General features: G+C 36.7%; 2 protein-coding genes across 11 annotated transcripts in view; both read right to left on the bottom strand.

The window, feature by feature from the left end:
- LOC110453592 (WD repeat-containing protein 59-like) overlaps positions 1-9063 on the bottom strand; it is a 46308-nt gene extending 37245 nt beyond the window's left edge. For all 9 annotated transcript variants that reach the window (XM_021502577.1, XM_021502580.1, XM_021502582.1 and 6 more), the window contains exons 1-9: positions 8987-9063; positions 7165-7214; positions 6399-6543; positions 6059-6144; positions 4670-4750; positions 3317-3354; positions 3024-3112; positions 1378-1494; positions 155-232 (exon numbers count right to left, since the gene is read on the bottom strand). In XM_021502577.1, the coding sequence (XP_021358252.1) occupies positions 155-232; positions 1378-1494; positions 3024-3112; positions 3317-3354; positions 4670-4750; positions 6059-6144; positions 6399-6543; positions 7165-7214; positions 8987-9040 (738 nt within the window). In that variant the 5' untranslated portion in view covers positions 9041-9063. The remainder of the gene's footprint in view (positions 1-154; positions 233-1377; positions 1495-3023; positions 3113-3316; positions 3355-4669; positions 4751-6058; positions 6145-6398; positions 6544-7164; positions 7215-8986) is intronic.
- A 12829-nt stretch (positions 9064-21892) lies between these two features.
- Positions 21893-69436, bottom strand: LOC110453591 (guanine nucleotide-binding protein G(o) subunit alpha). Of its 2 annotated transcripts, XM_021502574.1 has the most exons (9): positions 68464-69436; positions 67769-67811; positions 43538-43679; positions 39287-39295; positions 33233-33393; positions 30835-30963; positions 30310-30439; positions 29115-29268; positions 21893-27699 (listed from the first exon to the last, which is right to left on the bottom strand). In XM_021502574.1, the coding sequence occupies exons 1-9, from the start codon at positions 68579-68581 to the stop codon at positions 27512-27514; spliced, it is 1074 nt and encodes a 357-aa protein (XP_021358249.1). In that variant the 5' UTR covers positions 68582-69436; the 3' UTR covers positions 21893-27511. The 2 variants fall into 2 exon arrangements, with proteins under 2 accessions (XP_021358249.1, XP_021358250.1); XM_021502575.1 differs by lacking the exon at positions 39287-39295 and having other exon boundaries at positions 68464-69434.
- Positions 69437-72089: the final 2653 nt, after the last annotated feature.

The raw sequence follows: 72089 nt of genomic DNA, 5'->3' as shown, positions 1-72089 counted from the left end.
GACAGACCCCTAAGTTGATATGGCCGTGTAATTATTTATTTGATAACCAGTGGTTATACTTTTTCTGTAGTTTAAATACTTTTAAAATAATTTTTTGAAGTTGTCAAAATGACCAGAGCTCTCATGTATGTATATATTTTATTGCCTTTCTTACCGTGTATCGTGCCCTCCATACTGGACAACCTGCCGACATGGAACCTTTAGCTTGGCGGAAATTGGTTACATCCCAGAACTGTAACAGATACAACATGTGATAGGAGTTACAGTGAGCTGACCTGTTGTGGTGCTGTTATACTTTTTGATATCAACACCATGTCTGACCCCTGTAGGTGTGATTAAGTAATTCATTACAGTATTCATTTTACATCTACAGCAAACCAATATTAAACACATAATTTACCTTCAATGAATGTAGACTTGTGCTTCATCAAACTTCACATCAATATAACTAGAATGCCAAAATTGCATGTGCTTGATTGCATTGGGTGCTGCTTTCATTCTAAAAGACTGTTGCTTCCACAATGTTCAGAGGCATTCCAAATAGACAATCATAAACAAAGGTACATGATGACAACAACAGTTTATGTTGACATCAGTAAAACAAAACACTCAACACTAAATTATGAGGGTGATGTCACTTCGGTCAACCTCTGTAGAGCTAATGCTCTCAGCATGAACCACGCATTAGATTGTATCACTATGATAGCCAAGCGGTTCCCTTTTTTCAACATTTTCTTGAAATCTTAAACTTAAGCAAAGTAAAAAACAAGTGTTTAACAGATTCATACATATCAGTAAAATGCAGAAGTTTGTGACAACGGTAAGGTTTGTATATGTGCTATGTGAAACAACAACAAACAGAGGAGTACATAGTGTTTCTTCATCTTACAACAATATATAGCAGCAAAAGGGAACTCAAGCTCACTTCACATAACCTAGCCTAGAATTTAAACTATCAACTTAATGGCATTAGCATGGGAAAAAATTGCAAGCATTAGTAATGGTGTCGATATATGGCATATAACGTGAACAGTCTATGTATGATAGGGGTGTTAGAACTGTGTGAATGTGACTGTAACCTGTATTTTTATAAATCAAGTGACTATAACTTATTGTTAAGGATTGAGGCTGTATGGCATTGATCAGTTGGACATATGTGACAGTACTAGATCTTGTTACAGGTTTGCTGTTTGGTGGCCTCAACCACTGATATTATGCAATGGCCATAACAAACGCAGACACTGTAAAGATGAGTGTGAAAACCATATAGTACCAGAATGAGTTGGAACTGAATTCTGAACTCACGTTTGAGATTAAGAGTTTTTTTAACAATGTTTAAACACTTAAAATTCAAAAAGTTCTAATGCTTTACAGTACCTTGACTGAGCCGTCCTGACTGGCAGTAGCCAGACAGTTCTCACTGTGGGGACTCCAGTCCAGGCCATGGATCTTAGACAAGTGAGCCGCTATGTAGGTCAGCGGAGAGTTCCCTTTCTGAAAGATAAAAGTAAAATTATGATCAATAGATCGAACAGCACAATTGTGCACCAAATTGTGCACCCTCAGGAGAAAACTCATATTCCACATACCTACATATGACAGACTCTTATTTAATTTATTTCACATATAACTGTTCCTTTTTCATAATAAATCCAAACTTTTCTATAAAGTATTTGCATGTACATTGCATCTATATAGATTGAATAATCTTGGACAGTGATACAGTAAAACCTCGTCTTGTGATTTTGGCGGTATAACGAGTTGGAGGTATATCAGGTTTACCGTTTTGAACCCAAGTGAGCACACACCAACTGAACTTATACTTAAAAAAAAACAAAAAAACTTCAGAGTATGTTTTTTTTCTTCACAATTGTAATTTAATGTATCGAATTGTTGAGCGTGCAAAACATAATCACAAAAGGTATGGAAGTGTCGCACATAAATAATGTCTAATTAATGCTGTGATATCCCGACAACGTCAATGCAGAATTAAGTAGGAGCTATGTTGACTTCCTTGTTGTCGTCATCATTGTCGTCATCATTGTCCAGGTTTGTGTGTGTGGTGACAGTTTTGATAACATCATTGGCTTCAACATTGGCCAGGTTTGTGGGTGTGGTGACAGTTTTGATTACATCATTGTCGTCATCATTGTCGTCATCATTGTCCAGGTTTGTGTTTGTGGTGACAGTTTTCATAACATCATTGTCGGCATCATTGGCCAGGGTTGTGTGTGGTGGCAGTGTTGATAACATCATTGTCTTCATCATTGGCCAGGTGTGTGTGTGTGGTGACACTTTTGATAACATCATAGTCGTCATCATTGGCAGGTTTGTGTGTGTGGTGGCAGTGTTGATAACATCATTGGCTTCAACATTGGCCAGGTTTGCGTGTGTGGTGACAGTTTTGATTACATCATTGTCGTCATCATTGGTCAGGTTTGTGTGTGGTGACAGTTTTGATAACATCATTGTCGTCAACATTGGCCAGGTTTGTGTGTGTGGTGACAGTTTTGATAATATCATTGTCTGCTACAACTTCATTGGGTTGAAAAACAACAAATAGTAAGTAATTGGCGGTATTTAACAAGGTCAAAATAGTGTGATTTTAACCATATGTTTTGGAAATACGATGGTGAATTGCGGTATGCAGGTTTGGCATTACAACGGATGCATTAATGTTGGGGGAAATCTGTTATGAGTAAATTAATGGCTGAATGCGGGTTTTGCGGGTTTACGGGTGGCATTACAACGGGGTTTTACTGTATTTGTATTGATATAATACCAGAACAATTGTGATATCTTGACTTACATGCAATGTGACCTCTGCATAGCTTTTTGAAAAGCATATTTACTTAATAGATTGATGTCAAAACTATCATGTATATTTACTATTGCACTCATGATATTCCAGTAAATCAAGATTGAAGAGACAGTTTTTACAGCAATAATACTTAATATTAGTAATCATAAAACACTTGCGATTATGAACCGACAAGTAAAGGTGGCCGAGATTCTATACAAACCCTAGGGTCCCAGAGACGAACATCACCCTCATGGGTTGTGGCAAACTGGTTGGTCTGGATTTTGTTCCACATAACTTGTGAGGCCCCCGCTGTAAAGAAAACATTTACTGAAACAGGTGCTTTCACAACAGAGTTCATATTTTGTCCTAATCGTGTATGTAAAAGGTCACAGACACCCAGAATTACACAGCTAATGTAACAAGACAGACATATCCCTTGTCCTGTGGTCAATATACAGGTAAATATGAGGACAGAGAAACAAATCCCCAGGGCAATAAAGGTGATATACATACCCACTGTCTGAAAGGATGACTGCGGCTTTCTAGGGTCTCTGAAATTAATTATAAATATATAAACAAATGAACATTTAACAAGTAATACCAACTTCAGTCCTTCCATGTTTGAATGACACTGTAATTTTAAAGTAAAAATGTCCCCCCCCCCCCCCTACACCCAGTAAGAAAAATGCATGTTTACAATAAAGCAAAAGTCCAAATTCAGCTGTAGTATATTACTTTCAATTCATAAAAGTAGTGATCTTGACAAACTGCTACCTAAAACAAGTGAACAAAAAAGTTGGTAGAAATTGCAGCACGAATAAGCTCCTTGTTCGGGGACATATTCCCAATTATACGACTAAAAATAAACACGAGTTCAGGTTCAAGGATATATTATAGAAATTAGTCTATAGTGCCCTTGACAATACTTCGTTATCCAGTGGCTCCAAAATAAATAGAGATATCCCTCTACCACAGGGGCATGATGTAACTTACTGAACCTTTCAGGGGTTTCTCTGTAAATTACTGAACCTTTCAGGGGTTTCTATGTAAATTAATGAACCTTTCAGGGGTTTCTATGTAACCTACTGAACCTTTCAGGAGTTTCTATGTAAATTACTGAACCTTTCAGGGGTTTCTATGTAAATTATTGAACCTTTCAGGGGTTTCTATGTAAATTACTGAACATTTCAGGGGTTTCTATGTAAATTACAGAACATTTCAGAGGTTTCTTGGTAAATTACTGAACCTTTCAGGGGTTTCTATGTAACTTACTGAACCTTTTGGGAGTTTCTATGTAAATTACTGAACCTTTCAGGGGTTTCTATGTAAATTACAGAACATATCAGAGGTTTCTATGTAAATTAATGAACCTTTCGGGGGTTTCTATGTAACTTTCTGAACCTTTTGGGAGTTTCTATGTAAATCACTGAACCTTTCAGGGGTTTCTCTGTAAATTACTGAACATTTCAGGGGTTGCTATGTAAATTACTGATCCTTTCAGGGGTTTCTCTGTAAATTACTGAACCTTTCAGGGGTTTCTATGTAAATTACTGAACATTTCAGGGGTTTCTATGTAAATTACAGAACATTTCATAGGTTTCTTGGTAAATTACTGATTATTTTATGAAGTTTATATAGGTGTATCTGATGTAACTTAACGTACATCCCAGAGGTGTATGAAGGTATCTACAGAGTAGGAGGCTAACTTACCGTACATCCCAGAGGTGTATGAAGGTATATACAGAACAGGAGGCTAACTTACCCTACATCCCAGAGGTGTATGAAGATATCTACGGAGTAGGAGGCTAACTTACCATACATCCCAGAGGTGTATGAAGGTATCTACGGAGCAGGAGGCTAACTTACCGTACATCCCACAGGTGTATGAAGGTATCTACGGAGCAGGAGGCTATCACATTTACATCAAATGGAGACCAATCTATGTCACTGAAACACAGCAATATCACAATATAGTTAATGAAAATGGTGACAGTATAAAATCAGTCCAGTAATTGCATTTGTTTCAATGTACTTCTCCTTATTGATACCTAGTTAAATATTTTTTACTTTTATGTAAAATAATCAAGCGTCATAGGTACTTTTAATACTAAGAAGTATAAATAAATACAGCACATCCACTGGAATTTCCTTTGGCTTAATGATATACAAAACGTGACAGTGACATGTACAAATGTATCTCAATAATATAAAACAGTTATCTTATTAGTAGTCATTTAGCCTTCAATATTGATGATGAATTTGATAAATACACTACTTGAGTAACAATTTACCTTTCATCATTTACTGAAGTTTACTTACCTGTCCTAAATTGGTTCTGAAGCTTACCTGAAAGTGTTGGAGAATTACCCTTAACTTACCTGAGAGTCTTGGAGAATGTTTTAAGCTTACCTGACAGTTTTGGAGTAACCCTAAGCGTACCTGAGAGTCTGAAGTGACCAGCCTTGGAGAGTGACCCTGAGGCTTACTTGCAGGTGTTTGAGTCACCCTGAAGCATAGCTGACAGTCCTAGAGTGACTATGTATGAAGCTTACCAGACAATGTTGAATCATCATTGAAGATTACCATAGTGTGCTGGAGTGACTATGCAGCTGTCTGATCTGACAGTGCTGGAGTGACCACAAATGTTACCTGACAGTGTTGGAATGACCACAAATGTTACCCGACAGTGTTGCAATGACCATGAGGCATTTTTGCCAGGGCTGGAGTGAATGTAAGCTTACCTTACACTGCCAGTGTTAGAACTACTGTGAAACTTACCTGAAAGTGTTAGAACTACCGTAAAGCTTACCTGACAGTGTTAGAACTAAAATGAAGCTTACCTGACAGTGTTAGAACTACCATGAAGCTTACCTGATAAAACCTGACAGTGTTGGAGTGACCATAAAGCTTTCCTGACAGAGTTATAACTACCATGAAGCTTACCTGACAGTGTTAGAACTACCATGAAGCTTACCTGACAGTGTTAGAACTAAAATGAAGCTTACATGACAGTGCTAGAACTACCATGAAGCTTACCTGACAGTGTTGGAGTGACCATGAAGCTTTCCTGACAGAGTTATAACTACCATGAAGCTTACCTGACAGTGTTAGAACTACCATGAAGCTTACCTGATAAATCTGCTAGAGTGACCATGAAGCTTAACTGATAGATCTGGAGTGACATGAAGCTTAACTGATAGATCTGGAGTGACCATGAAGCTTACCTGATAGATCTGGAGTGACCATGAAGCTTACCTGATAGATCTGGAGTGACCCTTCATCATACACTGGTTAGTACAGACACCATCCTTCCATGCAAACAAGTCCAGTCGCTCATTACACTAAATCATACAAAACACATGTAAAAGTGGACTTGTTAGAAGCAGCTTATGACTGACAGTATGATATGAGAATGAAAACTATCTTTTCAAAATTTTAAACATTCATAGTACTATTATCATCTTGGCAAGGTTGTGCATGTGCTTGGGATTTTATCAATAAGATAATGTTGTCAATGAAAAAATTAAAAGGAGCGTGGTTCTACTGACAGCTGTCATACAGTTGTAGATATGCTAGGAATAGGGGTTCCACTTACAGCTGTGACAAAGTTGTGGGCGTGTGAAGGGTGGGGGTTCCACTGGACACAGTTGATATCCCATTTTTCCCACTTGCTCTGCCGTGGATGTCTGGCCAGTGGTTCCGTCGGATTTCTCAGATCAACAAAGGTCAAGGCCTTGCGACTGTAGGAAACAAATTGATATTGAAGCAGTATTAATCTTTTGTGTGCATTACAATACATACTGGTTTACTGATGAATATTTTTTCTGTAAATGACTAAATAGAAAAATTTCTTTTAAACAAGTCAGTTATACAATTACTTTATTCATAATTTGATATCAATGTGAATATGCATAGCAACATATTTTATAAACATTACTTTCACTATGCATAAAGTATTGTGACTTCAATCTACCCATTCTCAGAAACTGTGTTGTCAAGTTTACAAACAAAAGTACATGGCTTTTGAAATATATATAATAGGACTTTAATACATATGTACACAGACACATGTTAAGTAATTAATGGTACATTTCCTAAATAAATTGTATATAACTGTCAGTATCAGGATTTTTAAGAAAATAGATCAGAATGTTTGTCTGTATAATGAGGTAGTTAATTCATGTGTCTCTGTACTAAATCCACTTCAAATGTAAGTGAAACAATAATGCAATATTTGTTGTGATATGTGAGGAGGATTCTACAGTGCTACTTCACCTATACATGAATGTAAGAACACTACCAAGTAGGAGACTCAGTGCAATCTGAGATGTCCTCTGATATCTATGAGCTAGAGCACTTACCCAGCTATTACAGTCACGAGCCCCAAACAGTCCACAGCCATAGACTTCGCCTAGAACACACATAACAGATTTCTTTCTGGTTACTATTTTTATTAAAAGAAATCTATTTTCAACAAGCAAGGTAATTACAATACCAGTTTATAATACATATACCTCTAAAAATATTGTATGAGTGATGTTTAATATTGCTTATTTTAATAAAACACTTGGTCTAAAATACACAGTAAATTATAGACAATAAGACTGAATGTACACAGACCAGTTGTAACCTCGGTTGTGTTCTTGTTTTTGCCTAGCTTTAAACATCCCTGGTGTAAGTCAACAGCTTCTGAATAACACTACTTTATACCTACATCAAGTAGACAGTTCAACAATTTTCACTTACTTTTCAGTGTTTTTTCTGTCTGTACATAGGATTGAATAAGGAACTCATTCTTCATGAAAAAATTACTTTTTATTGCTAAAATGGACTTTAAATTCCCAAGCCAAAATCAATAAGCTATTAAATGATGATCTACATTATGTAAGCAAGCTAGGTTTTTAATAGGGTAAGTTAAGTAAATGCCAAATGCTTTACATCCTCCCCCTGCCTAACGGCAGCCCCCAGCCCCCCACACACACTTAGTGATGGTCCCATCTTTTGCAATATCAGATAGGAGGGTGTTCCACTTGCAATTGGTCCTTGGGGGAAACAGTTTTAAATTGTGCGAAGGTAACTGGTCATGGTGATCAGTTGGAATGTCAACTGTGGATCTTTCTCCTCTTCCATTTTGTGTGATAATGCGCTTAGTTTTTCCTTATGGCAACTCCATCAGTCTCCATCTTATAAGTAAGTCCACACAAGCTAAGCTTCTTCCTTTCACTATTTAATGGACCTCAAACCAGTTTGAGATACTTATCCAGAGGAAACTCTCCTGCTGTTGAACGTTGCACTATATCAGGAAACCAATGGCCCTATTTCTTTTGGCAACAATCTTGCTGACCTGTGTTTTCCACAATCAACAAAAAGAGGCGGAACGGAAATCTTCTAACAAGAATGATATTTTCTGTTTTTGGTCCATATCAATACAGTATGTTGATTAGTCACTCCCATGAATTACAAAATGTCGTTTGCTCAGGTGGGAAATTTTGAACGATTGAAAACCGAGGACTCTACTGACGGAATGTAGCAGCTGTTGGTGATAATAAGAGCGGATTTGGATTAATAAATAATCCATTTATCGATACATGTGGTGTCAAAGCAGATTTTTGTTGTCAACATCTCAAACTCTTTGATTCCAAACGGTGTCGGAGGATTACACGTTTTCATATATAGTAGTGCGCTCTGGCCCCACACCAATTATCTATCTGTCAAAATGTCTAGTGTCAGAGGAAGGTCAGGCTACACTGTAGTCAATGTGTAGGTCATAACCCTGTGCTAGTAGATAATGTAATTGCCAATGCATGCATGGTATCGTTTTAACAGTTAGGAGACAGATAACAGCATACAGTCTTCACCGACAGACAACACCGTACAGTCAAGCATACGAAGTTATTTAGTACAGGAGGGTGACAATTTAACAATAATCGGCCCCCATATTCCAAAACAAAATAAAGAATTACACAATACACATACAAAAGTTTAGACTAGTGTAAACAAAACGCAAAAGCCACAACAGCAAGAGCAGTTTTATGCAATGTTGTTGTCATGTTTGTTTCGAATTACCCACTCACTTTTCAGTAAAATTACGACTTTGCACTCCATAAAGGAACGGAACTAGAATAAATAAGTAGTATAATGGGTGTGTATCTCACTGTTTCCTCCCGTAATTCACATAATTACCTGTAGATCGCCATAATCTGCAACAATTTGTTCTGAACTCCACATTGTTGCCATTCTCCATCTTCTTTTTTCCTGTAACTGAGTCAGACAGGCGCTTGAATACTAAAGCGTTTGGAACGCTTAGATCAGTCAGCATGTGAAAAGTCTGGTTTGGTTTTGATTTCGCCCATCGACAATTTGAGACATTTAAGGCCTTAGATCTTATTCAGAGTTTACTCTTTTTTTTGGAAGAGTAATACCATGCTGAACTTTTCTTAAAACCAACGGCAAGCCAAGTTACATTGTATCTTACAACTTCTAGGCCTAAATTATTCAAAGAGGATTGTCGATTATCATTTATTTCATAAAATCATAGCAGATACTCTACCGTATGATAGCTTAAAACATATTTGAAATATCTCTAAATACACCGTACAGTATACATGATACAAGATATTGTATTTTAACATGAAATACGAGGCATTTTTCCTCGAATAGGAAGCCGAGGCTGGCTTGATAAAAGGATAAATACTGTTAATTTCATGCATATTTGTTTAAGTATATAAAATATACTTATATACAATGGAAACGATCAAAATGAAATAACGTGCCCATAAAATGAAGGTATTTGGATTGTTCCTGTAGACTGAGTATCGTTCCCGTCCCTTAAATTGATTGTTCCTGTAGACTGAGTATCGTTCCCGTCCCTTAAATTGATTGTTCCTGTAAAGTGAGTATCGTTCCCGTCCCTTAAATTGATTGTTCCTGGTGACTGAGTATCGTCCCCGTCCATCAAATTGATTGTTCCTGTAGACTGAGTATCGTTCCCGTTCCTTAAATTGATTGTTCCTGTAGACTGAGTATCGTTCCCGTCCCTTAAATTGATTGTTCCTGTAGACTGAGTATCGTTCCCGTCCCTTAAATTGATTGTTCCTGTAGACTGAGTATCGTTCCCGTTCCTTAAATTGATTGTTCCTGTAGACTGAGTATCGTTCCCGTCCCTTAAATTGATGATTCCTGTAGACTGAGTATCGTTCCCGTCCCTTAAATTGATTGTTCCTGTAGACTGAGTATCGTTTCCGTCCCTTAAATTGATTGTTCCTGTAGACTGAATATCGTTTCCGTCCCTTAAATTGATTGTTCCTGTAGACTGAGTATCGTCCCCGTCCATCAAATTGATTGTTTCTGTAGACTGAGTATCGTTTCCGTCCCTTTAATTGATTGTTTCACTGGTATTCGTTTTGTTTTACAGTCACCGAACACATTTATTTCGAGTTCATTCTACTTTCTATATTCTATTTTTTTCCCTGTCAGTGTCATTTTTTCATTTTGTCTTTCATTTTTTATCAAATTACTTTCTTATCTTGACTTTAGAAAAAACTCGAATTACATTGAAGTCATTTTATGTTCTTGCAGAAATTTCTTGAATTATAGCGATCTAATAGAACCAAGAATAAGCATGTTTCGATATTTGATTTCACTGTTTCATCTCACTTTCGAGTTTTAGAGCATTCCTGAGCGATTCGTCGAACTGCGATGCCTTTCCACAGATTAATTATTATGCACGATGGTTTACCTACTTTTCTCCTGCTCTGCAGGTCTTAGATATTCATTGTCAATGTCTTTCACGTCTTTACGTCTAAAGCTATTTCTAAAGAATAGAAAAGAAGGAAATTACAACTTTCTTATAACAAATTATTGCAACAGGAAGACAAATTGGAAATAATTTAAACTTACGACTTAAGTTATGACATGCAGATTAAAGAAAACGGTAACTAGTACACACAGTAACTAGTACACACAGTGGTTTCAGTATAAAATGATCCAAACTTAGTTTAACTACAAATACAGAATTACTAAGAGCCGGGTTAGTTGAGAGCAATCTCCTAAAACTACCTATAAATGAACTTTCTGTATAGTGTTAGTTAGTAGCCGTAGATGATCTAGATCCATATATATCTGTCCCGAGGTTAGCTGTTCACTTGTAGCTGGAATTTAATTTGATGGTTGAGTATCAGTCCCGTCCTGTTCCACCATGTATTATTGTCACCCATTTGTATATGTATATGTATTCTCTGCACTGTATTGTTTATGATAATAAATCAATTGTCATTGAATCTATACAGTGGCTCCCTGTCTGGTGTGTGGTATGAACTCCTGGTCTTCTCAGTCAGACTGTAGTACAGTGGTCATTAACCAGATCTTCGGAAAATAATGAGGAACTGTACAACTTCAACACACAAGAAACATAAATAAAATGTCCGGGTTGATTTGGTTGATTCGAGTGACGTAAACATGCACATCAATATAATTTATATAAATGTCTATTTATGTATTATTGACATTTGTATCGTTACGGATTACATGTTGTTGTAGTTAATGTCAGATGTTAATGAAGCTGCTGCTGCTGCTGCTGATGATGATGATGAAGAGGGGGGTGGTGATGATGATGATGATGATGTGAGAGCGTTAATGATTGTTGAATGCACAATAATGATGTGGGAGTGATAATGAGTGTTGATTGCACAATACATATACGTAATTTGTAATTTATTGTAAAGGATAGTTATCCAATAAGTTGTCAAATAAAAGTTGAATTGTGAATGTGTGTGTGTGTGTGTGTCATATTGTATGTTCTCTCTGTATTGTTTTGTATATATGTTATGACTGATAAGACAACCGACTTAAAGTAATAAAGAACTTGAACTTGAACTTGATTCAAGAAGACACACACCAGGAATTGTGACACCAAAACAATAGGGACACAACTTACCCTCACAAAATACTGGTGAAACTGGATACTTCCGAAAATTGTTTCTCTAATACCGTATCCTTAGGTTACTAAGAACATTAATTTATTAAGTGATTTTTGGCGATTGATTTTGAAACGATGAGTTAAATTCATATGGAATTTGTTGCTATTTTTTGTCTCTTGTGTTTGTTAAAGCAATGGGATTGGGAATAAGGTTTAAATTTTTACAAAAATCCTTTTCCCTACATACAATATTTCCTCAAAATATAAGACGGAATTAACATATATTTGTAGTTACACACGTTGTATTGAGTTTTAGGAGGGACAGGGGAAAAGGATTGGCATGATAGGGGTACCCTAGTTCAGAACCCACGAGTTCTCGATATTAAGTGCTGGACATGAGTACATTTTTTTTCTTCTGCCTGAAGTAGTTTTCGTTGCTGGTTTACCGTTAGAAGATTATCGAAATTTACTGGCTTAAAGGTTCATGGACATACGTAAGTGAAGACAGAGCTTATGGACATCTTTATTGGCGGGTCCAAAAGCACAATCAACCGGCGAGTTTGTTAAGGTTGGCTGTAAAAAAAATCAACATTTAAGAGAGCTACATTGGTGTGATGGTTTAGTTTACTTCTAAACCAGACATTCTACGATCCCCTATCAAAGAAACATTCGCTACATACTATTTCTTATCTTTAAGCTCAAGGGCGTTTTTGAAATTATCAAATGTTGGTATGTTTTTGTAGCAATATCTTTCTCCCCGAGTAACTTTCAATGTATACCTACACCAGATAGCATCGTTAAAACTGTGTTTTGTAGTTCAAGCTAATATCGTGATGAAAAGCGTTCGAATGTTTTGTAGGAGGCTAATTGTTTTATTTCACGGTGTCGTGTCAGTAAGAGAGAGAACAACCACACAATAGGGTTATTATCGTTGTATCATATGGTAGGCCTATTTTACACAACACAAAAAAGCCTCAACTCTAAATGTTTTACACGGAATAAGCGCATCGTTTTATTTTGATCGGTATCCTTCCTATTTTAAACCATTTGTTTAAAAATATCACTTGACACTGAATACGAGCTGTCCTCATTAATACAATGGCTGTCGGCCTTTTGCCGATCTGACGGCAAAATTCAAAGTCACTCTTCTGTTAAATATACCGATTGCTTTGGTTAGATTATATTGGTGTTAACTGTCTGGTATTGCTGGATATAGTTATTTGAGTTATTGTGTCAAAAGAAAACCCAAAATAAGGAGCCTACGTCTGTAGCGTGCCAATATGTGAAAACAACCCAATATGTGAAAACAGGAAACAATACATTAATCTCATTAATTACTGTGTTTGAATTTAATATAGTTTTTCCTATTTTCACATATTGGGTTGTTTTCACATATTGGCACGCTACATACGTCATAGAAAAATCACAAACATAAACGACATGACAACCCTGGCAGGAGTAAACAATAGACGTGACGACACATTTCAATCCATTTTACGTTTTTATTGGTGAAGTTGTTATATTGTTGGTTAGGCTATAGTACCGCTAACGGTGGGTAATATATTCCTAACTCCGTGGCTATTCAGTCTTCCCTCATTGCGTGGCACATGTATGTAATGCACGTAAGGAATGCTAGAAGGGATTTCTGCTTCCCATTTCAGGGGGTGGTATAAAAAAGACGTCCCGCAGGTGTGTTAAATGACAACAAACGATCGATTACAATGTGACGCGCAAGCCATTTAATCAAAGAAAAAATTCTAGAGGATAAACTTAACGCAGATTTTTTTTCTATTTATAAAAATCTACTTTTGCCAGGCGATAGGAAAGGTGGGGTGATTTTCAAACCTGATTAATTTTACTTACACTAGGCCTATGTCTATCAGACAATATATGTTGGGACATTCGATTTTTTTAGCGGCTTTGTGTCATTTTTTATACACATCGTGAGTTACCTATTTGGTATGTATTCTTTTTCGTGATGTTAACTTTTTGATACAGTGTATGCGGAATGTTTTACACCTTATACATGATATAATCATGGATGTACCATTGATCGATAATGTTTTACACGTTATACATGATATAATCATGGATGTACCATTAATCGATAATGTTTTACACGTTATACATGATATAATCATGGATGTACCATCAATCGATAATGTTTCACACGTTATACATGATATAATCATGGATGTCCATTGATCGATAATGTTTTACACCTTATACATGATATAATCATGGATGTACCATTAATCGATAATGTTTCACACCTTATACATGATATAATCATGGATGTACCATCAATCGATAATGTTTTACACCTTATACATGATATAATCATGGATGTACCATTAATCGATAATGTTTTACACCTTATACATGATATAATCATGGATGTACCATTAATCGATAATGTTTTACACCTTATACATGATATAATCATGGATGTACCATTAATCGATAATGTTTTACACCTTATACATGATATAATCATGGATGTACCATTAATCGATAATGTTTTACACCTTATACATGATATAATCATGGATGTACCATTAATCGATAATGTTTTACACCTTATACATGATATAATCATGGATGTACCATTAATCGATAATGTTTTACACCTTATACATGATATAATCATGGATGTACCATTAATCGATAATGTTTTACACCTTATACATGATATAATCATGGATGTACCATTAATCGATAATGTTTTACACCTTATACATGATATAATCATGGATGTACCATTAATCGATAATGTTTTACACCTTATACATGATATAATCATGGATGTACCATTAATCGATAATGTTTTACACCTTATACATGATATAATCATGGATGTACCATTAATCGATAATGTTTTACACCTTATACATGATATAATCATGGATGTACCATTAATCGATAATGTTTTACACCTTATACATGATATAATCATGGATGTACCATTAATCGATAATGTTTTACACCTTATACATGATATAATCATGGATGTACCATTAATCGATAATGTTTTACACCTTATACATGATATAATCATGGATGTACCATTAATCGATAATGTTTTACACCTTATACATGATATAATCATGGATGTACCATTAATCGATAATGTTTTACACCTTATACATGATATAATCATGGATGTACCATTAATCGATAATGTTTTACACCTTATACATGATATAATCATGGATGTACCATTAATCGATAATGTTTTACACCTTATACATGATATAATCATGGATGTACCATTAATCGATAATGTTTTACACCTTATACATGATATAATCATGGATGTACCATTAATCGATAATGTTTTACACCTTATACATGATATAATCATGGATGTACCATTAATCGATAATGTTTTACACCTTATACATGATATAATCATGGATGTACCATTAATCGATAATGTTTTACACCTTATACATGATATAATCATGGATGTACCATTAATCGATAATGTTTTACACCTTATACATGATATAATCATGGATGTACCATTAATCGATAATGTTTTACACCTTATACATGATATAATCATGGATGTACCATTAATCGATAATGTTTTACACCTTATACATGATATAATCATGGATGTACCATTAATCGATAATGTTTTACACCTTATACATGATATAATCATGGATGTACCATTAATCGATAATGTTTTACACCTTATACATGATATAATCATGGATGTACCATTAATCGATAATGTTTTACACCTTATACATGATATAATCATGGATGTACCATTAATCGATAATGTTTTACACCTTATACATGATATAATCATGGATGTACCATTAATCGATAATGTTTTACACCTTATACATGATATAATCATGGATGTACCATAAATCGATAATGTTTTACACCTTATACATGATTTAATCATGGATGTACCATTACTCGATAATGTTTTACACGTTATACATGGTATAATCATGGATGTACCATTAATCGATAATGTTTTACACCTTATACATGATATAATCATGGATGTACCATTAATCGATAATGTTTTACACATTATACATGGTCAAGATAGCAAATGAAAAGTAAAAATTTCGACGGAAAAATTATTTTATTATTTTACTCACACATTTCAATTTAAAGTTGGAATGCTTATAACTTAATAGTTAATTAATTGTTCATTCTTATTATATTACATTAGCTACCTATACTAAACATTAAAGAAACTATACATAATGTGGTATATAGTTTCTATTTGACCGTTCGGTTATGCTTACTACGTATCCCTGTCCTATGCTCTTTGTTGCTAACAAAACACTATTCTTTGAACACGTCTCCAGATGTTATGTAAAGAGAAAATAACATCTTTCTATTGTTTTTCTTTTGATAGACCTTAATTAGTTTGTAAACTACCAAGTTGAACTAGATATGTGTACCATCGGTATAAACAAACGTGTTCCGTATTCTGGCGAAACTTACACATTGTTTTGTAGATATTATACGATTCTAAGTAATACTATGTAAGACATGCGTTAATATGAGGAGTGTGTCGAACACAGCAAATTCATCACAACTCGAGCAAAAAAAAAAAACAACCAAGAAGTGCGGTTAATGTCCATTATCCAAAGTATGACAACGTTCCATGTGCGACGAGAATTGAGGAGTGAAGCCTCGTGAAGTCTCGTGAAGTCTCGTTGAATACGGCCAAGACATGCCACGTTGCCACCTGCGACAGAAAAGTTAAAGTACTTGCCGTTTATAGCGGGGTCGTTGTTCCTTTTCTACAGGGAATAAACAATAAACAATTGTCGAATATAACAAAATCGCTATCCTCTCACATAAAGGAATATAACATGATGCAAACTCAAAATCTGAATGTTTTCCCAACAATCCTGATTCACACGTACACATCACAGTATACTGAGAATCTATGGCGACAAGTACGAGCTGGTGTAGTGAGTTACTAGTAGTGGTATAAGTCAGTAGGAATACAAAGTAAGGATACACCTATTTAAAAAAACTTAGCAAGTCTTTACTTCACGATATGGCCAGTTCGTCAATTTAGGACTCATAACTGGTATTTAGGTAAATAGATTGAAAATGTATGTCTAAAAGTGTCCCAGATATATGTAGAAATTAGCAGAAGGAGAAAGGTGCCTGCAAAACTATTTATAACGTTACAAACAAATGTTGGCTGCAATAGGTAGTCTTTACCCAAACTACAAGGTTTAGGCCGACCTCGGAGACTGGGAGTCCACCTACAAAGTCCAAAACCTAATGTCGTCAAATTATCACGATATACGACGTTTGCAATTACTTTTTGATTAAAGACGGAGGAATATGACACATACAAGATTGACTAAACTTCGATTCATATTTTAATGAACTCCTAGCGATGTCCTATATGCCCATCATAATCGTCAGCAGATATTAACCGTGATGCTACCATAGCTACATTAACACGCGTAATTATGCTACTTACATTCTTCGTTCTACAAACAATCTGTCCCCTGCTAGTTACTTTCTGGACATCATTAAATCAATATATATAATCATGTAAGATCTCGTGTAAAATTTAAAGATTGTTTATCTGATTTTTTGCTAATGATATCGGTTTATTGCAAGGCGAAATTTTGTCGCCTATACTTTTTTCCATGTACGTTAACGACTTTGAACCTTTTTTTTTTTTTTTTTTTTTTTATCGCAAAATGTAACCAACGATACGATTTTGAAGAATTAGGCCTATTCCTTATGTTATATGCTGACGATTTAGTCTTGCTTTCGGAAACTGAAGGCTTGCAGGAATTACTGGATAATCTTGCTGTTTATTGCGAGCAATGGAAACCAACTGTTAATAGTGAAAAAACAAAAGTTGTGGTATTCCGTAAAGGCGGGAAAATTCGAAATAATGAAACATGGACTTACCATGGAAAAAAGCTTGATTGTGTTGACCAATTTTCTTACCTCGGTGTACACTTAAGATACAATAACAAGTTCAATAACGTACAGAAACAATTGTCAGATCAAGGACGTAAAGCCATGGTTGATTTATTTTCTAAGTGTTCAAATATGAGTCTTAATTATAATACCATGCTGTGTTTGTTTGATACCTTCGTTAGTATCATATTGTTCTACTCTTGTGAAGTGTGGGGTTCGACCAAAGGGTTGGACATTGAAAAGGTACATTTAAAATTTTGTAAGAAGTTACTTAAAGTTAAACAATCTACAAATAATGTAATGGTATACTGGGAACTTGGTCGTTTCCCTTTAGAATATATAAGAAGGTATAGAATAATTAAATATTGGTTTAAACTGCTCGACACGAAAAATTGTATTTTGAATACTGCATATGATTTTTTATTAAAGAAAACAACCGGTGTTTGTTTCAATAGGGGACACTATTTAAAAGAGTTGCTATGTACTCTTGGTTTCGGTGAGGTATGGCTTAGCCAATCACCATCGAACACTAAATCCATTTTACCTTGTATATGTCAAAGAATGTTTGACATAGCACAACAATATTTGAGAGGTCTATTAGAGAGATCCTCGAAACGTTTTTTTATATAAGCATATTGCAAACCATGTTTCCATCCAGTTTTATTTATCTAAGTACATGCCTAAGAAATATACAATATGTTTAACAAAACTTCGTATGGCTGCACATTCTTTAGCAATTGAAACCGGTCGTTATAGAAATATCGAGCGGAATATGAGATATTGAGCAATTTGTAAGTCGACTACTGAAGTAGAAGACGAATATCATTTTGTATTAATATGTAATATGTACAACGACTTAAGAAGTCAATATATTAAAATATACTATTGGCAAAAACCTTCAATGTTTAAACTAATACAGTTATTGTGTGTCAATAACAACAAGAAATTAAGCCGTCTCGGCAAATTTATTTTTGAAGCAAATAAGATAAAAGCTGTATTTCTTTAACTCGTGCTCCACTGATGTCTTGCTGTTTCACATTATTATGTATTGTATGTAATATGTAATATGTACTCATGAGCCGTAAGGCCTACAGTCAATAAATTGAATTGAATTGAACTTGGTGTCGTTCTACAAACAATCTGTCCCTTGCTTGTTACTTTCTGGGTGTCGTTCTATAAACAATCTGTCCATTGCTTGTTACTTTCTGGGTGTCGTTCTACAAACAATCTGCCCCCTGCTTGTTACTTTCTGGGTGTCGTTCTACAAACAATCTGTCCCTTGCTGGTAACTTTCTGGGTGTCGTTCTACAAACAATCTGTCCCTTGCTGGTTACTTTCTGGGTGTCGTTCTACAAATAATCTGTCCCTTGCTGGTTACTTTCTGGGTGTCGTTCTACAAACAATCTGTCTCCTGCTTGTTACTTTCTGGGTGTCGTTCTACAAACAATCTGTCTCCTGCTTGTTACTTTCTGGGTGTCGTTCTACAAACAATCTGTCCTCTGCTGGTTACTTTCTGGGTGTCGTTCTACAAACAATCTTTCCCTTTCTGGTTACTTTCTGGGTGTCGTTCTACAAACAATCTGTCCCTTTGCTGGTTACTTTCTGGGTGTCGTTCTACAAATTATCTGTCCCTTGCTGGTTACTCTCTGGGTGTCTTTCTACAAACAATCTGTCCTCTGCTGGTAACTTTCTGGGTGTCGTTCTACAAACAATCTGTCCCCTGCTGGTTACTTTCTGGGTGTCTTTCTACAAACAATCTGTCCCTTGCTGGTTACTTTCTGGGTGTCGTTATTCAAACAATCTGTCCCCTGCTTGTTACTTTCTGGGTGTCGTTTTACTAACAATCTGTCCCTTGCTTGTTACTTTCTGGGTGTCGTTCTACAAACAATCTGTCCCCTGCTTGTTACTTTCTGGGTGTCGTTCTACAAATAATCTGTCCCTTGCTGGTTACTTTCTGGGTGTCGTTCTGCAATCAATCTGTCCCCTGCTGGTTACTTTCTGGGTGTCGTTTTACTAACAATCTGTCCCTTGCTTGTTACTTTCTTGGTGTCGTACTAACAATCTGTCCATTGCTTGTTACTTTCTGGGTGTCGTTCTACAAACAATCTGTCCCCTGCTGGTTACTTTCTGGGTGTCGTTCTACAACCAACCAATAACTTCCTTCAGTGAGTTGCAGAATGTTTGTGAAAAGAATGGTTCGTTCGTGTAAGAATGATCCTTGGCCTGTCATCCAGACAAATGCCATTGTGCTCTGTATATTATTGTCATTCACAGTAAGTAATGCCACTGTATTCTGTATATTATTGTCATTCACTGTAAGTGATGCCACTGTTGTCCTTATAGTTTTGTAATCCACTGTAAGTTATGCCACTGTGGTCCATATAGTTTTGTAATCCACTGTAAGTGATGCCACTGTGGTCCGTATAGTTTTGTAATCCACTGTAAGTGATGCCACTGTGGTCCTTATAGTTTTGTAATCCACTGTAAGTTATGCCACTGTGATCCTTATAGTTTTGTTATCCACTGTAAGTGATGCCACTGTAGTCCTTATAGTTTTGTTATCCACTGTAAGTGATGCCACTGTGGTCCTTATAGTTTTGTTATCCACTGTAAGTTATGCCACTGTGGTCCTTATAGTTTTGTAATCCACTGTAAGTGATGCCACTGTGGCCCGTATATTTTGTAATCCATGATAATTTATGCCACTGTATTCATTCTTTATATTCATGTAGATACACGATTATTGATCTCACTGGATTTCGTATAGTTTTGCAGTCCACAATTGTGGATGTATATCAGTTCAGTAATCCTTGATTAAAGCTGTCATTAGTTCTGATTAGTTTTGTACTCCAGGATAAGTGGTGTAATTGATTTAGGAAAAGTGCTTTTCACTGTTATTGATGCACCTGTGCCGTGAATTGGAATGGTTCTGTTGTCTTTGAGTATTAGTGCTACTGAGCTCTGTGCAGTCCAAAGAATCATTGATGTGACCTAATTTAACATATCATTGATGACTCTGTTTTCTGTATTCCACGGCTATTGGCGTACACATATCAGGTTTATTTCTGTACACCCACACGTTTTATTGATGTCACACGGTTCTATAGTCCTCACTTATCAATGCCACCGCGCTCTTTATAGTTCTGCAGTCAACGAGTGTTGATGCCACTGTGTTCTGTGTAGTTTGGAATTTCAAGATAATTGATGCCAACGAGTTCTGTATAATTCCGTAGTCCATAGGTGTTGGCGCCACTGTGTTCAATTGAGTTTGGAATTTCACGATAATTGATGCCGCTGAGGTAGGTATCTTTCTTAGGTCCACTATATCGATGTCGTCTTTGTTCTATTGGTTTCGTAGCCAATGCATATATATTTATGCAACTGTGTTTATATTGGTCTGTATTCCACGACCATTGATGCCACCGAGTTCTGTATAGTTCTGAAGTCAGCGATATCGATACCGTTCTCTTCTGTTAAGTTCTGCTGTCCTTGATCAATGATGCCACTTTGTTCTGTATATGTCTGAAGTCCACGACTACTGATGCCTCTGTGATCGGTGTGCTGTCCACACTTAGCGGGATGGCTGTATAACGTAGTCACAAAGCTATTCAGTCAACGATTAATTTAGGCATGGCGTTCTATAATCTTGTCGAAATGTGTTAGATGTGCTAATATCGAAATAGAAACATTTTCGAAAATAGTTAATGAACACGTGTGGTATTTTAATTGTACTTCGATTATAACAAAATTCCGATACTTTTGGAATGTAGAGAGTCATTATTTTAAATTTCATTAGTATTTTTCATCCTTGTCGTTTATGAAAGAAGTTGGTGACTATGACTTACTGTATATTATATGATGCATTTTATTTTTTATATGGCGCTAAGGGTATTACATCATGGTCACGTGTGGTTCACATACCATGTACGACACATTGAACGAGCAAGACCAGGTATTGTCTTGAAAAAGAACTTCACTCTTTAAGCGATTATGATAGTTCTTAATTGTTCTTAATAGAACCGAACGTGTTTGTCCCATGAGCACGGAGATGCTGACTTTTGGTTGCTGTGCTAGTGTTTTAACTTTTCAATAAAATGATACAGGGATCACAATGTTTTGTAACAAAGAAGGCGTAAACTGTATATATACATATCGTGTGAAATATTGGTGTAATTGTGTTCTAAATATATAATTTATGTTGGGTACATAATGAAACAAACGACAAGACAGTGTTATGATAAAATGCTAGGTTTTTATTTCAAGTTAATTTAAGATAGGGACAATGACACAAACAAGTTTTTGTTCATTTTTGCAATTCGTCTACATCTTATGAAGAGATCGGCGATACAGTTTTGCATTGTGGTGATTGATAGGGATGGTACATATTGTCTGAGGAATACATACCATCGGATCAGACTGACTTTTAAATGACTAACGGTCTATGTTGAAAACGAGGTTGCACGTCACTTCCTGTGTGTGTGGGTGACTAAAGATAGACTGACTGACGATTGGTTGATTGATAAGGGGTGTGGTTTAACAGTAAGTACAGCTGTTACTGATTAGAGAATTTTGGTTTGCTGTTGTGAATCGCAGGTGAGAATCGGATGACGCCATAATACTACTTTACGTAGTGAGAACACTAGTGGAAGGGACTAAAGCGTTGATGGGTATACAACAGTAATAGTAATCATACGGTAGGCTTATCAGACTCGGCAAACTTTCTACCATCACACAGACAGCATAATGACAAACCAAGAGGTCAAAGTTCAAATTAACATGTTTTTGTGAAACCAGCCAATTTTGTTTTGACGTTAGATATACTGGTGACACAATTCTGTATTCCATTCGTGCCGATTAAATGTAATTAATGTTTAAAGGGTGATTCCAGAATCAACAGTTAGCGAGCCCATACAATTATATTTCTCCATTCACATGTATCACCATTATATAGACAGAAATTCATAACAGGCTTTTTTTTTCAGGTAACTCCACATATTTATCACCAAAGAAGAAGTTTTTCAAGGTAACACCGCGTATTTATCACCAAAGAAGTTTTTAAGGGAGATGATTTTGATTTCATCTTCTCTGGTTTGCGATAAATATGAGGTAAGCGGCATTAATAATGTATTTATACTGTTTGTAAAATGTTTCGTGTACTTTTAACTTTTCATGACTTGACATTATAAATGGTTAAATGAAGTCTCTGCCAGTGATGTCACACATACCATTCATTTTTGTCACAATTAATTTGAAGGGAAACTAAAACATTTTCCACACATGTGGTGTTTTTATTTGTAGGATTTCTAGCAAGATACGAATATTCAGCATAAACAAATTTAATATAAACATCGAATTAGCATAATGACAAACTAGCAACTGAAATAGTCCTCCGTTAGCACTCCAACGCTCGGGTGATCGCCCCTTACATCAAACAGGTCACGGTTGTCATAGAAACGGTATACATAGATATATATATATTCAATCGGTGAGAAAAGAAAAAGTCTATCATCATAGTCACATTTGACCTTTGACCTTTTAGTAAAATCAACAACCGTAGCCAACACATACTCAAGCAAAACAATATTTACGCAGATACCAAATATTCATTTAGAAATTAAATCCAATTCTTAAGATAATATTCATTACCTACTTTAATTTCATAAGTCACGCAAGGGGGAGTAAATTCACATAAGGTCTGGTTCGAAATTCAGCAAAAGCAATCAAGATCTAAATCAAAAGCTCACATAGTTATTCAAATTTTAGATAATGCACAATCCTTGGCAAATCAGATGACTTTAGGTGTAGTTAAATCTTGATCACAAATTTGTTGAATTAAGACAATATTTGTCAATGTACAAACGAATGGAAGGTAAGATAACTCAAAGTTGTGCGCTGGAGACTACAAATTAATTAATTACTTCCTTAAAGGAGAAAAAAACTTCTGTTAAATAACAGAAACGGTAAAAACATACAAGTTATTTGTGTAAGTTTAAAGTCACGTGTGTCGGTCTTGTTGCCTCCGTTCACGAGAAGCCACATTGAGGAGGTGTACTAGTTACACGTGCTATCAGGTATAATATTACATCTTCTTAATACCAAGCAAAATGTTACTCGTGCAAATATCGTATTAGTATATTCAACGTTAAAATATAGGAACACCACTGTCGACATTCAAATTAAAATTAAGTATAGAGACATTTTTTGTGTGGATAAATTAATGAATAATTATTATGTTATGAATCTATAATCCAAATGATCATCAATAAACCGATTAAAAAGCACTACTCCAATGGAACAGCGGTCTCCCATGGCTAAACATAAATATACTAGTTTTGCGTCGACTTCTTACAGATATACACGGAACAAGTAGAAAGATATTTTGCAGGGTTTTTGTTGGTTAAACGTTTTTATTAATTCAGAGAAAGCAGAAGAAAGTGAACTGTGATATAAAGCGATATGATGTACTATATTATCATAACAATCATTCGATCTGTTTTTGTAGTCTATAATGAATAACAAACACAGAAAAGAAAAATAGACTAGGTTTTCCACACACATTTAATAAACCCTATCGATCGCAACAGAGGAAAGGCACACGCGCACATCCTCCGGCCCTGCTATATCCCACCTTTCATAACACATCGACTAGAATCACAATACAATCAGATATTGCACTCGACAGTTCTATAATATACCAATAATAAATAAATAAGCCGACCGACCAACCGGTCGACGCATGCGTGATGACCGACCAACCGGTATACACGTGCGTGATGACCGACCAACCGTTCGACGCATGCGTGATGACAATAAACTCGACAGAAGAGACTGGCAGTTGGCGTGCATGATATTACGTACACCAATATATATATATTATAATACAGCATTTGAGCGTTTATGTCATACTAACATAAAACAGCTTACAGTGCCAGCGTCTTAATCAACATACATCAGCAAGACTCGGTAAACACTATAGTAACATGTATAGATTTAAACATTTGGTCCCCGCCCCTCCCTAGCTTCAATTCTCTGAGCATTATCTGCCCAATGATTTCATATCGAACACAAAATCAAACTTGCCAACGTGTCTCTCCCTCATAAAAACCCAAAACGTCTGAGATGACAAGCCATATTTTTTTTTTCTGTGATGGTACTTTTTTTTGGACTGGCTGAGCATTTTTACGGTCGATGTATCTAGAGACATTGTGCGTTCTTACTTCAGAGACTCGCCCGTTAACACCCATAACTTGGGCCCTTCATTTAGTATCAAAGCATTTTTTCCACAAACAGTATAATGAACATGAATTGCACCTGCCCGTGATTTCACTCGTTCTCCACGAAATCAACGGAATCTCACGGTTCTTCCGGAAGTGAATTGTCTCTCTAACGTCAAAGACTTTTTAAAATCACTTCTCAAAAATATGCAGAACCGAGCACTTATTTGTACCCCAAACTGTAACTTGACTGAGAATGCCGGCATTCTCAAGATCACAACAATATGCTACTCACTTCTTTCATATTCATTTGCTAGGTTGATGTTTCAGTTGCAAAAACACAAAATAAAAAAAATCCCTGGCGCTTTTCAATTAAGTCGCTATGCGCATGACAGTTGGACTACGTAGATTTCATTAATTAGCATATTAAACATGGATGTAAAAATATGTTAATAACACGGTAGTCATGGAAACGGTAATGGCGGTAGACCTGTCAATTAATCATGGTCAAAAACATGCTTTATTTTCGGATAAGCTGATCTGCAAACTCTCATCAAAGAGGAGGTAACTCTCAACTTACTCTTGTCATGGAAAGGAAAACAGGACTGGCTATACACGTCTACCACTACAGTTACATGAGACATCAAGTTATAAAATGTATCTACCGTGTCCAGGACTGTTTGCATCAAAGGAAACAAGTACACTATGGTATGCCACAGGAGTAGTGTATTTAGGAGGTAAATATATAACTACCTGTACAGGTACAGGTACATCCGTTGAAGCAGAGATATGTAAATTCATAATTGTATGACATGGTGTCAGAACATATTAGAGCGCACCCTTATACTTAGAAACCCTCCCCACTCATTGTTATAATGTATAACATCATTCTGCAAGTACCAAGGGGCTAGCTTACCACTACTCCAGGCCCATAAAGGACGTCGCTTGGCAGGTCCTAAGAGGGCTAGATAGCCATTTTCTTTTTACAACTTTGGCAAACTGCCAAAGCTTTCATGGTCCCAATATAGGGTAGTGCTCGAGCAGGTGATTACGATTCATAAACTGGTTGTTATGAGTTACATAATACTTAATTTGTATTGTATATATTTCCATTTATGTCAAGATTTAAAAAAAGGATAAAACTTACAAATATCCACAAATATACACTATATTTTATCTTGCTTATAAATATGACACAAACATACACTGAACTAGAGAATGTGACTGCAAGCTACGGTACAGGCACTCAATCCATTCACTTACAGAACACATGGACAGATGTGTTCTTATACAACAAGATTTAAACATGCACTTGATAAAAGAGAAAAACGAAGCACTTTATCCACAGAAAGATCCCATCTTTTATCACCCGTTAAGTTATATCTAGTTTCATATTTAATATTCTACAGTTTTAGAATTTTCATCTAAACGTATTCATATTAAAAAATTATCATTACGAAACAATGAAGAAACATGGAAGTGCTGAAAGAATAGAATGAATTAGGTTTGTCTATAGGACCACGCATTTATAGCAAATATTCCATCACTTTCGTTTTACATATAGTTTACACAATTACAGGTACGGTGTGCACAGCTCGAGTGGGTGATGGTTAAATAGCAAGACAAACGTTGGTGTTTGTCCACATGTAAGTGAAGTAGCCTTTTACAAACTAAATAATACCTTTTATTAGATACATGTATTTGTCGCTTGTTCACAGGCCTACACGTTTCTCCCACCGCTATCACACAATACAGCATATATATGTTATATATATATATATAACCATGTGACGCTGCAGAGTTGTATCAAGGCTGAAAGAAAAGAAAACCATATATATTGATCGTTACGAGAATATTAAAGTTCTCATGCAGAAGCCTACAGGAAGATGATACATCCACGTCTGGTCCTTTTTGTTATTTTCTTCTTGAGTTGTCTATGTGCTATGTAGTTTGTTTTATTTGGATATCGCATCGCATACGTCATTTCCGGTGTATGACGCCGTGCTATTAATCCAAGATGGCTGTGACATATTGGTATTGATTACCGATTTTTGCCTCAACGCCTGTCTATGAGGAACCACGTAGTGTTCGATCAATACTGACTTCATCAGGCTACTGAGCAGTTCAGAGAACAGATAGCGACGGTAGCCTAGTAGTATGTTTCCTACTCTCTATAGCAACGTGTCACTCTGCACTCAGAGCGAGAGAGAGGGAGAGAGAGCAGTCCAATGCACATAGTCGTTCACAAGAGATATCAATCTCTCTAAATGTGTCACCCCGCTCTACATGTGATATCACACCGTATTTGTGTCGACAATAGATTCCTACTGTTGTCAACCGATCTGTCACTGCAAGCAGTCAGGCATCGCCATAAATGGTATTTTGTTCATAATTTTATTTTTAAAATTAAGGTCACATATTCTTACACTGCACATAAAAAATCTCAACACATGCTCACTTCCGATCTGTATATAGATGCTCTAGGAACAGTCCCAGTGACCTCGCCGGGTCCCAGTCCTAGGAACAGCCCCAGTGACCCCGCCGGGTCCCTGTCCTAGGAACAGCCCCAGTGACCTCGCCGGGTCCTAGTCCTAGTCCTAGGAACAGTCCCAGTGACCTCGCCGGGTCGCAGTCCTTCTAGTACAATCCGCATCCACGCAGGTTATTGGCTATGATTACGTCAGTGACGGCGTCGAATACAAACTGGATATTGTTGGTGTCCGTCGCGCACGTCTGATGGCAGTAGATCTCTTTCGATGAACTCTTGTTCTTAGCCTCGAACTGAGCCTGAATGTAAGCAGCTGCCTCCTCATATGTTTGGTTTCCTGTAAACACAACAGGAAACTTTAAGTGGTAACAAAGTTTGATTAGACCATCGGGTGATGAATCATCAGCAAAGACTCGGGTATTACCCAAGTTCTAAACCTTGGACAGACTTTTCTTTTATTACACACACATGCATCAAACAGTCCTATAAGGATGGAACATTGTTTAATTAATCATTCCACGTCGCATTTGCAAATAAAGGAAATGGAAAGTGTTAAAACAAATTCAACAACGTAATAAAACCGTCACAACTATAATTAAAAGTCAAAACAACTCGAGATTACCTAAAAACACGCGTGTTTACAACAAAACTTTTTTTGCTGAAAATAAAAGTTGAGAGGATCTAGTCTATCTAGTAGACTGTATATCGTGTTACAGTTACAGCTACAAAGTTAATAGTATAATCATCTACCTGCTTAGCAGTATCTATTATGTATTGTGCATGGTGGTTGTGTAAAGGTATACGTGTCGTTGAGTAATCATTATTTACTATGGAGTTATAATTTAATCTACTATACACAATTCCTGTGGAAATCCACTTTTATTGATGGACTCTTTTCTTTTAGAAATTATTTCGCTGCTGTATCAGCCAATCAAAACCGACGTTACAACCGGCGACGTCATTTTTTTACGTTAGGGCCGATAACATAAATTTTTAAGCCAATGAAAATACTTGTTACAAGCAAAATTAAATTATAAGAAATTAACATAAATTTGACTGAAACATGAGACCTAAAATCTGGTGAATTTATTAATATATCATCATTTCTAAAATGTGAATGATATACACAATGCATCTATAGTTTTTGGTAGTTCACATGACTAAAATAAGTATATCACATTTCAAATGTTACTACTCACAAACTATTTATTTACATCATTAACAACAAACCATTATGTTTACCTGTCTAAATATGATACCAAATTCAAGACTTATTCAGTTGAATATCGGTGGTCTTTTATTGCAACATTAAAATATACCTGGCAAGACGGAAATTGTATTTTATCCTTTATTTATATAACACAGCAAATGGTATTAGTTTTTGAATTGCACCAACAGTAAACTGGTCATATTTTCCAATTTCTAGTATGTACTTACAACAACACTGGGTAAAACTACTTATGTAATGGCATGTAGTTTGACATAGGTCGAAACGTATCAACATATATCGTTATCAAATTAGGTATTGTATAACCCTTATCACTAAACCAATATTTCCTTCCAATATTAAAACCCACCTATCTTATGGTATGTAATAACTCTATTATATATCTCTCTATAATGTTTAAGTCTGCAAAGTAAAGGAAGAAATATATTTTGTACTGAAATACTCTTCGCTCAAATGGCAGTAGAGTGAACTAGTTGTGAATATAACTGCTGGTAGTTAGAATCATAAAGACCATCGGTACTTGCCTGTGTACTCATTGAAACAGATGGTCAGTGATGACTTCTTGATCTTCTCCTCGAAGAGATCCTTCTTGTTCAAGAACAGAATGATGGAGGTATCTGTAAACCATTTGTTGTTACAAATATTGTCGAAGAGCTTTAGACTCTCTTGCATTCGATTCTGAAATGATAAATTGATATGAGTTAACATGGTCGATAGACGAAGATACACGAGTCAAACTCTATCCCTCAATAACAAAACAACGCATACTAATGAAGGTACAAAGACATTGCCAGGCAACGATGTAACTACGTAGTTACCCAAAACAGTGTTAGTCTGAGGTGATGACGTCACTGGTTTCACTTTCCCAATATGTCAATGTCTCTCATTTCCAAAATAAATTTATCAGAAAAAGAACAGCAGATTTATGACAAATGTTGTTCGTAAAGTTGGAGGACAGGCTCAACACTATTTACAAAACAATGTCTTGTTACTGGGTCAATTGTGTGAATATTTTCTGGAAATAAATAACGTTTAAATGGAGATACACGATATTTGAGATGTCATTATTCCATGTAAATAGGATATGTTAACAGTATCCGTATATAGATAAATAAAGGACGATCTGTGTTATATTTACTGACAAGTATTGAAACAACCAATGTACTCAACACACAAACAAATCAACCGGAGAAATAAAAACATATACAATATCAAATTTTGGCATTTGACGAATACATAATCAGCAATAAATATATTTTGGAATATATATTGTCCGTGTATACACACTGTAATCGTGTGTCGCTCATGTTGTGGTAGTAGGTCGTCTTTGTTGTGATAAGACGATTGTAATAGTTATTTTACAGGCAGATTATAGCTTATATTATAATATCACTGACAGAGAAATTCCGCAAACATAACTAATATTAAACGACGAGTGTGATGATGATCGCGAAACACAACTAAATGAAATAGGATACATTTCACAGACTTCTGTAGAGGGATAACATGTGACATCTGCTCTAGGGAGAGGACACAAATGTCTCCACGATCCGCCGATAGCAAAATCGGCTATAATAGACATGTTACTTTATAAACAGGTTACTTTCTGATATCACATAAAGTTTGGGTATTTTTAAGATGCTAGGTATAGACAGATATTTTTAACACGGTTTCACCTATCAGGTTCGTTCTAGTCACGTGACTGTCCACTTTACTTACTGTTGTTTCGTCCTCGTGTAAGACCTGGTCATACTCGCTCATAGCAACACAAAATATAATTGCTGTTACATCTTCAAAACAGTGTATCCACTTCTTCCTTTCTGACCTTTGACCTCCTACGTCAAATAATCTAAAAATAAACAACCAATATGTTATTTTCTACATTTACAAAATGCATTCGGTTTTGGATTCGTAAAGGAAACTTTAAAGTGTGAACAATAATTTAAGGGGCAAGGAGATTGCACACTTAGGCCTTGCCAAAAGGGGAATGCTTATGGAATACCAAAATAAATCTTGTACATCGTTACATCAAAATAATTTGCAAATAATATTAGTTTATTTTTAGGCATTGTTTCACATTATTTACAGACAACAATTAAAATGAATAAAGAATAATATTTTTTTAAGATCAAAAGTTGATAACGGGCATTTGAGAATTACATCAATATGATTCGTAAGTAGTTGTCAATTCTGATGCCAAGTACATAGTTGCCAATACCTGTGATTATAAGAGATTGTACTTACTTGAAATTTAAATTCTTAAATGAGAAGTGTACTTCTACTATGCCAGTCGTCTTAACCCTTGTCCTTAATATATCTTGTTCTGTAGGCATATAATCTTTTGATCCTAATCGGTCTAAGTCATCTAAAAAGCTGTAAAAGAGAAATAGCGGACAAATACAACAAACTGCCAAACATAAGAAAAAGCTTCCCTGATTGCAACAACCAACAAATTTAGTATTTATGATATATTTTGTTAAATTAACTCAAATCATATCCATTCATAATGAATACAAAAAGCAATGCAATCGTAAACTGTTTCGTTTTATGTTATTGAGCATTTCTCTATAGGATAGTTTTATTAGATATACTCTATCCAAGTTTAACACAACTAAGAGAGGAACAACTGACCACATACGCATCAAGTGCATTTTTATTGTAATTTAATTGAGCAAGTAAAGTCTGCTTCATCAATTGTTTTGAATATCAAAGACTAATTGTAACCGTAATCAGGGGATGCATTTTGTCAGTTCTTGTTCTAATCTAGGTGACAATTATAAAACCACGACGTGCTAACCCAACCAGTAGGCGGTCACTATCATGGACTCTGTGGTTGGTCACTGGCATTGGAAGCAAATGGGTCTCTTGTGTAGACACTTATGCTTTAGGACGATTTACATATGTATTAAAAGAGTTGGAAGTGATTCTTCTTATTCTTTGTTTTACGGGGGCTCCATCAATGGGATGTTTATGTCCTCGGAGGTCCTATTGCAGAGGCGTGAAAAGGGGGGTTATTTACAGTGATTATTTATTTATTTTTTTGTGTTTTTTTTGTGCAAGGTATAGATAAAAGATAAAACCTGGCATATGTTTAGCGTGTGATGAGGGCTTCAAGGGCTGCATAGGGTATGTGTGCCTTGAAGTCCTCTAGATTGTGTCATTTACAGTATTATTCAGAGATCAATGGGCGGGTCTAGCGAACAGTTGTCATCTTTCCTGGGAATTGAACGATTGAATCATGTTACCGGGAATATAGACACACGGAAATAAGTCCAATGCATATTTCTATCTCATCTGTAGATTGATGACATAAACATTTAACTTATGTACGACTAAACTGATGTACCTATTAACTAGAGTACATTTCTTTAAGCGTTCATGTTCACTAAAGTACATATTTAACACCCCTCCAAAACCAAACGTGGATATCGTATTTTAAACAAGTTATGTAGTCTAGGTGATTGTATGCGAGTAGCATTCAGGCTTAGATCACCTACATGTTTTTGTAAGAATTGTTAAAAAGTATGCCACGCTCATCGCACAGTTTCGAAATACATGTACGTATTAATGGATCTAATTTTAATTCTAACTTTTCAAATAATTCGAGTAAACCATATTTCCTTCTGGGACGAGCAATTTGAAGAAGTCTAAAACCTTATTGATTGACAATTAAAACGGTCTTGCTGAGACGAGTGAGCATTAAACACGGTCTAAACTCTGTAAGGTTGACAATGTTTATTTTGCGGAGTCCAAGGTCCATCCTCTTTTGAAGCAATAAGTAACAATAGGTAAATGACCGAGTATGCGAGCATGTGTCGGGCTGATTGAATACTTATTTAATAAGTCAATGAATACACATTTGATTGATAATGAATATATGCAAGTTTACACTGAAATTTCATAAAATAATAACTAGAGATTCCTGTAACGGTTATAAGGCTAAATAACGTGACATCTACATCTCTACACGTTTTTCTCTCAGATCCCCACTCGTCCCACGGGTGCCAACACCGTGCAGTAAACTCAGGTTATTACGATAATAACCGTTACTACTTATAATCCCACACACCGTCAATCAAGCCTGCTTGTTATAGGCATCTGACCTTCTAATGATCGTCATCACATGTGTCGTCATTTAGAAGCATGCAACTTCTGTGACCTTCTCATGAAATGAATACCTTTTGGCCTACTACCGCCAGCTTAATAAATTTGTAAGTGAAATGTGCAGTCATTACGTTGATGTTACGTGTGTTACGATGATATAAATATCTTATTGCATTCATTTCCAGAAAGAAACATGTTGATACACTACTCGATGTGAACCGCCGTGTGATAATGATCACGCGAGGTCACATGGTTATGATAACGTGATGTTTAACTTCTCGCGCGCTTTATTACCAAACAAGAAATTGTCATTTCTTAATATCAAAAAATGAAAGCACATAGCTCTTTTTAAATTGATATCTAAGAAAATTACGTGTTAATTGTGAATTCAGCGGTTAAGTCAGTTCGATGATGAATGTGTGTTTTGTATTAACATGCATGTGTTTGATTAAAACGCATTATCTTTGGATATTTGTTGACCACTTTAAATTAAATGAATAAAGATCGATCTACATTATAGTAATAAAAAGAGCCGTACTATTTCGCTGAATCGTTTAGCTGATATTCATTTGACCTCCCGAAGCACTCCTGCACGCCGGTATCTGTCCACAACCGTTTCATGGCGGCGAGAAGTTCCTCTGAGAATGGTTCAGTGTCCTCCATTCTAGCTATCACATCCAGGACTATCTTTGCATCAGACTGAAACATATAAAGAAATGGCCACCTTACAAAAAGTCGTATTTTGTAAGACAAATCAGTAGGCTCTAATTCAACTATACAAATCAGTAGGCTCTAATTCAACTATACAAATCAGTAGGCTCTAATTCAACTATACAAATCAGTAGGCTCTAATTCAACAATACAAATCGATACAAAACGATTCAAAATACAAATCAGTAGGCTCTAATTCAACTATACAAATCGATACAAAACGATTCAAAATACAAATCAGTACATGGCCTTTTAAATTGACAAATCTGTACATATCTGTTCAAATAAACAAAATAGTACGTAACGTTTTAAATATAAAAATCAGTGAACTAGTAAAAATACAAATAGGTACAAAATTAAAAAAAAAAACTCACAAATGAGGCCATTATGTTTTAAATATAAAATCAGTGCATAACCTTTTTAAATAGTGCATACAGTAGTAAATACCCAAACCTGTGCACGTGATATTGAATTGACATTCGGTACATAGCATTTTATAGAGACCAATTAGTGCATAACGTTTCAAACATACAAACCAAACACGGAATTTCTTTCAATAGACAGACCAATGCATGGTATTTTAAATAGACAAACCAGTGCATAACTTTTAAACAGGGAAACCAGAGCATACATTTTAAATAGAGAAACCAGTGCACAATGTTTTAAAAAGACAATGCAGTACACGATGTTTTGATAATACAAAATTGAGCATAAGGTTGGAAATAATTCAACTATTACACTGTATCAAAGCTACAAACAGTACAAACTTCTTCAAGTGGACAATTCTGTACAAACTGCTTCAACAAAACGGTTCAGTAAATATACCTCATCAGAAATGAGATCAATATACGTACTACATCAAAATACAACTAGTACATACTTCTTCTAGAGGAAAACCAGTAGGAACTGCTTCAACAAGACAATTAATTACCTCACCAACACGATTAATCAATATACATACTGCATAATAACCATAGACACATAAGGTAAACAAACCAGTATCAATTCTATTTTAACATATTAAAGATATGTATTCAATTGAACTATATTTATGAGAATTTACAGCATGGCTATTATTACTTTACATAGGTCTGATATATATGGATTGTTTTATAGACAAACCTTATGGTGACCACAGTAAAATGGAGCTTAATAAACTAATGTACCACATCATATGCGCTAAAATCTCAAACACAATGTTTTCAGACACTGGATACGGTCATAATACAGTTAACAGCTTTATACCTATTGTTATAGTGTTATTACAGAAATCCTGTGTACCATGTTGTACAACGTTCTAATAGGTTTTCGATGTGTAAATTAAAAAAAAAAATGCTTAAACTCAAAAAAGAATGTAGCTTATACTGAAATGCTCCTTGAGAGTTATTACACTGAGCATTATCATTCAAAATGCTTCCTGTAGTTCCTCTAGTGAAAACATCGCCCTAGCACCCACACCTTATATCTTATACAAATAAATATTCTTTGTTTCGAAGACTTTTGTCTAGGTAAATCTAGTTCATCCTACAGCGATTCATAATTCCAAAATCGAAATATTCTGTTTTCTAGATTTCTTGTTTATGCTACTTTGTTATTATAAACATGTTATTTTGTTTACCGTTTCTTTTCATACTCTTCGCATACGGCATATTAGATATGCATGCAACCTATGGAAGGAAGCGTGTGTATACAACAAACGGCACACCTCATTAAAACAGTAGCCATCTATAGGACTAGATCCGAGGATGTATATTCTATACAAACGTACCCTGCGTTGGTCATTATCTATAGTCTGTAAAAACTCTGATGTATTATTAATGCAAATACGTCTAGCTATCACCGTAATTCTCCTGTTTCCAAAAACATATAAAGTACCCGGCATTAAACACGGCATTTAAAATTACAAGTTATATAAAGCAGCTCATCGTATAAAGTACTCATTAACCTATAAATCTGTTTAACCTAAACCCCAGACCCTTGTTTTATTACAGCAGATTAAAATATCATAAGATTAATAAAATTTGAAATATAACGAGGTAACAGTGTCGTAAATACGTCTTAGTCTGTGCACCATAGTGTCAATATACATCGTACATTAATCTATGCAGGTCTGTATTAAATATCAGCCGAATATTTATGCCGCTACCGTAATAACTGTTACTTGGCCAACATGTGATATCGCTCACATCCTACTCAATGTGTCAAGTGTAGGTCGCACAGTACCGCCTGTAACGTCAGAAAGACAAACATACCGAACACACACGGCAGCTAATGTGATATTTATAGTGCATTTACTGCATAGACACAAACATAACCGAGGTCTAGGCACGTGTGTAGGACCGACCGCGCCCCCTCCCCGCGTCTCGTGTCAGAATCAGAAATGCCCACTACTACCGCATCAACAGCAGCAGTAGCAGCAACAACATTTAGTAAGAGTATTATGGGATGGAAACATGGCTTCCAGCGAGTGCATGTGGATGGACCCTTTTGCCGTCGTTCTCTATGCATAATCATTTGTTAAAAACGCATGAATTTAAGCAGACCAAGAACGGTATTTTTATGAATTACGATGACGAGAATCGCTGGGTTTACCTGTGAATGAAATTGCCTATCATTAATGAATGATTCTCTCTATGGGTTGCCATGCCAACCAGCCTGCCATCTTCCATCAATAAAGAGCCCTAACTCTGCCGGTTGAGAAATAATGGCGACCATTGATTATGGTATGGACAAGAGAGAGTGTTAGCTGTGTGTGTGTTGTGTGTGCGTGTGTGTGTGTCTGTGTACAATGTCACAGCGCCGTGCAGGGCGCGAGACGGCGAGACCGTGTCAGACCACCAATCTTCATATTCAAACAGGAAGTAGCAGGAACTCACATATTCAAACAGGAAATAGCAGGGATTTTCTCATATTCAAAAAGAAATAAATAGCAGATGTTATCATATCCTAACTGGAAATAGCAGAAATTCTCATGTTCAAACAGGAAATAATAGGTCGAAGTTTATTCATGTATTGAATCGTATTACGGGATAGAACTGGAATTTTGACACCAGATAAAACATCACTACAAACAATGATATTACATAAAACTTGTAGCCCGATTTCGTGTACAGACGAACGGATCAAACCATTCAGTGACAGATCATAGATAAATAGTTATTCCGAGATAAAAGTACTATATTGTCAGAGATTTCGTACAGACTTTGACCCGGGACAATGTACTGTATTTCTATCGAACAGACTTTAACCCAGGACAATGTACTGTATTTCTATCGTGCTGACTTTAACCCAGGACAATGTACTGTATTTCTATCGGACGGATATTACACTACAATGTATCGTATCCTAATCACACAGACATCAGTACAGGGCGAGGTTGTAATATGTTGGAAAAGGTGTTTCTGACTTGTATATCATTTCGAATTATATCTGTCGTCAATTACATCTTGATGATAAAATAAGTATACAATTATGCAAACATCCCCTTGTCTTTTAATCGTTTAGTAATTTTCAATCAAATCTGAATTTAAATATACATACAAATGAAATATGACCATGATTTTTTTTATGTCAACTCAATTCTTTAGATTAACAAAAAACCTGTTCACATGTCATTCCAGTTAAAACCTTGCTGTGTTCTACAAACTTGGCTAGGGAGGACGCTTGTAACCAGGAATCCGGTGTTAGTTCTAGCGGAGGCATGACCACTGTTACAGTTATAAGTATATATCGATGCAATATTCCAGAAACGAAAAAAACCCCTATCAATATAAAAACACATAAATGCTATTTTGACATTGTGGCATTTTTCTTATCTCATAAAAAATAGAAAGTGTCAAACTTGAAGATTGGTATACTAAATCAAGAATAAACATTACCTAAAGTATAAAATACATTTTTACATTAGGTATATGATGAAATTTGAAAGCACTGAATTTTGAATCCATGTTTTTCTATGTTCAATACATTATGATTCCAAAATATCTTATCTAATGGATATAATTTATTCTAATTCACTGAATCAAGAAAGTTTGTTTTCCTAGTGACTTCAGAACATGTTTAGTCAAATGAATATACTAACTTCCAATGCACCAATTCCAGAAGACATATTTACCTAATATGTATACTACTAATAAAATCTGGTGCACCAATTTCAGAAGACATATTTATCTAATGTGTATACTACTAATAAAATCCGGTGCACCAGTTTCAGAAGACATATTTACCTAATATGTATACTAATAATAAAATCTGGTGCACCAATTTCAGAAGACATATTTACCTTATATGTATACTAATAATAAAATCTCGTGCACCAATTTCAGAAGACATATTTACCTAATGTGTATACTAATAATAAAATCTCGTGCACCAATTTTAGAAGACATATTTACCTAATATGTATACTAATAATAAAATCTGGTGCACCAATTTCAGAAGACATATTTACCCAATGTGTATACTAATAATACAATCTGATGCACCATTTTCAGAAGACATATTTACTTAATATGTATATTTATAATACAATCTGATGCACCAATTTTAGAAGACATGTTTTACCAACTGTAGATAGCGAACTTTAATACACATATTCAAGAATTAATCGGATAGAAAAAGAATGAAAAGATAGGGCTTCATCAGCAATATGACTAAAAACCACATTTTCTTTTAAAAAATGTTTCAAGACAGAAATAGAAATAAATAGAAGAATAAACATACCACATTCTTCCGTTATGTTATGGTCAGGTCCATGCGTTGATGAATCTTATTAATTTCTACGAAAATTTTGTGAACTCTGTCATGTGACAATTTAATATTTATCACCACATGAACTTGTTATAAACAAGATGTTATCCTTGTATTTCCACTGGACTCCTTAAAATAAGCAAAGAGTGTCTCGTATCTACGGTGACCTCATCGTCGTCAAATTTAGAATTTTATTAATCATAGTGTCATGAAATAGAAATAATTTTGTCAAAATGTGAATCACAGATAATATATATTAATGTAAACATATCTTACAAGTAACAAGTGTAATCATCTGACCAAAATTAATACGTCATATGCAAGAGTAACGTAATGAACTTGATTGCCACTTAAAGTAGGTTTATTTTAGGCCCATTTCAGTAGAAATGGAAATATGAATTATTCATCATTCCTACAATAATTGCAATTAATCGATACCACTCGTAAAATAAATATGATAAATCGTTCATCACTTGTAAAATGAATATGATATTAATATAATAAACAATTCAATATGTTTCATCGATATGAAAAAAAGATACTCAACTAATACAACATGAAAGAAAAGAGTAAAAATAATCAAAATATAAAAAGTTTTCCAAATAGTGGATGCAACATGAGAGGGGTAAAGCTACCATTAAAATTCTAACAAAACTGCTACAGTCTATTACATCAATAAGAAAAATGTTTCAGAATTAAACAATGTTTCTAAAGAAAAATCAGCTGATAGAAAAAGTTAAGTTCAAAAGTGAACTACTAAATACAATGATATCGTGACAATAAGAAAAATAATATATTGACATTTTCAAAGATTCAAGAACATCATGACTTGAAGCTTTGGCACCATAATGTCTTAACGATAGCATAAATTTTGAAACCTAGAAATCAGACGATCATGGCCTAATGGTGATTGGTACAATATCGCCGAGAGAGAGAACCCAAGTGGAGCTCTAAAGAATTACATGAAAACAATACAAATGACCTTGAATAAATGAGTGAGAAAAGTTAAATTCAAATAAAAGCATATAGTTGTCGACAAAGAGTGCCCATTGGTACAAGGTCGGTGAGGAAAACAAATTAAAGGCATTCAAAGTGTTGATGAGGCGTGGGGAGGTTACAATGGTAATACTACCTTTATCTCCTGTAGTCGGAAGGGAAAAATAAAACATCATACATAAGCAATGTTCAGTGGTAGATATGTCTGTAATCATACCCATTGTAGTAATGCTTTCTTATTACAGGTAAATATACTGTCGATAGTGTAGCAGAAATATATCAACTGAGTTCATAAACACAGACTCATCTCAATATTACATCACATTCATTCCAATCCTGATGCCAGGAAAAATACTTTATATCTTTGCATTTTTTGCAAAACCATTTTTCTTCTGGAAAAAGGATGTATTTCATAATATTGTTTCAGTTATTAAATTAGATATCTATATGTCGATCATCCTCTAAACACATGGTTGTTGGTGACAAAATATCGCCAACCCAATCAGGCGTACCTAGTTGATAGTTCAACTTGATCAGTGGTACCTACTTACAATATCTGAAGTATATGCTGATATCACAGATTTCAACACTTGACGTTAACATACTCAGAAATACGTGGCTACGGTGTAACACAGTGATATAAGATCATAAAATGATGTTGTTGATATCAAAACATTACTTATGGGTCACTAAAATAAAGCTAGAATTGGTATTCAGTAAGAACACATCCTATCGTTTTAGTGGCTTACACAAAATTAAACCTGTCTTATAACATACAGAAATGCATTTCTGTGACCAAAAACTGATTTAAAGGGGTATTTGAATGACGGTTTATTAAATAAACAATGTCCCAAATTTGTACTATCGATGTATTCATTGAAATTTACTTTCATAACGAAATGAAATTACTGAATTAAGACACGCATATTTGGTTAGGGCACTAAACAGATGTTGTTATTGTAACATGTTCTAACTAAGATCAGTTCAAACATCATATCATACAATGTTATCTGATGTTAACTGGGAAGTTCTCAAAACCTTACTTCATATCATACAATGTTATCGTGTTGTTAACAGGGAAGTTCTCAAAACCTAAAATCATATCATACAATGGTATCTGATGTTAACTGGGAAGTTCTCAAAACCTTACTTCATATCATACAATGGTATCGTGTTGTTAACAGGGACGTTCTCATAACCTAACTTTATATCACACAATGGTATCGTGTTGTTACAGGGAAGTTCTCAAAACCTTACTTCATATCACACAATGGTATCGTGTTGTAACAGGGAAGTTCTCAAAACCTTACGTCATATCACACAATGGTATCGTGTTGCTACAGGGAAGTTCTCAAAACCTTACTTCATATCACACAATGGTATCGTGTTGTAACAGGGAAGTTCTCAAAACATTACGTCATATCATACAGTTAATAGGGAAGTTCTCATAACCTTACTTTATATCACACAATGGTATCGTGTTGTTACAGGGAAGTTCTCTAAACCTTACTTCATATCATACAATGGTATCGTGTTGTTAACAGGAAAGTTCTCAAAACCTAACTTTATATCACACAATGTTATCGTTTTGTTACAGGGAAGTTCTCAGAACCTAACTTTATATCACACAATGTTATCGTGTTGTTGCAGGGAAGTTCTCAAAACCTTACTTCATATCACACAATGGTATCGTGTTGTTAACAGGGAAGTTCTCAAAACCTAACTTTATATCACACAATGTTATCGTGTTGTTGCAGGGAAGTTCTAAGAACCTAACTTCATATTATACAATGCTATCGTGTTGCAGGAAAGTTCTCAAAATTGGTTTTATAATCCGAACAGAGAACAGTGGCGAAATACAGATTGTTTGTACTTGCTATCAGACCCATAAATCATATTTATCCTCGTAAGGACTTAACGATTAAACATTGTAAAAAAAAAAAATTAAGAGACGAAAAACGATATTTTAGACAGATGATGACCAATGACTCTTGTCTCCCATACATTCAATATGTACTCTTAACACAAACATCAGGAAGTATTAACACAAACATACGAAACATAGGAAGTCTTAAATCATTGTTAGGTCTATGTGAACACTTAATAAAAGCATACGATTTAAAGGACGTCTTACTGTGTATAGAGAAAGTCTTAAAACACTCTCGATTACTGCTTGTCCCGATAAAATCAAGAGGTATATATCTCAGATTCCACAACAATTTTCAAATCTATAGGAAGTTTCAAAACTATAGTATTGTGTTTTTGCCTTAAATTGTCATAAGGGCTATTGGAATGTTTTAACTGATCGCCTTTTCTACAGGAAGACTTCAAGTCATCGATTAGGTCAACAGTAAATCTTAAAACGATGCCCTTCGATCTTTACATCATCATAGACCTCCAGGAAGTCCGATATATATGTCTATAGGAAGTTTGTAAACACTATAGGGGTAATGGCATAAATATCCCCTTCACTGTACAGACGTTCTCGCCTGTGTCTACCATCCCATACCTTAGCGTCTGTATTTTGTATTATGTCGTCGGCTGTTTATAATAGATGATAAGCATTGTCCCATTCTGTTTGATTTATCCTGCTTGTTGACCAAACATATGGTCTGCAGTAATGTATTCCCCTCGGCGTATTATAAACATCAGGTTCCTTCTAACTACCTCTCCCTCCCCATATCACACACACATCCCCCGTGAACTCCCCAGCCAATCCCTTACACACGTGCAGGGCGTTTGGTCTATATGTAGGATCCCCTCAACACACAGAGACTAAATTTGTGGGAGAGTATAGATTCACTCCGTGTAATGCAGCATGTGTATCTATTTTAAAATCTGAGTATCCCTGCAGCAGGACCCAAAAGCCCAGCCCAGTGAGTTATATTTGGTTTGCCTGTTAATGAGATTCTCCGTTGATTCCTATATTCTAGCAGGCAAACGGATGAGTCACTCTCTCCCTACGCCAACAAAATATCGCTGTTCAAAGCATCAGATGTACACAGATCTACTACAGCAACGGATGGACCAAGATACCTGTTTCTTCACTTGTCAGTCAAACACTCTGGGGAACTATGGATACACATCATAGCTAATCAGCTCGACAGATTACACGCATATGTATTGATTATGAGGCAATGATTGTGCTAACGAAAATGACCGGAAACGTTTTATGATCTACCAAACCTTGGACTATTTATTTATGCTAGTACAAACCAAATACTTCTGTAACGAGAGCTGATTGTTCAATATTCACTGTATTATGTTATTATCTATTGAATTTTTTTAAACGTAGAAACAACCTCTTCTTTAATTTTTACTTTCTGATTCAGAATATTTTTAAAGGGATGTGCTAATAATGCTACTGAATTGTCAATTTTGGAGAAAAACATTAAAAAAAACAAAATTTAATGCGAAAAAGAATCTCATTTTGTAAAGTAAAAAGGGACCCCCCATTCCCTCCCTTCCCCATCCCATCCCGTACATTCCTCTAAACCACACCAGATTTCCTTGCCAGTAACTGCATATAATGTATGCCATGATTGTATGATCTGTGATTGATGCCATTTACTCGATTGATGAAAGTAAATATACAGTTGCTGGAGAATTATTACAATAATGTATACAGTTAATAATTAGTTTTCATTACTCTATACTCTCGGGTGTCCACGAGACCATAACGAGATATGTCGGAGCAGACGACAGCCGCTGTTATTATTATGCTTCTGTACCAATGTTTTGTGTATGAAGTTCGAGGGCTAAACACAGTTTCTGTTTTTGTTACAGCTCACAACTTGGTGGGTTTTAAATTAATTTGAAGATAGTTTTAAGGGGAAATATCGTATACTTCGTTTATTTTTATTTTTTCAACTTTATGGTAATAGAATAAGATGTTTCTTTCCGAGCACTGCATAGTTTTTATGATAGATGTTTACCTTTTGTAAATATATGATACTATAAATATATGTAAGCAGCTCTCTTTATCGGAAGGTCTCGTGAAATACTAAAATTATTTTAATTTAGATGAACTAGCAATGAAACTCTCTGGTACTTTGGGATTGTATCATCACTTACGTACAGAAGGTGCACTAAACAATAACTGCACAAAAAATAAAATTTTGATATTTTGTCTTTATAATAATATGTTAAATGCATCCGTAACGTAAAGAGGAGCATTGAGAGTTGTAAGTTAATTGAACGAAAAGACCAGCTAGTAAGCTGTCGCTTCAAAGTCACAGCGTATGTCGTACTGCATACACACGTTTGAGCGATGACAGTATATGTCAACGAAACGTTTGTAATAGTATTATGCAGTTGATGTCGGAAAGTCAACGTCAAACGTCTTGGTGACAGTGTAGGTTAGTCACGTGTCAAAGAGTCTCCTCACCTCTCGTTCGTTATCGCCGTACGGGATGTTGAGTGTGCTCATGGCGCGAACAATGGCGACCAGGGACTGGATAGTGTTACTGTACACCACGGGTTTGTACTGTTTGTTGTCTTCACTTGTAAATCCACCTTCATGGATAATTCTGTGGACAGAAAGAAAAATAAATAAAATCCAACCACAAGTACAAAGTACAGAAAATTACATCAAGTCTAGTATTTGTAGAACTCTTATGACACTGAAACAAAAAGGCCATTGTCACAAAAGAATTAACAAAAGTAATATCCAATTTACCTACGTAGACTTTAATTGTCTATGTGCATAGTCCTAGTATATAGTTCGTACAGAAATCTTTCACATGGGACATAGGATTGGAAAGAAAGCAGATATATTTTGAATACAAACAGAGCATGTCTATCTGAAGCCGGGCTGGAAGAGTGGTTTGTCTTTGTGGACTGCTGGGCATGGAATGTCTCTCCATAGGTGAGATAGGAAGGTTGTAAATGTTTTTATGGTTTTAAAAAAGGGCTGCCCTTGTTTATGGAATTCGGAACCGTGTTTATTTTGGGACACTGAAGTTTGGAAGGATTCGTTCTTGTATGATAACGCAATTACAATATATAATCTTTTTATAAATATAATTCATACATTTGTGGAACAACTAATTAAACCTACCATTGCATTTTGTATCATTTGTTTTATTTGCGCCCGTAGTAATAGCTATTCGGAGAATATTATGTATGTATAGCTTCAGTGTCGTTTGTGCAGCAACCGTGTCGACTGCTCGACTCCGGTTAGCTTGTTACGGAACAAAACGCCTGAAAGCACAGGCTCCTGTTCCAAGCGATCCTGTAATTCGAGCATTGCCTTTGTCATTAACGTATATAATACAACATGCTGTAAGCGTACAATGTTTCAGACAATCAACGTCGACAAGAAAACCTTTACGCTAGCACCATTCCACCCTCTGCCAGGAAATATGTATGCATTATGCATGGGGAAACATATATCACTGATTCTAATACCCGAATACTAGACAGCAGAATGGTTTACTGTGCCAACTGAACAGAGACCATAAAGACATATACCAATAGAAATAGGTCAAGGGGTCAACGTGTTCTCATAGAAAACAGGTCAGAGGTCAATGCTTCCAGTTAATCTCGCCTTGTAGTGACACGACGAGAGTCAAAGGGGTACAGGATAAGAGAGACAATCTGACTCCTGGACGGTGATGGAATTTGTTGTTTAGAGATGAAGATGTAAGTGCATGTCACATCTTCGTTACGTCAACGTCATGAGATAGGCCATTCAGTTCCACACTCAAACTACTCCTCTGCTCACGGAAAGGGTCGAGCACACGGGTCAGAAAAACAATCACATATTTATCTTTGAGATATATATATAGTTTAACAATAGCACCTTTTTTCTCCGGCACAAAAGTCAGAGAAGCTCTTCAGTAGCACGGGGTGTGATATATTGAGCAAGAGAGGGTCAATGGAGGGTTAACAAGAACGACTCTTTGTCAAAGCTCACTTCCATGACATCCGGAGTATATCACCATGCTTGGTCAGTACTCATTGTAGATATTTTCACTGACCTCCTACTTAAGCTTTATTTAAAATACTGATATCTGAGATACGACCGCTAGAAAGGAATGCAGCGTGTACCAACACCATGCCAGTATATGACACCAGCGCGGGGAGACACTTAAACATCTCTCGGATTGTTACTCATACAATAAGTGGGTATTTGAAGATGTGTATTGAAGTTCGGGGTCATTGTAACACGAGATGTTGTTAACAAATTACCAGCCGTGATGAAAGTACAGTACTTTTAACGCCCTCTTTTATGGTAGAATTTGGTATATTTTCATTTACTAAAACTTGTTTGATCTTTTTTTACAGTTAAAACAAGCAATGACATTCAGGTACCTTTTTACTTGGGAGATGTCTGATATAGAGTGGGAAACATCAATGATAAACAAGGCTGGAACTATCAAAGGAATCGTGTGTGAGATGGAGAGTTTGCTATAATTAACCTATTAATGTATATATAAATGTATATGTATATATGTTGAAGTAATACGAGGACTAAGATGATGATACATTTTTATAATGCTGTTACTTGAATGTCAAATACGACATTATTAAGAACATACTTCTCAAAAAATATGATTTAATTTTCACATTTTGTGGGTTTTTTTCCACATGAAATCTCCTAAAGGAGGAAATCAAGACTGTCGGTCCGTATGTCTGTCTGGCTGTCTGTCTCTATCATATTGTTAAACTCAACTGTACATGTACATACACCATGCGTATTTATCAGCACTGACATAGATCTACAGCCTACAGCACCGTCATATACACTTCTGATAAAATAACGGCACCAGATAATGATGACAAAGTGAACGGTACGACAAAATACAGATCGCCATAGATCGCCATTTTGGTATCAGCCTTACACACGTTGCTGATACAAACGCGTGTTTGTGTCAAATGGCCGCCATCCGCGACGTTTTGCCGGCTCCTCACTTGGTTGTAGCGCCAGACCAAATAGACTGCGCGTGGATATGGCGGAGAGGCAAAACACATACGCCCGCCGATCAATAGTTTGCATGTTATATTTTAATTCCAACAATTGATGGAGAGAAGTGCCGGCAAACCGTGTCTGATGGCTGGATGGCAACTCCTCGTATGTAATGCATGTACGTAGCTTTATGTGGCGGGTACACCGCTTGTATTTCCGTGCTCCGTGCCACACGGATCAGTTCGTGGTGGCCATTTCGATCCGCCGTGCTGCCACACTTTGGCAGCATATCATGGTAATGACTGTGTTCTATTTTTAGCACGCAGACAGATTTTTCCGCTGCACGTATGAACACACATGTGTACAGGGAGACAGATGGCACGCGCATGTGCTCTATTTTTAACTACATGTACATTTTAAAAGTTACACATTAATTGATTGATGAATGAATAATTCGTGACGTAACAATCAGCTGCATAGTAATGACATCGACGGTTAATGCAAATATGCAGTAATGTTGTTTGTATAAAAAAAATTGTTAACACTTGATTACCTGATTAGATTGTTACGCAACGATTTCTCATCTGGGTGAAAACCGCGCTAAAGTTGCTGCGTCCGCTACACCATTTATCATACCTGCATAGTATCGTGCAGGGTAGAGAAATCATGTTGCGATCGCAGCTATTTACGAACGATTTTCATACCTGGGTAAGAAATCGTGACGTTACGCGGTCCTTCAGAATCACCGCTGCTATCAAATATATTTCAAGTAAATCTGCGTTGTATTGTGGGTGCCTTTTGTAAACAATGCTGTTTCTTTAGTGATTTTACATGCATCGTATATCCCTTCACAAAATACAACTCCCGCCTGAAAGAGATTTTTGTTTAACGCTACCAATAGAACCAAACCTTTAAGATGTCTTATAGGGCCTGGCATGTAATTTGTATGTATATACCATGCGTGAAGACCTACCAATAAAAATGGCAGGTGGGACACATAATTGTGTCAAATCTGATCTTATTCGTTATTCTCTTTCAGCGCTGATCCAATGTAACGAGAAGTAGACACGTTTAACAAAACCACACATTAAAGATTCCTCAGGTTTTGGCAGTTGCGACGTTTTAGCTTTTTATAGTATGTTGTAGAAAAGTTGCCAACTCCTTTTGGCGGAATCATGTTAAAGTGGTACGTTTGTGTTTTACATCGCTGTATCGTTATCGGTTCGAGGTAATCATCAAAGAAAACGGCACCTCCAGTATCAGATCCTTGTATCAGGTGTGTTCCAGCGCAAAATCTCGTTCAGACGAGATCATCAAATTATCACATGAATATAACTTCAGGAAGTGAAATGTCGTTCAAAATAGATCACGTGGTGACATTACGTTCAAACACATGTAGTTTAAACAAGGTAATAAAACAGCGAGACTACGTTGTGTATAGCTTAACCTTTTATATTAGAGCTGGCACGTGACTGTTGTAGAAGGAACGTTTAATGATGTTTTCATCTGAATATTGGTTCATGCGGTTCTAAACGTGATCTGTCAGTGTTGATAACTTGGATGAATTGGAGGTTATTAAATGAGAGGATTGTTAACTTGGGATATAGTGTTGGTTATTATTTATTTGACCTGGAATTAACGTTACCGTAAAATCCCACAGAGTAACACTCTATACATATAACTGTCACTATTTCTTTACTACCAGACATGAAATAAGTCAGGATTTAAAATGTAGCTGCTCAATTGCATGTTAATTACGTGCAAAACACACGTGTTCTCCTTATCTAAATGTTTCATACAAGTATTCATTTAGGAGTGTAGTTTCTATAAATAAATAGGACAATGTATGATAAAGTACAATTGTTCCCATCTGTAGGACCTGCCTCCCACATCACTACCATTGTTCCCACCTGTAGGACCTACCTTCCACATCACTAACATTGTTCCCACCTATAGGACCTGCCTTCCACATCACTACCATTGTTCCCACCTGTAGGACCTGCCTCCCACATCACTACCATTGTTCCCACCTGTATGACCTGCCTCCCACATCACTACCATTGTTTCCACCTAAAGGACCTGTAAAACACGTCTATACAGGGTTAATCTGTCATACACGTCTATACAGGATTTATCTGTCATACACGTCTATGTTATACACGTCTATACAGAGTGTATATGTCATACACGTATATACAGGGTGTATATGTTATACACGTCTATACAGGGTGTATATGTTATACACGTCTATACAGGGTGTATATGTTATACACGTCTATACAGGGTGTATATGTTATACACGTCTATACAGGGTGTATATGTTATACACGTCTATACAGGGTGTATATGTTATACACGTCTATACAGGGTGTATATGTTATACACGTCTATACAGGGTGTATATGTTATACACGTCTATACAGGGTGTATATGTTATACACGTCTATACAGGGTGTATATGTTATACACGTCTATACAGGGTGTATATGTTATACACGTCTATACAGGGTGTATATGTTATACACGTCTATACAGGGTGTATATGTTATACACGTCTATACAGGGTGTATATGTTATACACGTCTATACAGGGTGTATATGTTATACACGTCTATACAGGGTGTATATGTTATACACGTCTATACAGGGTGTATATGTTATACACGTCTATACAGGGTGTATATGTTATACACGTCTATACAGGGTGTATATGTTATACACGTCTATACAGGGTGTATATGTTATACACGTCTATACAGGGTGTATATGTTATACACGTCTATACAGGGTGTATATGTTATACACGTCTATACAGGGTGTATATGTTATACACGTCTATACAGGGTGTATATGTTATACACGTCTATACAGGGTGTATATGTTATACACGTCTATACAGGGTGTATATGTTATACACGTCTATACAGGGTGTATATGTTATACACGTCTATACAGGGTGTATATGTTATACACGTCTATACAGGGTGTATATGTTATACACGTCTATACAGGGTGTATATGTTATACACGTCTATACAGAGTGTATATGTTATACACGTCTATACAGGATTTATATGTCATTCACGTCTATACAGGGTGTATATGGTATACACGTCTATGTTATACACGTCTATACAGGGTGTATATGTTATACACGTCTATACAGGATGTATATGTCATACACGTCTATACAGGATTTATCTGTCATACACGTCTATACAGGATGTATATGTCATACACGTCTATACAGGATTTATCTGTCATACACGTCTATACAGGATGTATATGTCATACACGTCTATACAGGGTTTATATGTTATACACGTCTATGTTATACACGTCTATACAGGGTGTATATGTTATACACGTCTATGTTATACACGTCTATACAGACATCTATACAGGGTGTATATGTTATACACGTCTATACAGGGTGTATATGGTATACACGTCTATGTCATACACGTCTGTACAGGATTTATCTGTCATACACGCCATACAGGATTTATCTGTTAAACAAATCTGTTATAACGAAGTTTACTTTTTTTTATCTTAGATTTTTTCGTTGACTGGGTAACCTAATTACTCGGAGATGAAGCGGAATTATAACCAATCAAACTTACATCAACAATAAGTTTAACCGGAGTCGTTAAAGCTGCGGTATAACACCATACGACTATAAGATCTCCGTTGATATATAATGTTTGAAACAACAACAGATCGGTCTTCATTTGATTTTTACCGAAAATCGAATTTCATTCAGGGAATTACCACGTGATGCGTCGTTGACAAATTTTCCCCATAATAAATGTGTCCTCTATTTAACTGGACATTTGTGTGTATTAAATCCATTAATGGACATGTAGAGGTTCACTGAAGGTCAATGTTTTTTTGCCCGGAAGGGTTGGTGACCAGGAGATTTCGGGTAACGCTGGTGTACGCTCTTGGCCTGAAGACGGTAATATTGGTAAATCTCTGAATATAACAGATACAGCCTCCATTTCACAAGCGACTATCTAGGACTGGCATCAGTAGATGTTGAATTGATTGTAGTGTTCCCACATATACACACCGCACACCTCACTTACATTTCAATACATACACGACATTCAATCACAAATGTTACAGTCACAAGATGTCAAAAAGGTTTATCAAATGTAAAAGTATATTGTTAAGCAAAATTATGATAATGAGGCACATTGGAATCACCCTGTAGAGTATTCCACTGGGCTTGTGGAAGTTCTAAAATTAGATTGTTACGAGTTCGGACGGCTCCCGGTCGATAGCGCGCGTACTATCTAACCTAGCCCGCGGCCATTCAGGCTATTGATCGACTTGTCTTCATCATCAGGCGCTGTTACCTCGATCATCTCGTAGTATAGTCATGGTAGCGGAGAGGCCGCTCTGGCAATGTACAGCGAAAGGCGGCTCGACTTGGAGGGAGATTGCAAGGAAGGAGGAAGTGAGGTCGAAGGAGTGGCGAGAGAGAGGTCTTTGAAGAGGAGGGAAGTGAGTTCGTGGGGAAGGAAGAAGTGAGGTTGTGGGAGGGGAGGAAGTGAGGTGGTGGGAAAGGAGAAGTGAGGTTATGGGATAGGAGGAAGTGAGGTGGTGGGATAGGAGGAAGTGAGGTGGTGGGATAGGAGAAATGAGGTGGTGGGATAGGAGGAAGTGAGGTGGTGGGATAGGAGGAAGTGAGGTTGTGTAAGAGGAGGAAGTGAGGTCGTGGGGGAGGTGAGGTGGTGGAATATGAGGAGGTGAAGTGGCGGGAAAGGAAGAAGTGAGTTGGTGGGAAAGGAGGAAACGAGGTCGTGGGAAAGGAGAAAGTAGGTTGTGGGATAGGAGGAAGTGAGGTAGTGGGAATGGAAGAAGTGAGGACGTGGGAGCGGAGGAAGTGAGGTTGTGGGAAAGGAAGAACTGAGGTGGTAGTAAAGGAGGAAGTGAGGTTATGGGATAGGATGAGGTGATGTTGTGGTTAAGAAAGAAGTGAGTTGGTGGGATAGGAGGAAGTGAGGTTGTGGGAGAGGAGGAAGTGAGAGGAGGAAGTGAGGCTATGGGAAAGGAAGAACTGAAGTGGTGGTAAAGGAAGAAGTGAGGTGGTGGAAAAGGAGGAAGTGAGGTCGTGGAAAAGGAAGAAGTGGGGTTGTGGGAGAGGAGGAAGTGAGAGGAGGAAGTGAGGCTATGGGAAAGGAAGAACTGAGGTGGTGGTAAAGGAAGAAGTGAGGTGGTGGAAAAGGAGGAAGTGAGGTCGTGGAAAAGGAAGAAGTGGGGTTGTGGGAAGGGAGGAAGTGAGGTGGTGGGAAAGGAGGAAGTGAGGCGGAAAAAGTAAGGTTGTGGTAGAGGAGGACGTGAGAATGAGGGAAAGGAGAAAGTGATGTGGTGGGAAAAGAAGAAGTGAGACTGTTGGAGAGGAGGAAGTGAAGTTGTGACAAAGGAGAAAGTGAGGTTGTGGGAGAGTAGGAAGTGAGGTGGTGAGGGAGGAGGAAGTGATGTGGTTTGAGAGGAGGAAGTGAGGTGGTTGGATAGGAGGAAGTGAAATAGAGGCAGAAGAAGAATTGAGGTCGTCAGAGAGTAAGAATTGAGGGCGTGAGAGAGTAGGAAGTGAGGACGTAGGAGAGATTGGAGAGAAAGAAATGAGGTCGTGATAGAATAAAAGTGAGGTCGTGTGGACAGGAGGAAGTGGAGACGTGGGACAGGAGGAAGTGAGGTTACAGGATAGAAGAAGATGATAAAATAGAATAGAAGGAATTAAGGAGGTGGAAAAAGGAGGAACTGAGAGGTTTGGAGAAGAGGAACTGAGGACATGAGAGAGGAGGAAGCGACATGGTGGATGAGGAACAATGGAGGTCGTGGTTTTGCTTTTGTTTTGTTCGGGTTTTAACATCCTCGAAAAAGCTAAGATTATATGAGGACGGGTGTCTAGGGAGACATCGGCGAAGCGAGTAGGATATGAAAAAAATAATGAGAGAAGAGGAAGACAGCCACATTGGAATAACGAAGAGAAGAGGCTTAAAAATGTATAGGGAAAAGGCGGCGAAGGATTCTTTGAACAGAGGGAATCATAAATGTGAAAATTGAGAAGGATCCATCCAGTATTTCTTAGAAAATAGCTACAATAGTCTTCAACTGCCAAAACCCAAGATGGCTGCCTGTAATCTCCCTCAAAATTAAGTATGCACGTCTAATCAGGGAGAACCTACACATGAAATCAGAGAAAAATCCGTCCAATTCTTCTTGACAAACAGCGATAACAAGAATTGTTTAAGGACGGGTGACAGATGGACGACGGACGGACAAAATGCGGTGAACAAGAAAGAGGTGATATGTTAGGCGAGCGTGAAAAGCCTGTTACCTTTCGGGTGGAGGACGATATGAAGTGACGTCATTTTATATGGCAAGCATGTCGAATGAAAATCTTTCATAACATGAAGGAACTATTTCTGTACGTACACGTGTTATACGTTCTTAGTTAATGATAAAATGCGCCAACGGTCATCGACATGAGCACCAAACGTACACGCAATTACCACGCCGCGTGCAGGTATTCGCAGGGTAAGGCGTTAATACAAATGTCGTAATACAAGTGTACATGCATTGACTGTTTTCAAAATCAAGCATGCAAATTATCAGATACATGCACCAAATTATCTACCTTACACAGTGTAACCAAACAAGTAATTATATAAAACATTTTATATTGTGGACATACTCTCAATTATGTATCTTGTACAGCTGTAGTTGTTGTCTTACATCTGTATATAGACATGCACGAGCACTTATATTCGTTATTGTCATATTAATATAACTGATATACACTTTGTACTAATGCACTCATAGACTTACAGATGATCACATGTACTCGTATACCTATTATGGACAAGCACACTGGTATGTAGATTTGTTAAATCATATTTAGACGTGTGAGCATGTCAAAGTACCTGGACGTGTATTCCTATATTCCAACAGTGTGGACACGTTCAGGTTGTCAAATTTTCGGAGCGATCCGCTCCTTTATCAAGACACAGTGAAACAGAAAGTTACATGTACATATACATATATAAGTAAATATACATGAAGGTGAATTCATGCTGGCAAACTTAGTATAAATTTAAAGTATTGTCTTCATGGAAATAGTGTTTCTGTTCCCGCGACCAGATGTATTTCCATTGGCTTCGCATCGGGAACAGGGCGAGGTGAACTAGCAACTTGCTATAAGCCGAAATCCATAGTTTTTAAGTAATATTCAAAACTGCTATTTCCGAAAACCTTTTGAGGACCATATCTGCGGTTTCTTTTAATATCATTTGCGCTGTTGTCTCAGATCGATAAAAACAGGGTGTGGTCAGGTTAATACAAACTCCGCCCACCTCTCACATTATTGGCTCGGCCATTTCGGAAATGAAGTTACTGAAACAGCCAAGGGAGTTATTCTGCACCCATAGCAACTACCAAGGGTAAATAAGTCGTAGATGTGTAGACTAACACACAGCTGATACATGAGTATTCCTTAAATCATAGTAGCCGACTTCCGGTTCCGGTTAATTAGTTTTCAAGTTTTGAACATGTTGACTGCTGTAGACTGGATCGCTTCACCGTTCAGTCTGTCTCTCGTGGTTGGATTGTATTTTCCTCTCTATGGGTGTCATCAATACCAACCAGAGTTTTGAAAAGCTGTACTCAGGAGTCGCAAAGACACGTGGATGTGTCAAGAAATACCAGACATAAAATACTACCAACAAGTTTTTTCTATGTGATATCTGTGTTATCTATCCCTCCCGTGTTTATTTGCTTCTTGACTGCATTGTTTAATATTTCGCATCTTGCAGTACGCCTGGTCAATGTGACCCTGTTATGAATTAGCTTGGTGATCACACGACTCGGACAACGTCCAGTAAGTCTCTGCTCATGTAATACAGAATTAAATAAGCCATCGCTTCGTCACATATCTTATCATCATTAAACATGGGGGTTTGTGTATCCTAACGAGTGACAACACTCCACACACACAGTATTCCATAAGTTCCAGTCACCAGCTGTTGCACGACCTGCGAGAATCAACGAGATGGGACGACTGTGTTTGTACGTTAATAAAGAGAACATCATGGTCGGACCATTCAGGTGACATTTACAATTAAAACATAATTCAAATAAGTGTATCTTCTTTGTATGGAAAAGCAGTAGGCCTGTACCAGTGGGCGTATTTGTGACATTTAATCAATTTCGAGATGTTGTTTTTGTCTCGAAACATTGATTACCTTCCCAACAGACGGCGTTGATAGCTGAGAGCAGAGTGACATGTTTTAGTGATCACTCAAAACATCATTAACTAAACAGATCGAATTCATAAAGCTCAGAAACAAATGTCGCGAGCAAAATATTTCATTCAAGAAGCCGTCGATGTTTGTACATAAAGACGGGCTCCGTGCATTTCTATTCTCCCGCAAACACAATGGTGACCTTGCCTTTTGTATAACTGTGACAGTTGAGTTAGAACTATATATATACAACCAACCATAATCCTGTCACAACGCCTGTTTATATTTACCGGGTAAACAACTTCGTTCGTCAACTCCCCGACTCGGAGCGTTAAATGAACCAGACAGAAGGGAAAGAAAACTTCCATTCAGGAAAATTAAATATCTGGGAACCGTCAATTCGAGCGACAGTGTTCCCCGAGCATACTAGGCTAAGCTTGTAGCCTCATACAGAAAGATTGCCTGGGAGTGGGGCGTATGGTCGAGGTGGCGATGGTTACGGTATTGATCGCAATCGGAAAGGTGCCTGAGCAGGGGTATTTTACAATAATTGCAAAACATTGATTACATCTTACTAAGTATTGTTCTTCTAAACGCTTGTAAGAACAGGATTATTGAATCTCTTGTGTACCTTTCTACGTAACCCGGGCCATTTCCGCTCCAATGTCACACACATCTACTCGATTCGTGAAAATAACAGCTAACAGGCTCAACAACCTACTATTGATTAGGAATCGGATCATACAGCAATATGTTCAGTATATTCCGACAAGGATGAAACGGAAATTTGCCAATGGATGCCTCGTTGCCAAAAACACAGCGACGGCTCCCACAAGAGTTAACTTTATAGGAAACGTCTGAGACGGCTTTTTTCGTGAAACAATAAACAACCTTGGCATGAGAGAAGTCCGGCCTCTCATTACCTACTATTATCGTCAGGGCTTAAACAGTCGCTGCCCCGACAGAAATAAGAAATATGTACAATATTGCAATGTCGAATGAATACATTCTTTTGTCCAAAGTTTTGCTTTTTATATATGTATACATATTTATTGCTTAACGTGGATCAAGGGGTAAGGCGCAAGGTACACCTTACCAACGCCTTCTCCAAGGTACACCTTACCAACGCCTTCTCCAAGGTAAACCTTACCAACGCCTTCTCCAAGGTACACCTTACCAACTCCTTCTTCAAGGTACACCTTACCAACGCCTTCTTCAAGGTTCACCTTTACAACGCCTTCTCCAAGGTTCACCTTACCAACGCCTTCTCCAAGGTTCACCTTACCAACGCCTTCTCCAAGGTACACCTTGCCAACGCCTTCTTCACGGTACACCTTACCAACGCCTTCTTTAAGGTACACATTACCAACGCCTTCTCCAAGGTACACCTTACCAACGCCTTCTCCCTACACGATTCAACCAAGTCTGGTATATAATGCAGTGCTGACAAAACGAAGAATGCGATGTTAAACTGTTTAAACGATCGGTGTTTCCCAATTAATTCTTTTGATGTATTAATTCCTTTAGACAATTCGTCTTCATCAGCTGCATCACTATCCTCGGGTATTTGGATTGACGACCACAACTACAACGAGGTGAGAAAACGCAGAGATATGGGTTCAGAACACCTGCTATTGAATACAATTCTTCATTCCTCCAAAACCTAGAATCAACAGGTAATCCTGTACGTCATGTTGGCGACACCTGCATCAGCTTTGTTTGTTTTGTTACTAGTTTACTTTCTTGATCATGTGTTTTTGTGCTTATTTTTCGTCAAGAAATTATCATTGTTCGGAGTACACCCCGAACACTCGAATTAGTTGATACAAATGATCAATGCTAATTTTAAACGAATATAATAAACAAGCATCATTAAGAAATTGGGCGAAGCTGGTGTGTTTTGGGAGCCTGGGCTAATCGATACGTACAGCGCGCTGCTGAGTGTGGAAAAGGTTGGACGACGATGTAGACATTTACTTGTGCTAATTAATTAGCTGGGATTCGTGTAAAGACATGGTCAATAGAGCGATCATTCTGATCTCATTCCAGGCAGCACCTGGTCTTGTCCACACAACCAATGCCAGATGTTCGAATTCACTGATTCACCATGGCAAGACACAACACCGGTAAATATGGGGATGCGTGCGCAACGTGCGCGATGGACCCAGACTCGTGTCAATAACGTTGAGTGGTAACCGCAATTAATAGTAGTTTGTTGACCGAATTTTTAATATAATTTATATTGGTGTCTCAATAACATGACATATGCACGCAACTCGAACGGTAAAGGGCTGGGGAAGATACAAGGTAAGCTGGGTTGTCACCCCTCAATATAAATCATATGCATATGTCCATGGAACGCCACCGTTCAGAAGGGGGTCCAAAATCAACTCTACATTATACCTCATGTCAATTTGTCCCTCGAATTCACGCACCAGCCATTTAGTCTTCAAGTCATGGCCTTACTAAAGTCCGAGATTGTTTTAGCGGTGAGGGACATCGACTTCCATGCATATAGCCTAGCTTCAGAATACTGACAATACTGAACGATGACAAACGATGGACCCATTCAAGTCTACTTGCGAAGACACGATGACAGAAGTATATTTGTTGATGGCAAAAAAAGCATTTTCTTTAAAACTTGGGTGTGATCTCTGGCTTCGTATATATATACAGTGGTAGTGTATATCAATGGGCATGCCGTGCGACGTCTACCGACTCTCATACTGTACGGATATGTGTCATGTCCGGTAATTCCGCTTTACATGTTTTTTACATACGACTGCTTCTCAAAACTTTGTAGGGTTTATATATCTGGTAATACACTGCCTAATATTCTACATTATACACACCAAACAGTAATTAATCCACGTTTTATCTGGGTCAGATGTTGTTATTAAGTCGAGACTATGTTTATTGTTCTGTAATAATGCTACACGTTAAATCGATGTTACTGTTTGCCTGTCATTAAAGTCGTTAATTACTTGTGCATAAGTACGGTTGATTATATACAAACGGCAATTCAACGCAAAGTCCATATACCATTGATATCCCACAAACGCTGGTGTATACTGTAACAAGAGGCCTAGGGGCCTGGATAGCTTATTCGTATTAAAAGATGCTGAGACCGCAAAATTTTACTAACTGTTTTTTTAAAACATTTACACCTATTCCTATATTTGGCATCGCATCATTTTTGTAAGCAATTATTATATTCTACTCTAACTGCTTGTTTCCAACCCGATGTCCCGTCCCCGAATACAGTTAGAAGGAATACTCATAGCGGCACCCTTCTACATTATCCTTTACCTCTTTTTAGTAGCGAAGCATGTTAGATATAGGAGTGTATCTACAAAGCTTTGCTATCCGAGTAGAGGATTGGTAAAATGACATATTTAGACATGGGAGTGTAGAAAACTTTGCTATCCGAGTATCGACACATCATATAGTGGAGTAGAGATAAAGGTCTGGTGTGTTATTACGGTACTGATATAGGGATTATTAATCTGTTGGTATTTTTTTTGTTTAAGATCAACTTTTATCTTCACTCTTTGTTCAAGGTTACCATTCACTATATGACTGTCACTTAAATATTTATTAGACAAACCGTCTTTAGAAATTTGAGTCACCATGGAAACCATTAGCCTTTTTTGTGCGCTCTCCCGCTCGTATAAACTATCTGATATCGCCCTGTACCAGACGATCGTATCGAGGCTCCACGTTCTCGCTACTGAAAATGATGACCGATGTGCTGAAAAGGTCAGAGGAAATAACACAAACAGATATTGTAAAACGGTTTCCACAGATCACAGCCTGTATCGTGTGTACTCTATACTTCAGTTATCCGATCTCCAGATAGAGATGAAGCCGTTTGTGTTTCGGGAGCGTCATTTTTTATAAACCGCCATTTGTCACAAAGTTTACAAATGTTTGGATCGAGGAAAGTTTTTTGCATATCTGTTTAAAGATTGGTTTCCTCTGGGTTTTCCCCAGGATTTTTTAGACATGATTGACACACATTTCTCATCATACTGCATTAAAACGGATAAATAACATCGTGATAAAATGTAATTCGGTTTTAATGCTCTCAAATATCACATCCCAAAGGGCAGTAAGCTTACCAGTGGCATATGATTTCTTTCTGGGATATAGTTTTCAACTACAAGGGTTCTCTTTTCTTACCTTGCCGATATAATTAAAGTACATCGTTATATATTACCGAATTTCACCGGCAAACCCGACTCAAAATAATTCTTCGAAAGATTTCGTGTACGTTCTGGCCACCGCGAGTGATATCGACAGTCCAAATTAACACATTACTGGCTTTAAACCATCGTTGTGTTGATAGTACTTGATTTACTAGCTGTGAAATTAGTTACAAAGGTCGCATGCTTTTGTAATAACACCGCGTGTTACTTCCGGCTCGGAAACGACCCCTCGTCTCCTGGTGACTAGTGAGGGCATCTCTAGCTTTTCTCAGGATAAATGTACTACTCATTCGTACTCCAATGGGCATTACAACAACTGACGTTTGTTGTGTTGATAGACACGTTATAGTCACTCAGCAGGAGTTCAAATTTAGACATTGTGTTTCAAATCACTCGCATATTATCTTTTAGAACAAAAGCCTTCAGCACACACGTAAACACTGTCAGATATATGTTGAACAATGTCGGACATAAAAAGTATACGTGAACGTGCGAACAATGTCATATGTATACTTGAACAATGTTGTGCACATATATGAACATGGACAATATCGGATATATACATAAACAATGTCGGATATATATGAACAATGTCGGATATATACATGAACAATGTCGGATATATACATGAACAAAGTCAGATATATACATGAACAATGTCGGATGTACACGAACAATGTCGGATGTACATGAACAATGTCGGATATATACATAAACAATGTCGAATGTACATGAACAATGTCGGATATATACATGAACAATGTTGGATATATACATGAACAAAGTCAGATATGTACACGAACAATGTCAGATATATACATGAACAAAGTCATATATAAACATGAACAAAGTCAGATATATATATGACCAATGTCGGATATATACATAAACAATGTCAGATATATACATGACCAATGTCAGATATATACATGAACAATGTCTCGTATATCAATTACAATGCCCCATGCACACATGCAGACGGCGTCATAATAACACGAGCGATTTCTGAGGTACAGATAAACTAGGATTCACAAACACAATAGCTAAAACATGGTCACACAACATTGACTAATACACATGAAAACTTACTCATCTGTTTTAGTTAAAAAAAAATGGAGAAACAAATAAATATAAAAACCAATTGAAACTGATATGATGAGAGCGGACACGTTAAGAATATCAAAGTTGACATTATCTGAACGTTAATCTTGTACCTTGTTGTTGTTTGTCTTTCGAGAGAACAAAGGTTATAATTGCGGCCGTCTACTTCACTATATATAAATGTTAGCAAGAATGATCGGTCCCTTTCAACATACGAGTCATTTCTCCAACTCATTCATGCTCCACCATACAGAAAGTATACCAATTCTCTTCAACATATCTATTGTCTTAACCAAAACAACATCAGGTCACCACAACGACCTACCGAATCTATCGTCGTCACAATAATTTACCGATTCAACCACCCATATACCAAGCCAATGCCTTGGTTTACCGAATAAAGCACCGATAAACCAAGTCGCCTACTTGATTTACCGAATCTACCACCCATATACCAAGTCACTGCCTTGATTTACCGAATATATCACCCATATACCAACTCACTGCCTTGATTTGCCGAATCTACCACACATTTACCAAGCCACTGCCTTGATTTACCGAATATATCACCCATATACCAAGTCACTGCCTTGATTTTTCCGAATCTACTACCAATATAGAGAGTCACTGCCTTGATTTACCGAATATATCGATAATTTACCAAGTCACTGCCTTGATTTACCGAATCTATCAACCATATACCAAGTCACTGCCTTGATTTTTCCGAATCTACTATCAATATAGAGAGTCACTGCCTTGATTTACCGAACCTACCACTCATATACCAAGTCACTGCTTTGATTTACCGAATCTACCACTCATTTACCAAGTCACTGCCTTGATTTACCGAATCTATCAACCGTATACCAAGTCACTGCCTTGATTTTTCCGAATCTACTATCAATATAGAGAGTCACTGCCTTGATTTACCGAACCTACCACTCATATACCAAGTCACTGCTTTGATTTACCGAATCTACCACTCATTTACCAAGTCACTGCCTTGATTTACCGAATCTATCACCCATATACCAAGACACTGCCTTGATTTACCGAATATATTGACCATATACCAAGTCACTGTTTTGATTTACCGAATCTATCACCCATTTACCAAGTCACTGCCCTTGATTTACCGAATATATCACTCATATACCAAGTCACTGCCTTGATTTACCGAATCTATCACCCATTTACCAAGTCACTTCCTTGATTTACCGAATCTACCACTCATACACCGAGTCACTGCCTTAATTTACCGAATCTATCACCCATTTACCAAGTCACTGCCTTGATTTACCGAATATATCACCCATATACCAAGTCACTGCCTTGATTTACCGAATACATCGACCATATACCAAGTCACTGTTTTGATTTACCGAATCTATCACCCATTTTCCAAGTCACTGACTTGATTTAACTAATCTATCACCCATATACCAAGTCACTGCCTTGATTTACCGAATATATCAACCATATACCAAGTCACTGTTTTGGTTTACCGAATCTATCACCCATTTACCAAGTCACTGGCTCGATTTACCGAATCTATCACCCATTTACCAAGTCACTGGCTCGATTTACCGAATCTATCACCCATTTACCAAGTCACTGCCTTGATTTACCGAATCTATCACCCATATACCAAGTCACTGCTTGATTTACCGAATCTATCAACCATATATCAAGTAACTGTTTTGGTTTACCGAATCTACCACCCATTTACCAACTCAATGCCTTGATTTACCGAATCTATCAACCATATACCAAGTCACTGCCTTGATTTACCGAATAAATCACCCATATACCAAGTCACTGCCATGATTTACCGAATCTATCAACCATATACCAAGTCACTGTTTTGGTTTACCGAATCTACCACCCATATACCAAGTCACTGCCTTGATTTACCGAATAAATCACCCATATACCAAGTCACTGACATGATTTACCGAATCTATCAACCATATACCAAGTCACTGCCTTGATTTACCGAATATATCACCCATATACCAAGTCACTGCCATGATTTATGGATTATATCACCCATATACCAAGTAAGTGCCTTGATTTACCGAATATATCACCCATATACCAAGTCACTGCCATGATTTACCGAATCTATCAACCATATACCAAGTCACTGTTTTGGTTTACCGAATATATCACCCATATACCAAGTCACTGTTTTGGTTTACCGAATATATCCCCCATATACCAAGTCACTGCCTTGATGTACCGAATATATCACCCATATTCCAAGTCACTGCCATGATTTATGGATTATATCACCCATATCCAAAGTAAGTGCCTTGATTTACCGAAGATCTCACCCATATTCCAAGTCACTGCCATGATTTATCGATTATATCACCCATATACCAAGTCACTGCCTTGATTTATCGATTATATCACCCATATACCAAGTCACTGCCATGATTTATCGATTATATCACCCATATACCAAGTAAGTGCCTTGATTACCAAATCTCGGGAGATATACCAAGTCACCGCAGTGGTTCTCTGTATCAACCACATATCAACTTAGTCGTTTCAAATCAAGTTAAAATCACAAACAAAAGGAAAGCGTCGCGTGGCCAGTAAAATGCTTTCGAGATCCTTTTTTTTGTTTAGCAAGAAATGTCTTTCCCGAACACTGCCAAATTTTGCAGGAAAAGAATAATTCCGATTGGTACTTTGTAGTAACAGTGAATTTCTATTTAGAGGGTCTCCCATCACAAGCCTTACACGGATGGTTGAACTATCCGTTCATTTTCTGTTTGTCATTTAACTATTGCTTACTTCACAAACAGTTTTGAACCCTAGCCTGGAGCGCAGGTCCGGATCAGCGATGGTCAATCAGATATTGTCATCTAATTAGCATAGTTCAGCTGTTACAGAAATGGCCATGGATTTGTGTACAATTATTTAGGTATTGTCCATTCCTTACGGGCCACCACTATGACTTGTACCAGAGAAAACCTTGATTAGGTGTCGCACCTGCCCGGTCTGTGTATACAACTTACTCGTCAGTACCACACTGTCCCCTGTATGACGGCTCTTTTCCATTGTAGTATGACACGGCTATGTGACATGTACCCATATGCCTTGTCCTATCGTTTGTTCCGTATTAGTACTTTTGTCATATATTTCCCCGTTTCAATTCAACACATTGCAGAATAAAACGTTTTGAATATCGTTTCCTATTTATAGATAATTGTGTTCCAATCTTCCTGTAACGCACTTGTTCCCCTCAGCGACCACGTTGTAAGATGTTCCTGATGTATAAGGTATTGTTCGGGACGCTAAACCATATTGTCTACATCAAAGTATCTAGACAAACGATATCAACTGTTTCAACAAAATAAATCATCAAAGTGCCCATATAAATCACAACAAAATGTAAACAGAAAACAATATAACTCGTAACAAAGCGTCAACATAAACCAGAGAAAAATAACACAACCGGCAACAAAATGTCTACATGAATCACAGAAAATAACATAACCCGCAACAAAGTGTGAACAGAAATAACAGAAAATAACACAACCCGCAACAAGGTGTGAACAGAAATCACAGAAAATAACACAACACGCAACAAAGTGTGAACAAATATCACAGAAAATAACATAAACCACAAAAAAGTGTGAACAGAAATAACAGAAAATAAGATAACCCGCAATAAAGTGTGAACAGAAATCACAGAAAATAACACAACCCACAACAAAGTGTGAACAGAAATCACAGAAATTAACACAACCTGCAACAAAGTGTGAACAGATATCACAGAAAATAACACAACCCACAACAAAGTGTGAACAGAAATCACAGAAAATAACATAACCCACAACAAAATGTGAACAGAAATCACAGAAAATAACACAACCCGCATCAAAATGTGAACAGAAATCACAGAAAATAACACAACCCGCATCAAAATGTGAACAGAAATCACAGAAAATAACACAACCCGCATCAAAATGTGAACAGAAATCACAGAAAATAACACAACCCGCATCAAAATGTGAACAGAAATCACAGAAAATAACACAACCCGCATCAAAATGTGAACAGAAATCACAGAAAATAACACAACCCGCATCAAAATGTGAACAGAAATCACAGAAAATAACACAACCCGCATCAAAATGTGAACAGAAATCACAGAAAATAACACAACCCGCATCAAAATGTGAACAGAAATCACAGAAAATAACACAACCCGCATCAAAATGTGAACAGAAATCACAGAAAATAACACAACCCGCATCAAAATGTGAACAGAAATCACAGAAAATAACACAACCCGCAACAAAGTGTGAACAGAAATCACAGAAAATAACACAACCCGCAACAAAGTGTGAACAGAAATCACAGAAAATAACACAACCCGCAACAAAGTGTGAACAGAAATCACAGAAAATAACACAACCCACAACAAAGTGTGAACAGAAATCACAGAAAATAACACAACCCGCAACAAAGTGTGAACAGAAATCACAGAAAATAACAAAACCCACAACAAAGTGCGAAAAGAAATCACAGAAAATAACACAACCCACAACAAAGTGTGAACAGAAATCACAGAAAATAACATAACCCGCAACAAGGTGTGAACAGAAATCACAGAAAATAACAAAACCCACAACAAAGTGCGAAAAGAAATCACAGAAAATAACACAACCCACAACAAAGTGTGAACAGAAATCACAGAAAATAACATAACCCGCAACAAAGTGTGAACAAAAATTAGAGAAAATAACACAACCCGCAACAAAGTGTGAACAGAAACCACAGAAAATAACACCACCCGCAACAAAATGTGAACAGAAATCACAGAAATTAACACAACCTGCAACAAAGTGGGAACAGATATCACAGAAAATAACATAACCCGCAACAAAATGTGAACAGTGCCTTGATTTACCGAAGATCTCACCCATATTCCGTGAACAGAAACCACAGAAAATAACACAACCCACAACAAAGTGTGAACAGAAATAACAGAAAATAACATAACCCGCAACAAAATGGGAACAGAAATCACAGAAAATAACATAACCCGCAACAAGGTGTGAACAAAAATTACAGAAAATAACACAACCCGTGTAATTACGTCCATGAACGATGTTATCATTACATCAACAAACGGCAATATCATTATGTCAATGATCGGTGTTATCATTATGTAAATTATCGGTGTTATCATTATGTAAAAATATCGTTGTTATCATTATGTCAATGATCTTTGTTATCATTATGTCAATGATCTTTGTTATCATTATGTCAATGATCTTTGTTATCATTATGTCAATGATCTTTGTTATCATTATGTCAATGATCTTTGTTATCATTATGTCAATGATCTTTGTTATCATTATGTCAATGATCTTTGTTATCATTATGTCAATGATCTTTGTTATCATTATGTCAATGATCTTTGTTATCATTATGTCAATGATCTTTGTTATCATTATGTCAATGATCTTTGTTATCATTATGTCAATGATCTTTGTTATCATTATGTCAATGATCTTTGTTATCATTATGTCAATGATCTTTGTTATCATTATGTCAATGATCTTTGTTATCATTATGTCAATGATCTTTGTTATCATTATGTCAATGATCTTTGTAATCATTATGTCAATGATCTTTGTTATCATTATGTCAATGATTTTGTTATCATTATGTCAATGATATTTGTTATCATTATGTCAATGATCTTTGTAATCATTATGTCAATGATCGGTGTTATCATTATGTAAATTATCGGTGTTATCAGTATGTCAATGATCTTTGTTATCATTATGTCAATGATCTTTGTAATCATTATGTCAATGATATTTGTTATCATTATGTCAATGATCTTTGTAATCATAATGTCAATGATCTTTGTTATCATTATGTCAATGATCTTTGTAATCATTATGTCAATGAACGGTGTTATCATTATGTCAATAAATGGTGCTATCATTATATCAATAAATGGTGTTATCATTATATCAATAAATGGTGTTATCATTATGTCAATAAATGGTGTTATCATTATGTCAATGAATGGTGTTATCATTATGTCAATGATATCACGTCACTAACCGGTGATATCATTATGTCAATGATATCACGTCACTAGCCGGTGATATCATTATGTCATTGATATCACGTCACTAGCCGGTGATATCATTATGTCAATGAAATCAGGTCACTAGCCGGTGATATCATTATGTCAATGATAAGTGGACATGCCATATCGCCTATGGACACGTCTTCGTGTGACACAACACAAAACTTTAAAAGGAAAAAGAAAATAAAGAAGGATGTTTTAAAATCTACTGAAAATATCATTGAAGGATAGTACGTATCAAAGCTCCTGATGACGAGACTTTGTCAATGAAAGGTGTTATAAATGTTTCTAATGGAGATTATGGCTGTTACCTTAACTCATAGCGGGGAATGTTATCAGTATGTCAATTACATTGATATCGAAGCTCCTGATGGGGTTGGGGTGTGGGGCTATGTAAATGAAGGGTGTAAATCAAAGTCCCTTCCACTAATGACTAATACCTATAATTATGATAATTAATCGGAATAGATCGGACGAGAGCACGCTAGTCTCGCTTCATCCCTTACCAACATGGGAAAGTAGGAGCTAGCCTTAGCATGGTTTTGCATTGTTGGGGGTCCTGGCTATCTCTCACAGTAAACGTTCCTGATCAATACTCTACGGTTGTGTACAGAATCGATGTCTGACGATCGATGTATACAAATAGGTAGTCAGATCAATGACGGAATGGCCAATCCGGAACTAACAAAACCGTCGGCGGTTTCGATGATTACATACTAACATGATTGTATAAAGTATTGAATTTAAATATACTTGTTTAACGCTCGTTTCCTCCAAATACCGTTTATGTCACGACTTCGACGATAAATATTCCCCTGTGTGAGATTATGTCACAGGTGTGTTGCGCAAGCGCGTCTAGCTACCGTGCGACATTTTATAGTAAATCGGGATGATAAAATCTAACAATTTGGGCACGTACATGCACACTTACACACACAAACAGATGTACACATATATGACGGCGGAGACAAGCTGAAGCAGGGTTACTAGTTCAACGATCCCCTCTCCACAGTGTAGCTGATCGATCGACAGAAAATTGAATGGTGCTTCAGAAATGTCGTCTGCTTCTGTCCAGAGCCAGCTTCTTCATCTCTTCACTTTCCTCATACTAAACAGTTATTCCATATTGTATTACCTCCGTTTCAGTTTTGTTCAGAACAGACATACTATAAATACCATTGGCCTCCATGTTGAATTTCTTAACGTTCTGCCGCAAAACCGTTATAATTTATGAAAATAGCTGACGATCCCCATTCTGTCAATATGGCGGCGGGCATGGCAGTGTACACAGACTCAATCTGTAGTTAGATCATCTGTTGTTATTATTTGTGGTTGAAATCAAGCGAAACCAATAAAAATGTGATAAATGTAGTCGGACACATATGTGAAAGCTATTTAGCAGGCTGTTTAACTGGGGGCGCCGCCAGATAGGCATCAGATTTAGCTTCCTCAACAACAGGGAGACGCAATATACATAGCTCGGGACGCCATATACATATAGGATTTCAAATTTTACAGAATTTTAGCGAATAGTTTCATTGTTGTATTCCTGCTGTAACCGACACGGTTGAATGAACAATGTTATTTGTGAAACAGAAAATAGGACATTACAAGCGTACGTTGTCTGTGGTAATCCGGTTTGTTTGTGAAACAGAAAACAGGACATTACAAGTGTCTGTTGTCTGTGGTTAATCCGGTTTGTTTGTGAGTCTAGAGTATTGGACGATGTTTACATGTGTAGAAAAGATTATGTACATGAGGTCGGAGGGATGTGAAGTGTTTGCGTGTGTTCGAGCCAGGAGTGTGGGGAGGAGGGTTGTTAGATATATACCAACACCAGGGTTACTCATTCAGCGGCAACGTTGTATTATGGTCAATTTGGGTAGATGCATAATTCAATTCGTCCTGAATTTTTAACATGTATTTTACAACCACAAACAATCGTATTATATCTTGGTTATAATTCTCACAACTGTATTATTAAATTTTGTATATAGGTCTGTATAGATGAACTTACTTCATTTGCTTCACTATAGTACTTTTTCCTGATTCACCAGCTCCTACAATATAAAGATTAAGTTTTTAATTTTCTGATAATACATAATTAAATCTACCAGCCACAACAGTATTTACATAAGGCCGAACATCAACGACAAGGACATTATAAACGATTGATCCGCATAAATTAATGTAACCCCACTACCAGTCTGTAGTAGACATCACTTCGATGCTTATACATCCATCCTCATTATTCAAAACACCCAATAGATTTACAACCTTAGCCCTCATTAAATACACGGTTTTCTGTTCTCATTTGTCCCATAATGGAACAAGGGGCCACCTCCCTGGCTGAATAGCTCAACAGGAATTCATTCTGTAACGCTGTCACCCGGCACCGCTAATTTTGCCTAATTAACATAGAAGCTTTCAACACACCTGTCTGAGCGGGCTAGCCGCACCCGACAGCAATGTCTGACACGCCTAAGCAACATCACCTCAAAGCCGACAACAATACCCGGCTACCTCTACCATCTAATCCCTCATCTTAGTACAACATTTCTTTAATTATTCAGTTTCCAAACGATTCAATATGGCGGCCGTTGCATGCATAAAATCAGTTTCTAAAAATGTCAGCGGTTGAGTTTTTCCTACATCATTGTATCGCAGGCAGAATGTGTTACAGATCAATATAGCAATGCAAAAATGCCTTACCTAATAGTAGTAATTTTATATCTTTAGCTGCTTGTATCCCATCCTCTTTGAGCTTTTTTTCTATGTCTCTACTCCGTTCGGCAGCGGCCCTATCCTCTGCACTCATAGTACACCCCATGTTTGATAAGACCGAGTTTGTTGTGATCCAACAGACTGCCGCTACTATGTGCTGGTATCCCACCACCTCCGTAGGATGTCGTGTGTACCCCAATCTTCACCAGAGATCCAACCTACAACCACAACACAATCCGTGGCTAAACTGCGAACGATACACACTTCCTATAAACGATCCCACTCTCGTCTTGGTAGAATCTTTCTGCATAAAAAGCGAATTCCCGATGCCGGTTTCGAGAAGACAGCGAGAGACACGGTAGCACAGTAGTGAAGATCTCGTCAGTCCCGTATGTCAGCCTTCAGTTACATCGAGGCGGTTCCTTTTCCTTCCTCTGCCGGTATCAACTGACATTGAAGATAGGGATGTATTATTTCAAACGCATATCTCCACAGGAAAGATTCATAGGTGTTTTTCAGTCAACATATTACATTATATTCTCGGTAACATGAAGGCAGGAGCGACGTCGCGTCTAACAAAGGATACTTAAATATTCAGCTTCACAATCGATAGCTCGATAGTTATTGCTATTCTATTCTCCACTGTTACGGGGGTTACTGGATGACGTCACTCTACGCACGGGCTTTTTAATACATTAATCCAGTGCATGCTCGCCTCAGAAATTATGAAAATCACGTTGTGTACAAAATTACCCACAAAATACCGTATCTTTAAGTGAGATGGTTTAGATTGACACAATCACAGGATACGAGGTTTGAGGACAATAAGAGAGACTAGCATCCTCAACCGAGAGATTGGAAAGCGACATTCAGCGGCATCGAGGATGCAGCTTTAAATAGACTCAGCTCGTAGAGGAAATGGGCGGTGTCGCTTCAACATCCGCGTTGCAGGGCTATCCGCGAATACTCATTTCAAGCGAGACTACACTAAATACGATAGACCCAAATCTGGTGAATAATTTAAAAAAAAATTGAAAGTTTAAACATATAAGTGATAAATAAAAGAATTTGTGCTTGTTTGTTTTATTTTATTGCGAGAAGTTGATGATAATGATGCAGTTGCTGTGCAGTAACAAAGTGCGCCACCTGCCGGTATCCAATGACCCGCGTCGGTAGATACATAATACAGCTCCGTGCATCCTTCAGTATACCTTTTGTGGGCCACAGGAGAAACGTGTGAATTTCTGTATTAAAGGAAAATGTGTATACTATTTTCGGTTGCTATTTCCCCATCATGTAAACAAAGACTTATTTTAATTCGTGTGATTTTATAGTGATATGATTCATAGTAAGAAACAAATAAAAATTACCAGTTTTATGGGGTAATTTATTTACAAAATGTGAGAGTTCAGTTTCAAGTTACGATTAAATAAGGAAACATTGGAATCAATTATCCCAAATACTCTGTAGTAGGGCTGCAACGATATATCATAAAGCATTTTATGATAATGGTGCTATTTATGAACATTAATTTAACATTTCATCTCATTCATTATTTTGGATAATTTCGTCCAGTAACAATTTCATACCTAGAAGCTATTTAATTACATTTGTACCATTTAAGAAAACCTCTATGTGTAAATATGTTACTTTTGATGTTGTTATATGTAACTTTTTTTTCATTGTCGTCAGATTAACTGGTGTCCATCTTATACAGTATACCTTTCATATGTTACGTAATGAGATGAACTGGTCTTACCAAGTACGACACTTAAGTCTCGGACAAAGAACAGGTTAAATGCCTTACCTGTTCGGGTACTCACCAGTCAGAATAGAGAGATAAGTGACATCTGTCAATCAAATTAACTTTATTGTGTTAATTGTCAATGTATCACTGTTCTACATGTTTTGTAAGCAGTTTGGAGCTAGGACTCGGACCGTACGGGTAGATTTTAGGATACTCCAGAAATCACCCACCGACCTAGAACAGTTGTTTAATAAATTTTATATTTGGACTACAATTCAACATCTTGAAATTCTACTTTCAAACTACAAATTACAACGAACAGAAATTTTCGTTGTAATAAATTAGTGCTTATTCATGAAAAACTTTAATCTTACCATCTATTATTTAATTTATATTTCGAATTGTTCATAATTAACAACTCAAGTGCGACTTAATGCAAAACATGTTTATATGACATTTACACAGAATTCGGCTATATACATGTGGCATTATCCTTAATTGTATTTACTATATATCCTTTGTGACATTTGAGATAAGACTCATGTGTGAAGGTTTTTTTTATCCCTAAGTACGTACTCTCTGTAAACTTACTTTCATAACTCATTACTATTGTCCATCACATGACGCAGCAGGATTAGTGAACTAGCACGGGATTAGATTATTGTTATCTAAGTCCGTGGTAATAGCCTTTACCTTGTGGACACTGACCACGGGGGGTCGTCTCACCTAGCATACATTTGGTATTTTCCTATATACATGTAAGATGTTGGGTGTATGCTAGGTGAGATTGGGTGTCATCATAATAATAGGGAATTTCAGATTAAATGTCTTAACTTAACATAGTATTACATACAATACAATTTATAAGTAAGTGTCACATATCGATATACATTAAAACAACAGATTTTACAAAAAATAAAAGCGGTTTCAAAATATAAATCAATCAGATATCGACATCCAGCCAAATCTGGCTTATGAGCCATTTTCCCACCTTAAAATAAGTAAAAACACTAGCACTGTACATAACTGGTGCCATTGAGCTGAAAATTGGTGGGGATGTTTTGGGGCCTCGAAAGTGGAACTTAGCTATAAATTTGCTTTAAAATGCTATTCCTCCTTAATTAATGCTTAAATGGATATTGCAACCAAATATGGTCTGAAATATCATTAGGGGGGAAGGAGGACAATCGTTTCTTGAATAAATGAGGCGAACCCTGGGGGATAGAGAGGGCGGCGCCGCAAGAAAGGAAATTTCCTAAAATCCTGCTTTTAAACACTACTCGTTAATGCCAAAAGTAGATTACAACAATTTCAGTATGAAACATCATTTAGGAACAATCCTTTCTTATATAAATGAGGCAGGTTTAACCACCATTGACAGCGGGACGGAGCCTTAAAAGGAGAAATCTATTCAGATTTAAGTTAAAATACTTTCCGATAGCTTTACTGAAAAATAGTTACCAACCTCTGGCCAAAACAACCATCATGGAAAACAAATTCTTAGAATATTTCATTTAAGTTGAAATGTTACCATTCTCCCTGCTCAGTCTTTGTAGTCAGATGACTGTTTAGGTCCATGGGCCTCTTGTTATTAACATGTTACTATTCTGTCTATACCATATGCCTACGGTGCTATTAACCAAAACTTTATTACGGTATAATATGCATATGGTACGAATTGTTCTCTTCAGTTTTATCTTACAAGGAGTATATTCCTGTAAAGTACAGAATATACATGTATGTCTCAGTAGATTAAATGCTTCGTTGCACTCATTGAGATTGGAAGAAAAAGAAATGTTCCTTCAGAACAAAGACATTGTAAGGAATGTACCTCCACATATGTGAAAGATGAATTTCGCTTTCTGTT

Source organism: Mizuhopecten yessoensis, unplaced genomic scaffold (assembly GCF_002113885.1).
Source record: "Mizuhopecten yessoensis strain PY_sf001 unplaced genomic scaffold, ASM211388v2 scaffold7473, whole genome shotgun sequence".
In the NCBI taxonomy this organism is placed as follows: domain Eukaryota; kingdom Metazoa; phylum Mollusca; class Bivalvia; order Pectinida; family Pectinidae; genus Mizuhopecten; species Mizuhopecten yessoensis.
This window is presented reverse-complemented; position numbering and strand designations above follow the sequence as displayed.

What these genes read in the sequence shown, in the direction of transcription:
- LOC110453591 (XM_021502574.1), bottom strand. Translation starts at nt 68,581, where the DNA reads ATGGGGTGTACTATGAGTGCAGAGGATAGGGCCGCTGCCGAACGGAGT. An exon ending in ACTATAGTGAAGCAAATGAA is followed by an intron (nt 43,680 to 67,768) that starts GTAAGTTCATCT and finishes TTCTGTCCACAG; the next exon opens with AATTATCCATGAAGGTGGAT. An exon ending in TACACGAGGACGAAACAACA is followed by an intron (nt 29,269 to 30,309) that starts GTAAGTAAAGTG and finishes TTATCATTTCAG; the next exon opens with AATCGAATGCAAGAGAGTCT.